The sequence below is a fragment of the Theropithecus gelada genome, chromosome 20, assembly GCF_003255815.1.
Source record: "Theropithecus gelada isolate Dixy chromosome 20, Tgel_1.0, whole genome shotgun sequence".
NCBI lineage: Eukaryota > Metazoa > Chordata > Mammalia > Primates > Cercopithecidae > Theropithecus > Theropithecus gelada.
Genome location: NC_037688.1, coordinates 43,528,536 through 43,599,768, shown reverse-complemented (window position 1 = coordinate 43,599,768; position 71,233 = coordinate 43,528,536). Strand labels below are relative to the sequence as shown.

At 49.8% G+C, this 71,233-nt stretch overlaps 1 protein-coding gene across 4 annotated transcripts; it reads right to left on the bottom strand.

Annotated features, from left to right (window-relative positions):
• Positions 1 to 28,321: 28,321 nt before the first annotated feature.
• IRF8 (interferon regulatory factor 8) lies at positions 28,322 to 51,869 on the bottom strand. Of its 4 annotated transcripts, none has more exons than XM_025370419.1 (9): positions 51,458 to 51,869; positions 47,478 to 47,652; positions 41,733 to 41,916; positions 39,229 to 39,317; positions 37,661 to 37,766; positions 36,383 to 36,430; positions 32,189 to 32,575; positions 30,716 to 30,831; positions 28,322 to 29,835 (listed from the first exon to the last, which is right to left on the bottom strand). In XM_025370419.1, the coding sequence occupies exons 2-9, from the start codon at positions 47,649 to 47,651 to the stop codon at positions 29,659 to 29,661; spliced, it is 1,281 nt and encodes a 426-aa protein (XP_025226204.1). In that variant the 5' UTR covers position 47,652; positions 51,458 to 51,869; the 3' UTR covers positions 28,322 to 29,658. The 4 variants fall into 4 exon arrangements, with proteins under 4 accessions (XP_025226204.1, XP_025226203.1, XP_025226205.1 ...); XM_025370418.1 differs by lacking the exon at positions 51,458 to 51,869 and adding an exon at positions 47,778 to 47,831; XM_025370420.1 differs by lacking the exons at positions 37,661 to 37,766; positions 51,458 to 51,869.
• Between the last annotated feature and the right edge of the window lie 19,364 nt (positions 51,870 to 71,233).

Below are 71,233 nucleotides of genomic sequence, written 5' to 3'. Positions count from 1 at the left end.
CTCCTAGCTCCCCCATGGAGCATGCTCCTGCCTGCTCAGCAGCTCCCCGTGTGCCGTCGTCTCTGACTAGCCGGTCCTACCTGCTCCCTCAGCCACAGACGCCCCTCTGCCAGGAAGCCTGCCTGCACTCACCAGGCAAGGTCAAGGCCTCTGCTGCGTTTTCCAGCAGCCCCTTCCCAGCTGTGATTTGCTAATTCTTCTCTACACTTGATTATTGCAGGGAGTGGGGTGGGGGGATTCCCTGCCCCAGGTGACTGGCAGGGCCAGGTCTGTTTTGCGCTCTGTTGCAACCACAGCTCCTAGTATTGGACTTGGCATAAAACAGGTGCTCAACAAACATTTGTTGAATGAATAAATGAATATGAGGTCTTTGCACAGTATGTTAATATGGATTTTATTTTTTAGAAACGGGGTCTCACTCTATCGCTCAGGCTGGAGTGCAGTGGCACAATCATAGCTCACTATATCCTTGAACTCTTGGGCTCAAGGGATCCTCCTGCCTCAGCCTCCCAGGTAGCTAGAACTACAGATGCTCACCTCTATGCCTGGCTAATATTTTTTATTTTTACTTTTTTGCTGAGATGGAGGTCTCACTATGTTGCCCAGGCTGGTCCCAAACTCCTGGCCTCAAGCAATCCTTTCACCTCAGCCTCCTAAAGTTGTGCGATTTCAGGCATGAGCCGCTGTGCCTGGCCTATCTCAATATTTTAAAGGGCCCCTAAGACTCAAATGCCAAAGACCACAGGTCAAGAAGATGCATACAAGTCTTCACATTTGCTGGGTGTGGTGGCTCATGCCTGTAATCCCAGCACTTTGGGAGGCCAAGGCGGGTGGATCACGAGGTCAGGAGTTCGAGACCAGCCTGACCAACATGGTGACACCCTGTCTCTACTAAAAATACAAAAATAAGCTGGGCATGATGGCAGGCACCTATAATCCCAGCTACTCGGGAGGCTGAGTCAGGAGAATCGCTTGAACCCAGGAGGTGGAGGTTGCTGTGAGCCGAGATTATGCCACTGCACTCCAGCCTGGGCAACAGGGTGAGACTCCATCTCAAAAAAAAAAAAAAAAAAGTCTCAACACTTAAAAAAATATTAATAGGTGCAGAGTGACAGCCAAGGGATGTGAGGGTTTTTTTGTGGGAGGAGAGTGATGAAAACGTTCTAAAATTGACTCTGGTGACAGTTGCACAACTCTGACTATGAAAGGCCATTGAATTGTATACTTGTGATGGGTCAGTTGTATGGTGTGTGAATTCTATCTCAAAGTTGTCACAGAAAACAGGTGAATCTGGGCAAAACGTTTGGGAGTATTCTTTGTGCGATTCCTTATAACTTTCCTCTACATTTCAAATTATTTACCAGTACGGTTTTTTAAATGGGTGAATCAGATCTTAAGTCAGGGGGATTTTAGAAATCTTCCCTGTCCTCCCTCACCCAGTAAGCATTTATTCCGGATTTATTCCACGCCGTGCTTGTCACGATCGTGAGCACTGGACAGGCATTCAGTGCCTCGGTCCAGTGCCCTCCTGGGACGTAGGTCCTATGGATTTCCCCACTGTACAGGTGAGGAAACTGAGGCCCACCGAGGGGCATGGCTGGCCTCCATTTATAGTAGAGAAAGCAGGACCCGAAGTCGGGATATCTCCCCGGAGAGACTGGACCCTTCTCTGTGGAGCTAGCCTGACCCAGGGCCAAATCCAGGCTTCCATGTTGGTTATGGGGTGTGGGTCCAGAGATGAGCCCTGAAAAAAAAAAAAGGCAGGATGGTGTTTGTGTGCGTGGTGTTTGTTTGTTTTTTTTTTTTTTTTCCCAAGGAGGCTAATTCAGTCGCTCGCACATGTCTTGCCCACAGCACCTGGGCCAGCTTCTGGCCGGAGGGGCCTCAGAAACCTCAGCGGCGCCTGTTGCAACAGCGTGGCTACCACACGGCAACACCGACAGCTGCTCAGGAAGACACGGCGTCAGGCTGCCCGACACAGGTGGCGGAGACAGGGATGGACCACCCTGGCCAAGCGCAGCGTGGATTCCGGCCTCCAGGCCCGGGCGGCGTGACTGCCCTGCTGGGGGACCATCACCTCCCCGCTCCCAGGTGAGGTGAGATCCTGAAACCGAACCTGCCTTGACCAGTTCCCCCTTCCAAGGCCAACGAAACATGGGACTTCCACCAACGATTCCTCTTTGGGAGTTGTCTGTCCCATAGGGCAGGACGTGGAGAGCTGGATTCAGGAAGTTGCTGGGCGTCTTCAGTTTTCAACTTCGCGTTTTCACTTTTCTTATCAGAAAGGTGCATGAGTAATACTGCGAACGCAGCACCTCGCGCGGTGGAACTACCTTGAGGTGCGGAGTCCCCGAAACTTCACTCTTCTCTTAAGTGAGTGTCAAGGCAGGAATCTGAGATGAAACGAAAGTAGGAATGAAAAGAGCTGAAATAGAAACGAGAAGAGCCAGGGACAGGAGCCAGAGCAGGCCACAGGCGCCGCGTCTCCGTGCGAGACGGGAATGTTCTACACGCAGAGTGCGCTCTGGATGGTCTCACTAGGGGGACAGCACCATCCCAGAAAGGGACGCAGTTTCGTGAGCCACCCGGACCTGGCTCCACCCGTGGGCAGCAGCTACCTGACACGCAAAATCATTTCTCCTCTGTCAGCCTCAGTTTCGTCTGTAAAATGGGGCACCATTAATGCCCACCTCACCAGGTTGGAGAGGGTGAAGTCAGCATGCCCATCAATGGGTATTAGGACATTAGTCATAATAACTAGGATTTACTGAACACCTGTTTTCTCTGTCAATCAAACAATATTATGCAACATTGAGGTGTTTCCCCACCACGGGCTGGGCGTTTCGCTGAGAACGGGCTGGCTGTGTCCTTCTTTGCTAGTCAGAACCATCCTGCAAGGCTGTCTTCTTACTCCTATTTCACAGATGAGAAGACTGGCATCATCAGGGCCAAGTCCAGCCCAGAGTGGGTGTAAGTTTGTGAGCTTGCTGCTTAAACAACCTAAATAGGGTCCCTCTTCAGGATAAAAGTACAAAATGTGCCACACGTGCCCTGTAAGGGAGCAGGCAAGAAGGGAGACCTGGAGTTCCAGCTTCATTAGCCTGGTGATCCATCTGCAGTCCTGCCAGGTTCCCCAAGCCTGGGTGAGCCCAGCACCATGACCTCAACACAAAGAGCAAAGACCTGATGCGTGCAGAGGAGGAAGCTGTTTTCCTAAAGCAGTCAGCAATATGTCACCCTGGGGCCTTGGAGGGGAGCAGGTGTGGACCAGCACGGGGAGGAGGGAGGAGGCCAGCATGGAGGCAGGCAGTGCAAGGGAAGGGAGGGGGCAGGAGCAGGGCTGAGAGGGAGGCATGCAGAAGGGAGGCAGGAGGAGGCCGCCCTGGTAGGTGAGTGCCCCTACGAACCGTGGCATGCTGAGGCCACTGAGGGTGAGAGGTGGGTACTGGCCCCACAAGAGCCAGGTTCTAGGATGTTCCCTGTGGCTCTCAGGTGGATAATGGAGCACGGCAGCCAGCCTGAAGACCTGGAGGCCAGCTGGGAAGCTGTCATGATTTCATTTTAATTAATTTAAACTTAAATAGCCACATGGGGCTCATGGCCACAATATTGGGGATAAGAGAACATTAAGTTGGGGGCTCTGATGTGATCTCCCCACGTGGCTGAAGATAGCTCTGTCGGAGGTGTAGGAAGCAGCCAAGAAGGGTGGCCAAATGTTTGCAGGGAAACCAGTTACCCCACTATGGGAATAACCCAGGGGAGAGATGGTGGTGGCCCGGAGGGAGCAGGGCAGCTAGGCAGCATGTGGGTTCCTAACTTCATAGCTGTCCTCACTGGAGAACTAGGAGCCAGGAGGAGGAGGAAGAGCTTTGGGGTGAGGGGAGAGGGTTGCAAGGATGAATTTGGGTTAAGACGTTTTGAGTGTGAGGTGCCTGCAGGCTGTCTGGGCAGAGCAGTTCAGAGGGTATTCCTTAGACGGTTCTAGAATTCATTGTACTGGTGCTAAAGACATGGACTTGGAAGTTGTCAGTCAAGGGTGGCAGCTACATCGTGGGAGTAGATGTGGTCCCATGAGAAGACCCAGGATGGACCTGCACAGCCCAAGGAGATGACAGAAAGTGACCTGAAATTCCCTCCTGGCGATGCCACCAACACATCTGAGCACACACGGGCACTCTTGGACTTGGGGGCGCTATCTCAGTTACTGCTGGCCACCCATCCTCCCCATCTTTAACCCCCCACCCAGTGCCAGCTGGATACCCTGCCTGTTCTCACCTGGCTACCTGCCTGTTCTCACTCTGGCTACCTGCATCTCCTTTGCTGCCTGGGCAGCAGCCCAAAGTAGCAAAGAATTCACAGCCTCTGGCAACAGCCCTTGGATGTGTCCCTTTCACCTTCATAACAGCCCTGAGAAGCAGGTACTGTCAGTATCATCCTGCTGTACAGATGAATAAGGTGGGGCACAGAGAGATGGGGCCACTGGCCCACAGTCCCATAGCTTGTGGGTGGCAGAGCCAGGATTCCAGCCAGGCCACCTGTCACCAAGTGGCACTTATAGCTGGTCATGCCTCCTCGTAGTTGTACCCGGCTATGCCCAGCATGCGTGCTCATGCCATTCACCTGCCCTGACGTTGGGCTGCTTCCAGCCATATCCGTGGGGCCCTGCGGGAGAGGAGCAGCAGCGTGTGTTATGCTGTTGGCGCCGGCCCTGCCCCAGGTGCTCTCCATGCACTGTATCCTCGCCAGCCCACTCTAGGGGCTTCTCTCATCCCCGGTCTCCACTGCAGGCCCAGCGCTGGGGCTGCTGCTTCACTGGAGGAAGCTTCTATCTTCACACTCAAGATGTGGTGTTAGAAAATAAAGAAAAATAAAGCTGGGTTCAAAATTAGCACAAGATTCGCTACAAAGAACACAAGACACAATTTCCTGTATGGTTTTTTTTCTTCAGTTTTTTTAAGACTTCCAGAAAAGTTTCCACTGCAACACTGAGACCAAAAGGGTAGAAAATGCAAATGTGAGGATCCAACCTTGAGCCATCATCTGCCGCCAGCACAGGGCAGCCACAGAGAGATCAGGAGAGGGACAGCCAATTCCTAAAGACCAGAGGCTCCAAATGGGAGATGGGCAAGAATTGTGAGGGGTCACCAAGACAGTGGGCTCCTTTGACCCTGTGCCCTGAGCCTGTAGGTGCTTGGCTCCATACATGGATGGAGGATGCATGGGGAAGTGGGGAGCTGATGAATGGGTAGATGAGTGGATGGATGGTTGAGTAGGTGGATGCATGGATGATGAATGTGTGGGTGGATGAATGAATATAAGTGAGTGAGTGAGTGAGTGAATAATGAGTGAACTGTGTTTCTAAAAAACATATCACTTGACAGCTAACAACCAGTGTGAGAGGAAACACAGCCCCAAATGCTTATCATTGCAGTTGTGGGACTCACACAGACTCACAGTCACCTTTGAGTCCTGGCTCTGCCCTTGGTGGCCGGGGACCTTTGGACAGGGCTCACCCACAGGATGGACCTGCTGATCCCAGTAGCCCACAAAGTGGAGCTAAAGTGTGCAATCTAAGAGCACATGGGTCCTGCATTCGACCCAAGAAAGAGATCGTAGTTTACCAACAAAGTTCTCGGGGGAGGCAAGACTCCAAATAGCTGTTCAGACCCAGACAAATTTGTGGACTAAAGGGAGACAGGAAACCACTCCACAGAAAAGATCAACTTTTCACCTTCCAAGTCTCTCTGCAATGGAAAAAGCAGCTCTGTGTACAATAGAACTCTCCCATCCTTCAAGAATTCAAGCCCACAAATGACCAGTTGTGGCGGATTAATGCTGGCCACAAGTTCTCTGACACTCAGCCCATTAAAGGTGGGGGTCTGTGTCTCTTTCTTCAATCCAGTGGGCTCTGTGCCTGCTTTGACCAGCAGCATAGGTAGAAGTGCTGCTGTGTCCATTTCCAGGCCTGAGACTTAAGAATCTGCCAGCTGCTTCTTCCTGCCTCCTAGAACATGTTCTCTTGGTGTCCTGAGCTACTGTGGAAGAAGTCCATTTATGCTGGTGGGGAGAGCACATGGAGAGACCCGAGGTGATGTGGAGACAGAGAGCTGACAGCCTTCCCATCATCCCCATCAGTGAAGCCCCTTGGTCCATCCAGAGCAGGCCATCAACCAGCTGAGTCCCACTGAGGGACCCCCGTCAATGCCAGGGAAGCAGAACAACCAGTCAGCTGAGCCCTGCCTAAACTGCTGACCACAAAGCTATGAGATAGAATAAAGTGGTTATCTTTTATGCCACAGAGCTTGGGGCAGTTGGTTTCGCAGCAGTAGAGAACTGACACACTAACTCTTCTGCCTAAAGAGCCATGGACCATATGTCGTCTCTGAGACACTGTGACTCTGAGTCATAGAGCTCCAAAATCAACAAGGGTCAGGCCCTTCTACTTTAACTCTCACTCTGGCTTGATAAAACCCAGATCTATGAGGCTAAGACATGGGTATAAGATTAAAAATCCCAAATTAATTGACTTAAAAATTTCATTTCATCCCCATTGAAATGTACTCCTAAATGCCCCCTAAAGGAAGGAAAAATGGAAAAAATTAAAAGACAAGATAATATGAATTCTAATGGTGAAGATTATCCTTCTATAGTGTCCAGGGCAGCTAAGGCCCAAGTCTTCCTCATTCACTTGTTTTACTCAACAGACATCTACTGAGCTGAGCACCTCCTATGTTCCAGGTGCTCTAAGACATAGGCTCTAGGGATACAGCAGTAAACACAGACAGACACAGTCTGATCCTTCTTGAACTTATTGCCTTATAGAGGAAACATGCTAATTAAAAAGAAAAACTTGTTCAAGCGTGGCTCACACCAGCAATCCCGGCAGTTTGGGAGGCCATGGTGGGAGAATCGCTTGAGGCCAGGAGTTCAAGACCAGCCTGGGCAACATAGTGAGATCCCATCTCTACAAACGTAACAAACAAAAAATAACAGGCGTGGTGGTGCATACCTGTAGTCTCAGCTACTTGGGAGGCTGTGGCAGGAAGATTGCTTGAGGCCAGGAGTTTGAGGCTGCAGTGAGCTGTGATCACCACTGCACTCCAGCCTGAGTGACAGAGAAACACCCTGTCTCTAAAAAAATAAAAGGAATAAAAGAAAAGCTCCTGCCAGGCGCCATGGCACAAACTTGTAATCCCAGCACCATGGGAGGCTGAGGCAGGCAGATCATGAGATCAGGAGTTGGAGACCAGCCTGGCCAGTATGGTGAAACCCCATCTCTACTAAAAATATAAAAATTAGCCTGGCGTGATGGTACACACCTGTAGTCCCAGCTACTCGGGAGGTTGAGGCAGAAGAATGGCTTGAACCCAGGGGATAGAGGTTGCAGTGAGCTGAGATCGTGCCACTGCACTCCAGCCTGGGTGACAGAGCGAGACTCCATCTCAAAAAAAAAAAAAAAAAAGAAAAGCTCCCACACAGAAGTGTATGCATGTTGAGGTGGCGAGCCCTGTGCATATGCAATGGGGGCAGCCCTAATCTGGAGGGTGGTCAGGAAAGGTTTTCCTAAAGTGGTAGACCCTACTTCAGGTAGACTCTGAAGGAAGCAGGAGTTAGCCAGTACAGAAGGAAAGAGAGTGGATTCCAGGCAGAGGAAATGGCACGTGCAAAGGCTCCCGGGTAGATGGAAGGGGACGTGACATGCTGGAGAAAGTGGGAAAAAGCCAGTGTGCCTGGAGCCAGGAGAGCAGGGGGAAGCAGGAGACAGCCAGGGCTCAGGGGATGGGGTGGGTGAGCAAAGCCAGCCCATGCAGACCTTTACAGAGCACACAACCCACGCTCCTTGGCTTTTGAAAAGATGGCGCAGATCCACTTTCTAGCGAATGTCTTGCATAGCTGCTAGATGAAGGGCACCTTGGCTGTGTCAAAACTCCTTGAAGGCCAGAGCTTGAAGGGCCACAGAGGCTGCCTCAGCTGCTTCTCTCCTGGATAGACCAGATGGTCCGCAGAGCACAGTTTCCCAAGGGAGAGAGGTCAGGGCCTAAGCCACTCACTATTCCCCGGCTCTGTTACCTCAGGAAAGTCCTTTAATGGCTTTAGTGAGTCTGGGCTTTGGTTTTCTTCCAGAGTGCAGTATGGGAAGGGGGAAGAGAGTAAACTTCCAGTGGAGAACCCAACAGCCAACATCCACCTTGGTAAGTTACACGGACGGCATGGACCATGGATAGGAAGTGATGAGAATAGCACTTTAATCTGAGATTTACCTCCCAAAAACCGGTAACCCCAGTTTAACCATGAGAAAAACATCAGAAAAGCTCAAACTGAGGGATCTTCTGCAAAATATTCTACCTGAGCAATCCTCAAAACCATCAGCATCATCACAGACAGGCAAAGTCCCAGAAACTCAGCCAAGAGGAGCCCACGGAAACCCAATGACTATCATGTGGAATCCTGGATGGGATCCTGGGACAGAAACAGACATGAGGGGAAATCTGAGGGAATTGGAATTAAGTGTGGATTTCAGTTAATGATCATGTATCATTATTGGTTAATTAATTAGAACGAATGTAGCATGTTAATGTAAGATGTTAATAACAGGGGTAACTGAAGGCTGGTAGATGGGAACCATTTGTATTATTTTCTCAATTTTTCTGTAAAACAGTACTAAAAAACAAGGTCTATATGCTTTAAAAAATTCGGATACCCAGGCCTCATCTCTAGAGATTCAAATTCCAGCCTGGGTTGGTGCAGGCACTGATCTTTTTTGAAGCTCCCTAATGCGTGGCCAGGGGCAAGTGGCCGAGCTTCACTGTGGACATGGGTGGTGCGGCCATGGCAGGAAGGGCTGCCGTGCTGCAGTCACTCTGGGCTGGGTCCACAACCAGCCTGAGTTAAGCCACACTGGGCACTTAAGGACGCTGAGTGACCGTGAGTCGACAGTGCTGTAGCTGGGGTTCCTACTCTGGGTGGGAAAACTGAGCTTGATGCTCTGAAGTCACTGTCAACCACAGGATTCCATGGCTCCCAAAGGAAAAAGCTACCAGATTCTGGACACCTGGATTCTAGCTCAAGCTATGTGTCCTTTAACTTAGTGACCTTCTGGACTCCAGTTTCCAAATCTCCATAGACAGAGGCCAGGACTGGTTGCTGAGAGCTGTCCTCCCCAAACAGAGCAGTGTGCCAGGCTAACCCACAGCTCCCCTTTGGTGGAGGTCTACCGAATCTTGACCACTGTCAAGGTCAATGTTGTCCTGTAAGAGCAATAAGTTCTGCAGTGAGCATAGTGTCGAGGAATGATGGTTATGCTCAGGAGCCCTGGATTTGGACTGTGCTGGTGAGTAGCAAGCTGCTTAACCTCTCTGTGCCTCTGCTTCCTCATCTGTAAAATGGGAATGACAATAATGATGACCTCACAGCACTGTTTGCAACTAAAAGAGATGATCCAGGCAGTGCTCCAAAAGTGGTCACTGTTACCCAGGAGACAGAGAGCAGGGCTGGACAGAAAGTCCATGTTTTACTCATTGATGTGGACCCAGGCTTGGCATGTGGGTGGTTAGCAAACATCTGTGGAATTGTTAAATAATTAACCAAGTATTATAAGACAAAACAATGAGCTGAACATTCTGTAGTGGAACAAGGCATAGGTAGCTACAAGACACAGGATGGAAGGAAAGATTCTGTACGTCCTAGAACTTGGGAAACATTTGCCTTGTGGCCTGTAGCAGGCAGAATAATGGTGTCCCATCCTCAACACTTCCATGTCCTAACCCCGGAACTTATAGACAGGTTAGGTTACACAGCAAGGGGGAATTAAGGTTGCAGATGGAATCAAGGTTGCTAACCTTAAAAGAGGGAGTTTATCCTGGATTATCTGGGTGGACCCACTGTCATCACAGGGTCCTTATAAGTGGAGAAGAGGCAGAAGAGAGTCAGAGAGGTGGGATGTGGGAGGGACTCACCTGGCATCACTGGCTTTGAAAGTAGAGGGAGTGCCCACAAGCCAAGGAGTGCAGGTGGCTTGTAGAAGGTGGAAGAAGCAAGAAAACAGATTCTCCCCTAGAGCCTCTAGGAGGAACAAAGCCCACATCTTGATCTGAGCCCACTAGGACTGACGTTGCATTTCTGCCTCCAGCGGTGAAAGAGACTAAATGTGTATTATTCACAAATTTGTGCTTATTTATTACAGCAGCTATGGGAAGCCAATACAAGGAGTGTGCAAGAGCCTACAGCGAGGGCCAGAGACACCTGCTCAGCCAGTGACAGGGAAGAAAGGTGACAAGGGCTTTTTTTTTTTTTTTTTTGTTTGGGGACGGAGTCTCGCTCTGTCACCCAGGCTGGACTGCAGTGGCCGAATCTCAGCTCACTGCAAGCTCCGCCTCCCGGGTTCACGCCATTCTCCGGCCTCAGCCTCCCGAGTAGCTGGGACTACAGGCGCCCGCCACCTCGCCCGGCTAGTTTTTTGTATTTCTTAATAGAGACGGGGTTTCACCGTGTTAGCCAGGATGGTCTCGATCTCCTGACCTCGTGATCCGCCCGTCTCGGCCTCCCAAAGTGCTGGGATTACAGGCTTGAGCCACCGCGCCCGGCCGACAAGGGCTTTAAGCATTCTTTTGGACATAGGGAGAGACTGTCAAACTGTAGTCATCACTCAACGCTCTTCTCACTGATTTATTTGCTGTTATTTTCAGGCATATAATCTTTCAGATGATTGGCCACAAATTTCAGTGTTTAAAAGCAAGTTACCAAGAGAAAAATGCTGAAAGTCCTTGCTCTCAGTCCCCTTCCGACCCGTACACTCTCAGACACTGGATAGGTCACTGAAACAACTGAACAAAGATATCAGGGGGAAGGGGGTGAATTACAGGCCATTTTCATTTACTCAGTCAGTGTCCATCGCTACACTGTAGTGGATATTTGTCACTAATGTGGGCACCCCAGCCTCAGAGCCCATCTGCTGTTTACAGGATTTTCTCTCCCGTGAGAGGGGAGTAGGACATGCCAGACACTCATGTTTCCAGCCTCCTTTGCAGCTAGAGTGCAGTCATGTTACCCAGGCTCCCCAGGTGCCCCCACACCTGGTGTTAACTCTGTAACTAGTACCCAAGAAGCAAGGGAGCAGGGCCTGGCATCTACGCACCCCACATCCTTCTATGAGGTCCCATGCTCCTTAACTACAGTTGGCATTTGCTGTTTACAACAAACACCTCTAACTGATTCAGGGTTGGGACAATGCATGCAAGGCCCTGCAATGCTGTCACCAAAGGAGTGTTCTGCAAATGGCCCACCGGCTCTGGTCATCCCTCTCCCCAGGAGGATTAAGGAAGGCTTGGCATTATCATCACCAAATACAATTAACCAGAACAAAAACTACGCAGACCAGTCAAAGGAGAATTAGGAAGACACCCAAGAGCAAACAGCACTGCCCATCCATCAAGGTGCCATTCTCTGTGGGGTGCTGGGTTCTGTGGCAACGCCAGAAATGGCATGATAGGAAAGGTGGCTCACCCTCTCTCACTCTTTCTAGCCCAGTGGCATTCTGAAAGTGCCTTACTTTTCATGTGATACCTCGTTTTCACTCCAGCAACACAGCCAAGTAGGCAAGGCAGGAGAGTCCCATTTTACAGCTGAACAAGCGGAGGAACAGAGGGGTGGGGCCATTTCCGTAAATGATGGGGCCAGGGTGGGAACAGAAGGTTCTAGAGTCCTCAAGCTTTTCTAATTGGCAAGGAAGGGGTGGGAAAGAGGTGAGGAAGAGAAGTCCAATAATGTCCCTCAGGACGCCTCGGGCTGCAAGGAGCAGAGTCAGATTCCTTGACTCCAACTCAAAGGAATGTCTGCCCCACAAACAGAGAGTCCTAAATCAAGGCAGCCTAGGGCTGGCACTTCAGGCTCTGCCACTCCCATCTCCACGTGTCAGCGCCATCCTTGGCTGGCAGCAAGATGGGGGCCTCATTTCCATCCCATCCTCTGGACACGCCACGTGGCAAGGAAGGAGGGACCTTCCTGGAAGCCCCAGCAGGTCTTTTTCCTCTCAGCTCATTGGCTGTTATTCAGTCCCATGCCCCTTCCTGAGCCAATCACTGTCAAGAGGGTGGGGGACCTTAGAGAGGGATAAAAGATTCATAGCTGGTAGTGAGGATGGGGACCCCTCCCACTGAACCATACAGAGGAGGACTCGATAGCTGAACAAGATTAGAGCTCTATGAGCAAGGAAGAAAGGGAGAATGCATGTCGGAGGTGAAGCAACAGTGTTCCCATCAGTGGCCAACTTCTAAGAGAATCCTGGACTGCCACCTGAGCCTGGTCCCTGAGTCTCTGTTTCGTTTCGTTTCTTTTCTTCTCTTCTCTTCTTTTTTTTTTTTTTTGGACAGGGTCTCCCTGTATCATCCAGGCTGAAGTGCAATGGTGCAATCACAGCTCACTGCAGCCTTGAACTCCAGGGCTCAAGCGATCCTCCTGCCTCAGCCTCCCAAGTAGCTGGAATCACAGGTGCACACCACCATGTCTGGCTAATTTTTTAAATTTTTTTTGTGGGAATGAGGTCTCCCTAGGTTGCCCAAGCTGGTCTTGAACTCCTGGGCTCAAGTGATCCGCCCACCTTGGCCTCCCAAAGTTCTGGGATTACAGGCATTGAGCCACTGTGCCTGGCCTCAGTTTCTTTACCTAAACAGTGGGAATGATGCTCTTGCAAGATGTTGGGAGGGTTAGGTGGCATGGTGTGTTCACAGGTTCTCAACAACCTTGAGTTGCTGTCCTAATGAGGAAGATGCTCAGTTGCCCCTAGGACGTTCCCCCTTTCTTCCTTGCTCACAGAGCCCTGATTTTTTTTTTTTCTTTTTTTTTTTTAGAGCCCTGATTTTGTGCAGATGTCCAGTCCTCCTCTATATGACTTGAGGGGAGGGGTCCCCATCCTCACACCCAGCTATGACTCCCCATCACTCTCTAAGGTCCCCCATCCCCCTTGACAGTGATTGGCTCAAGAAGGGGCATGAGACAGAATAAACACATTTATCTTCCCTGTACACCAGATCCTCCACACAGCCTTTTGATCGCTGGCATAATCCATGAGCCAAAGCGTTAGTGGTGCCTGTGTCTATGTCTTCAAGACCTGGAGTGGGCCCTATGTTGGAAACGTGCCACCGCCCAGGGACCTTGGGGTTATGGAACTGGAACTAATTACACTGAAGCGCCTCTTGGTCCCCATTCAGCAAGAGTTACGGTCACCAGGAGCCCCTCGAGGTAATTAGCTCTCACCTGATGAACGGTTCAAAGTCAGAACACGAGTCAGCATTAGCGGAAGATGGTGATCAGTTCCAGAACATTCTGGTCACTTCAGAACGTGTGGCTCACCCACTCACGCATTCACCCATTGGTTGTTCATTTGACAAACATCGCTCGTGTGCCTGCTCTGTGTCCGGGCGTGGGCTGGACACGCGGTCAGCATCCACTCCGTTTGGGTTTCTAGGCACAGGCTCTTCTGTGCTTGGCGTTTTTAAAGCAATCCCATTTGAAATGCAACCGAAATTGTAAGCCTCGTTTGAACTAATTCTTTTCTTCCCACACAACCGAAGACGTGTCTGATGATGTCGTTCAGACTTTCCAACTACAAATAACCTTTCGTTCAAGCCCAAAAACACGATGGACGGGAAGGAAAATTTCTTGTGAAACCCCTGCACTCACAGTGGTTTGAGAGGAAATATCGTCTTGGCTGTGACAGCATCATGGTCGAATCTCACACCCAGAGAAAGGAAACGCCGACTTTAACCTCAAAACGAGGAAGATCATAATAGTGAAAAGAAAAAAAAGAAAGACAAAAAACGTCTACCCCAGAAATCCCTAACTGCTGCCCAGCCTGGGAACGTGTTGGGAATTTTCCCAAAGAAAGAGACCAAAGGACAACCCCAGGATGGCTGAGAGCTTGGGAAAACGGAGAGAGAACCCATGAGACAGCCACGGGAGGAAGGCAGATGCCAGGCAAGACGAGGGTGGCAGAAGCGAGTCAGGAGGAAGTGGCTTTGTGAGCCATCGACCTCACAGAGGGGGAGAAGCAGAAACGTAACCAAGCAAGGTGCAGAGCTATTTTCAGCCTTGGGGTTTTCACCCCAGGGTCCCCAAAGTGCTTGGGGCAGAGTACAGCTCCCCTTTGAGAAAGTCGGTGCTCTGGACTGATGGGAAGGACAAAAGAGAAGCCAGCTGAGAAGAAGGAGAGTCAGGGGATGCGGGGGTGGCACACGCCCTCAGTGGAGCCTTGGGTTCCAGGCACCCACGCTCTGGGCCTCTGTTTTCTCACCTGCTCACTGAGGTTCTGTGTGAGATTCCTATGGTGGCTGTAACAAATGACCACAAATTTAGTGGCTTGAAACAACACACATTTATTCTTTTACAGTTTTGAGAAGTCAAAGTGTGGGCAGAACGGTTCCTTTCTGGAGGCTTTAGGGGAGAATCTGTTTCCTCGCTTCTCCAGCCTTTGGAGGCCACCTGCAGTCCCTGGCTCACAGCCATCTTCAAAGCCAGCAGTCGCATCGCCCTGACCTCTGCCTCCATCAACCATCTCCTTGCTGACGCTGACCCTCCTGCCTCCCTCTCATAAGGACTCCTGCGATGACGATGATGATGACGATGACTACGATGACTGACGACTACGAAGTGGGGCTGTGAAAGGAAAATCTCTTGGACCCCTTCAAACTGGGAACTGCTCAGGGCAAATCTCCCTTCCTTTCTATTCGATGAGTATTCTGATTGCCTCGCTTATCAGAAACTCAAAAGAATGCAACCCATTGTCTCACCTACCTGTGACCTGGAAGCCCCTCTCCTGCTTCGAGCTGCCCGCGCCTTTCTGGATGGAACCGGTGTCCTTCTTACATATACGGATTGATGTCTCGTGTCTCCCTAAAATGTATAAAACCAGGCTGTGCCTGACCACCTTGGGCAATGTTGTCAGGACTTCCTGAGGCTGTGTCACGGATGCACCTCCTTACCTTTGTCAAATAAACCTCCTTAAAGTGATACAGACTTGTCCTTTTTCTCAATTGACAGGACCAACCCAGATAATCTAGGCTACTCTCCCCGACTCAAGGTCACATCTGTAACGTCCTTCATGCCATGAAAGGTCACATAGTCACAGGTTGTTTCCTTGAACTCGGTAAGAGTCTCTGTAAGAGGATGACCCTTCTACAAAACCCACTATCAGTTACAATGGTGGCTAATGTTTATCCAGGGCTTCCTCTCCCCCAGCTGCCGCTCCATGACCCATGTGTTCTACCAGCATCCCCACGAGTTAAATCCCATCCTTATGTTCTCTCCACAGACGGAAAACAAGGCTTGGGGTGGGCGCACCGAATGACTAGTTCACGTTCACACGGCAGCAAACAGCAAAGCGCGAGCTCTCGGCCACGTCAATATCCTGCCACCCTGGTGTCAGAGGCAAGACTGGCCTCACCTGACTGAAGCAAGACTGGCCTCACCTGACTGAATCAAAACAGATCCAGGGTTGAACGTAAAGCTTCTTAGCAACAGGAGCTGTCATCCATTGCTCCTAGATGAGGATGCAAACTGGCACCGCCATTTTAAAAGACAGCCTGTCAGTTTCTTGAAAACTAAACACACTGTTCCCGTACGATCCGGCAACTGTGCTCCCAAGTGTTTACCCAAATGAGTTGAAAGCATATGTCCACACCAACACCTGCACACAGATGTTCACAGCAGCTTTATTCGTGATTGCCAAGTGGCACGGAGCTTACTGAGGTGCCACCAGTGAGTTTTGCGATGCCATCTGAGTTGCTGAATTAAGACAAAGTCCAGGAAGGAAAGTCAAGACTGTCACCATAGTGGCCTGGCCTGTTTCTCACTGCCCTCCTGGCACGGCGTCCTCTAACCCTCATCGTTCCCCTCACACCACGTGCTCTCTGACTTGGTCCTTCTCACTCTGCCATGCCCACTCCCTCCCTGTCATCCTAGCTCCTCGCAGTTCTTTGAGTCCTGGATCAAACCCTACCTGCCCTCCATCCAAATCCCTCTGTGGCCCTGAGATTGGATAAGGAGCCCTCCCCTGTCTCCTTTTCCTAGACCATGAGCTGGGGAGGGCAAATGCAGGAGCACCCGCTGTGGGCCCTGCATCCCAGCTCTGAGCCTGGGTTCCCTGACCCTTTAGCGGGTGGCCTGGACACTCAGAGTTCCCATATGTTCCCAGCCGCAGTCTCTCCTTTATCTCACCCGTCCGCCACACACTGCCAGGACATCTCCAGAACATACCCCTGACCCTCTAGCCCCTGCCCTGACATAGTCATAGAATTTATTGAGAATTCATTGAGAGCCCCGTGTGAGTCAGATGTAGGCACTCACCCAAGAGCCCCACACAAGCACGTGAAACCATGGAAACTACTACCATCATCCCTGTTTTGCAAATGAGGAAACTGAGGCTCCAGAAAGCCAGGTGACCCACACATGCTCAGCTTGCTAGACAGTGTCAGAGCCTAAGTTCACCCACGTCAACCCAGAGCCCTCTCATACCTGTACCTCTGATGGCGTCCCATTGCCGAAGAATAAACCTAACACACAGTCTGGCACTCAGGGCCATTCCCCACTGTGGCTCGTACCCGACCTCACCATCACACCCCTCACCACGCCTGCACAGCACAGCCGTCTCCCAGACACAGCATGCCCTGTGGGCCTCGGAGGTCATGCTTGCCTTCCCCATCTGACACTCTCCTCTTTTTTTTTTTTTAACCTCAAGGCCCAGTTTAAATATCATGTTTCTGTGAAATCACTCTGGGAAGAGTACGGCTCTGGGATCAGCACTGCCCAGCCTCCCAAACAAGGCTCCCTCGTCTAGGGAGCACAGATGCAGCGAACCGCGACTGCAGCTGGATGAGGAGGGGATGACAGGAACCTCGGTCCAGGCTGGGTAGGGATGGGCCTATGTGGTGAGGAGCCTGGGCTGGTGTTAGAAACCGCCAGGAAGACCTGGGGGGAGCAGCGGGAATCAGTGCCAGGCTAAAGGATGGCCGGGTTCCCTCGTGGAATCCTTTGGAGTCCCATGTAGGACCTGCTGTCATGTCTGAGACTTAGACCTTCTCCTGGTTTCCACCATAGCTTCTATTTACCAAGAGGGCCCACGCAGAGTAGGCAGGGGGATGTTCAAAATACTTAGCTGCAGGCACCAGCCACTCGAGCAGATGCCAGCTCTGCAGCACGGTGTGGGCTCCCTTCCCGATCCCCAAGAACACCCACGTGTCCGCCAGGGAACGATGAAATGCAGTGCAGAAGCTGGACAGCCTAAAGCTGCACTTCACCAAGAAACACACAAGGAGCCCAACCCCACCAGTCATCGGAGAAGTGCAAATTTAAACCGAAATGAGCACCACTACCTCTGCCAGGATGACTAAAACATAAACGACTGAAAGTACCAAGCGTTAGTGAGGATACAGAGCCACGGAAACCCTCGTGCTGCCCATGACCGTGTGCACCAGGGCGACCCACGGGAAACAGGCCCTCTCGATTGACAGGGCCAACCCGAATAATCTAGGCTACTCTCCCCAGCTCAAGGTCACATCTGTAACGTCCTTCGTGCCATGAAACGTCACATAGTCACAGGTTGTTTCCTTGAACTCTCTAAGAGTCTCTGTAAGAGGATGACACTTCTACAAAACCCAGGTTGTCAGCAGGTCATCACGCTGAATGTACACACACCTGTGACTCAGAAATCCCGCTCTGAAACAAGTGCACCTGTACGCGACCACTCACTGCAGGTCCCACAGTGACAGCCAAAATCTGGACACCAAGCAGGTGCCCCTCCATGGGAGAGTGGGTCAGTCATGGCACAGTCCCACCATAGAATGCAGCAGTGACAGCGAAGAAGCAACTCCAGCTACCTGCAGCAATGGGGGGCTCTCCCCGCCTAGGGCTGACCAAAGGAACTCAGACACAAAGGAGCGTGTACTGTCTACTCCTGTTGATATAACACTCAAGATAACAGGCACGTGTTTAGGGACTAGTTGGCAGTAAGAGTGTAGAGAAAAGCAGGGGTGCTTACCCTAGAAGTCAAGATTGGGCTGACGTCAGCAAGGTCAGACTGCCTTCCCACCAGTGTCTCCTCTCAGTGGGACAGAAGCGAGCCTTAGGCGCCAGCCCGGCCAAGCGGAAGATGCGGGAGGAGGTGTTTTCCCCAGGCCCGTTCTGCAGCAGCTGAGGCCCTTTAGCAAGAAAACATCACATTGTGTCTTCCCACCCTATTTGCCAGACAAGGAAACTGAGACTCAGGGAGGTGAAGGGACTTGCCTGAAGCAGCACAGGCACAGCAAAGGCGGGCAGAGCTCCCTCACCCAAACCCACTGCCTGCCTCCTGCCTCCTGCCTCCCGGTGCTGCTGCCCTTCCCGCTCCAGGCTGGGGCGGCGGGCAGCCATCCCAGAGGGCAGTTGTTGTTGACCTCTGGGCCCTACAGGTTTTCCTGCCTGTGAGGAAGAGAAAGGATCTCAGCCGACATCAGAATCAGGAAATGAAAGGAACCCTTGAAGGAACGACCTTAGGTTTCAGAAAGGCCCAAGTCCCCACCTTCACCTTCGCCTTTGGAAGAGCAGACTCTCCCTGAGTGAAGCTCCTCCTCGGCTGAGTCTCACGGCCTTGCCTGGGCTGAGCAGGCACAGCTGTCTGGAGTCACTGTTTTCCTAGTGGCTGCGCAAAAGCCTCCATTAGCATCTGGAGACCTTCAGAGTAGCTCCGTCTGCCACCCTGGAGGCACTGAACACCCCCATCTCCCACCGACCCCAAACCCAATGTCCCAGCCCCAGCCCCAGGTGGCCACACCTGCACCCTCCTCATCCATCAGGGACGAGCTGATCCCCCACTCTATGGAGCCCTCCTCCCCATCCTCTGAGCCCCTGAAGCCCGCGTCAGGTCCAGCACAAGTCACTGCTTGCCTTAGAAGTGGGAACCATGTTGACCAGCTCCGGTGGGCAGCCAGCACACGCCCATGTGTCAGGAACCATTTATGGAACCCGTCCTGCGTGTTGGAGATGTGACAGTGAGCAAGACAGACACAGACCCTCCCTCCACAAAGACAGACGGCCACTCCGGCCTTCCTCCAACCCAGCACTTCTGACTTTCGGGCTTGGATCCTTCTAGCTGGGCAGGTGAGGGCCATCCTTTGCACTATGGGGTGTCGAGCGGCGTCCCTGGCCTTGACCTGCTAGATGCCAGTAGCACCTGCTTTCCATCATGGCAACCAAAAATGTCTCCAGATATGGCCAGATGTCCCAAGGGCCAAACCACCCCTGGTTGAGAACCGCCTACTGGTGGACACAGCTGCACAGCATTCTTAGTGAGGGCATTAAATGATCGCAAGAGGAATGTGTCATTGCACCTGCTAGACACTTACTGCATGCCAGCTCCTTTGGCCCTGGGAGGGAGGAGCTCCTTTACGGATGAGGGAAGGGCCCAGCAGTGCTCTGGGATCTGCTCTGGGACTTTCCCTTGCTCACATTGTAAGGGGCAGAATGAGGGTCCCTGCCTCAGCCTGCTGCCCCGCTTCCTGGTGGCGATGCGTAGAGAGGTTTGGAAAAGAGAGGAGTGTCGTTGACATGTCCAGGCTTCGGGGACCCTCTTTGCCACAAAAATTGAGAAATTCGTGAGAGAAGCTTCCTCTGCAAAGGACAGGCCATAAAAATCAGTGCCTCATGCAGCACAGAAGAGGCACACAAAAGCCCTTCAGAGACCAGAATAGATGACAGGACGTGTGTCAATCAAGGGGGACCCGGGCACAGAAGCGAAGTAGGGACGCTGATTTGAGTGCTGCCCCTGCTGCCGTGAGCACTGCCCTGGGCGTCCTGGCTGTGGACGGGGACTTCCTTGGCACGAACGTCCCGAGAGTGAACAAGAGCAGCTCAGGCCAGGAGGTGCCAGGGGGTGCTGGTGGCACATGCCTTTGACTCTGGAACTGACTTCCCCCTGCTGTTTGTGTGGCTAATCTCATCGAAGTTATTTAGCCTCTCTGTGCCTCCGTTTCTCCATCTGCAAAATGGAGAGAACGAGAATGGAACGGAATGTGTGCCAGGTAGGTCCCGGACAGCCATTGGCACACTCGACCGAGGTTAACTCAAGCAAGGGGTTTCCAAAGGGACTAAGCTCATGGGTGTGGGTGGGCCTCACACAGAGGTCACAGACTTTCTCTGGAAAGCTGGAAAGAGGCAGATAGTGAGTATCTTCGGCCTGGAGGGTCGCACGGCCTCTGCTGTAGTCGCTGAATTCTGTCGTTGCAGCTCCATGGCCAGATTTGGTCTGCAAGCCAGATTTGCTGAGGCCTGGTCTAAGGGAACCCAAGGAGACAGAGCAGGAACAAGGAGGAGCTGTCACCAAAGTCAGGGGACCTAGAGGGGCCAGGCGAGAGCATGGCTGCCGGAGCCCAGGAGGAGGGCGGTGTGGGGGCCGGTGCCTGAGGGGGAGCATTGTTGACTCAGAGAGACTCGGGTAGAAAACAGGGGAGTAGGCGCTCTGGCCTCTCTCTCCTCCCTCCCTCTGGTCTCCCGCTGGGCACCTGCTGGGGAAGCTGCTCATGGTCCCTGGAAGAGGTCAGTCTCCCTGGGAGAGCAGGTGGATGTTGGGACGATAGGAAGGTGTTCAGCAAAACAAGCTGAGAGCATGGTCTGCTCAGGCAGGCGCTCTAGCACTGTCGTAAGCTACGTTGGTGAAGAGGGCCTTCGAAAAATCTCTTCACCCCATCTGATCGAATCCCCAGCTACTGGGCAGCCTCCCACATTTGCTGCCCATGTCACTGGGGCACAAGGAGAGGCTGACTCAAACACTCAGGTATGCCGGCAGTCGAACGAAGGTGGTGGCGTGGGTTAAGCGTCCCTCTGTTGCTGCGCCAGGGAGACCATCCTTAGCAAAGAGCCCCTCCCCATGGGCCAACCAATCCCGGGGCAGAGGGGACACCCAATAGGGCTGAGGACCAAGGCCGGGGTCCAGAGGGCCTGCTGGCTTTCACCACGCCCGAGTCAGCCCGCACGATTGAATGCCTTGCCACCGAAACTGCACCCCGGAGCAGCCCTGAGCCAGCAGCGAGGGGCCTCTACAAAGAGGGAGTACAAGCCAACAACCCCGAACGGCCACAGTTGTTGAGAACCAACACTTCTCCCTCCAGGGCTGTGCTGAGTTCTCCCATCATCACGGTCGCGAGAATCCTCCCAACAACTAACACGCACCCAGGGCTTACGGTGTGCAGGGCGCTTGTCTAAGCACGTCACATGCATGGTCTCATTTAATCCTCACAAACACCCCAGGAGGTCAGGACAATGAGTCCCCACAACATCCATGTGATGTGGGAAGAATCCATCATGTATAGTCAAGGATACTGAAATTCAGAGAGAAGTCATTTTCCAAGGTCACACAGCTCGTCAGTAAGGAGTCGGGATTGGAACCCAGGTCTAGCCGACTTCTCAGCCCGTGTGCACCCTTTGCAACAGCCCACGCTGAACCTGGTGGGAATTCAGGCACATTCCCCAAACTGTCTCCCGCTTCTCCCCCTCCTCTCCAAACACCACCTTCAGTTCCCCCACCCCATCCTGCCACCCAGCAGTTCCACCCCCAGGGGTCCCTGCCTCTGCCCTGCAGCCCTATCTGGCTCAGTGATGCAATAGCCCCAGCCAGCCTTGCAGTTGAAATGTTCTGAAATGTACAGTAGACCGGGCCATCTGCTTCCTCCAAACATCACCTTCTGCCTCTGCTGAGAGCCGGGGCAAACGTGCAAGGACACAAAAGCAACAGTCACTTTATTTCTGGGCTTAGGATTTCGAACTGGCCTGGATTGCTCAATGTCTCCTTTTAGACGCGGAGGGCAGAGAGGCCAGAAGGAAGGCTCCGCAGATGCTACAGGAAGGGAAATGCTGAATGGGGAGCTCACATCTGGAGCTGCTCACACGCACTGTGATTTTCCTCTCCAGAAGCTTGTCAAGAAAATAGCCTCTTCAGGGAAGATGAGCATTAATAAAAAATTAAAAATTAAAAAAAAAACAGCCAGAGTCCCTTCTGAGAGATTTTTGTTTTCAGGGTTCCTTTTTGTTTCTAACTCCCTCTGGCCCTTATTATTTAGAAAAAAGGACAGGGAGATAACTATCATGTACCAGGCCTTGGTAGATGCTTGTAACTCGTATAAAGCCAGGAGCCGTGGGGCTCAGTCTCAGAGGAATGGCCTCTTGAAAAAGCATAGCTCAGCAAACAAGTGTAACCTCAGATGAACTCCGACCCTCCACCTGCACGAGTTGAGACCCAGGAGGTGAATGCACATGAAGAAGCCACCACATCTGTAAACAGCCTTTCTGCTCATCTGCACCTCCTTCGGGCCAGCCCGCTACTGCCCGGACGCTCCATGGGAGCACCTTCTCACCTTTCTCTGCCTCTTTCCCTTTCTCGATCCTAGAGTTCAACTTAGCCTCTCCCCAGCAGGAAGCAACCCCTCCAGGAAGGGAGGAGCAGGCTCACAACCACGTTCTCTTGGAAGACAGAGGAGGGAGATTCTCACAGTGATTTCTCCTGCAAGACTTTTGTTCACTCATTCGACCTCACAGAAGCCCTATGATCTCGCTCTTATGTTTTCAGTTTTTTATCAGGAGAAGAGGATGGGAAGGGAAGTCTCATTTCTGTAGCACTTCTTCTGTGGCAGGTTGCTTGGGGGATACTGTTTCTGTAGTCCTTCCTGCCCCTCCTGGAGCCCCACGTCATTCACGTCTGTGTGCTCTTGTGGCCCTTCCTGTTCATGGCCACCTTCACTGCCAGAGCCCGACCCCGCTGCGTCCACTCACCACTGCTCACTCTGCAAGCATGTACACAGCACCACGGAATCCCAGGCGCTGGGCCAGGGACTGGAGAGAGCTGGGATGTGGCCATCCTTGCCGTTGCACACGCGCAGAGAGCAAATAAGTCATTCCATTGTAATTATTTAGTAACTGTGTGATAAACATGTATACCACTATGGTAAGTTGACTAATAATTGTATGGTTATACCACCAGACCCTCACTTCCATAATTCATGTAACTGTGAAATTAAATAACTACGTTTATAATTAAAGATAACCAAACAACTCTATCACTATATAATTCTATAGTTAATTTAGCATCACATTATTTTATAATTGCTAATTATTAAATACTTACCTATAGTTGTTTAATTGTTGACATTATAGTCCATTGACATAAATTATTGTAATTATACTTATAACTATTTAATAATAAATAAACGATGAAGAAAGAAAGGGAGGGAGGCATTAATGATATGTGCAAATCCAGTTTCTTCATATGTACTGCGTGCCAGGCACTGTTCTAAGCTCCCCATACTTATTAAGTCATTTAATCCTCCCAAGAGGTAACATTATTGCCCCTTTTTTACAGATAAAGAAACTGAGGAACAGAACGTTTAAGTAACACACACAGCTGGCCGGGCGTGGTGGCTCACGCCTGTAATTCCAGCACTTTGGGAGGCCGAGACGGGCGGATCACAAGGTCAGGAGATCGAGACCATCCTGGCTAACACGGAGAAACCCCGTCTCTCCTAAAAAATACCAAAAAAACTAGCCGGGCGAGGTGGCGGGTGCCTGTAGTCCCAGCTACTCCGGAGGCTGAGGCAGGAGAATGGCGTAAACCCGGGAGGTGGAGCTTGCAGTGAGCTGAGATCCGGCCACTGCACTCCAGCCTGGGCGACAGAGCGAGACTTCGTCTCAAAAAAAAAAAAAAAAAAAAAGGTAACACACACAGCTAATGATCCCTGAGCTGGAACGCAAACCCTGGATCATTTGTGGTTCCGGCCACTACACACGTTTTCCTTGAAAGTCCTGACAAACCCTCTCCGCAGCAAATGCAACCCCTCACCCGCCCCACCCCCCCCCCCCCAACCCAGTTTATGCAGCTGTGACTCCCCCGGCCAGCACCTGCCGCAATGTCTGAGACTTCTCCGGTCGCCTGAGCCCACTCCTGCACACAAGGCAAGAGGAAAGTGCCAAGTCATTAACAACCTGGGCCTGGCTCTGCAGGGCTTGGGCCTCAGCATTCTCAGAAATCCCAGGCCTCCTGTAGCACAGGGTCATCATTAGAGCCGCAGCTCCCCTTCCCCTCCCAGCGCTTCTGAGATCACCTCCCCTACGTCGCTTACCTTGAATCCTTTTGTTTCTGTCTCTGCTCCTGGGGGAATCCAAACCCGACTCCACCCCACTTTCCAATAACGACAGCTCACACTGATAAACTGTGAGTCTCTGCCAAGCGCTGTTCTGGGATGCCTTGATGTGTTAGAGCACTCAAGCCTCACAACAAGTGGGGAAACTGAGGCTTGGGGCATCTGAATAACCCAGCCTCTTTCACTCGGCTACAGGTGGTGGAACTGGAGGTTCAAACTGGGCATTCCTGGCCCCACAAAAACCACAACCCACGGTGGGCTGTTTCATTATCTTTCTTGCTCTTATGAAGAAACTTTGGCTGAGCCTTAGAGGTGGGGACAAGAAGGCAGAAGGTGAGGAAAGGTGACCTGTGTGCCCTGAGGGATGAGGAATGGGTGGATAAGGGGAAACTTCGCACTAGGCTCCAGCCAGAGCAGCCAGTTCACTGGAACTCAAAAGCACCCTGTGCTGCATGCTGGCCCTGGCAGGGAGGGGTCTTTGGAACCCAGTAACATGTCAGAGTCCTGCTCTGAGAGGTCATCAAAATGGACAAGAAAAAGCCTCCATTCTCAAGTAGGCAGAGTCCACTGCCATACTCCCAAGACAAAGTGCGGAAAAGGCCCATCTGCCTGGGACCCAAGGAATAGGGGCAGAAAGGAGCCAGGATGCCCAAGGAGAGGCCAGGCGGATAAAAGGCAGGCGGAATGGCAGCAAAGGAGAAGCTTCGGGGCTCCCATGGCAGGTTGAAAGCATGGCTGCAAATTCCTGGACGCTTCTTCCTCAAGAGGTGGTGTTTCTGCCCATTCCTCTTGAACCTGGGAGGGCTTGTTTGTCCAGTTCAGCGATGGCTGGGTCACAAACAGCCGTTCAGCTTCCCCTTTGTCCATGGGACTGCCCTGACACTGCCATTCTGTGAGGAAGCCCAGGCTCCATAGAGAAGCCACAAGTCAACATTCTCACAGTATCCCAACTGTGCCCAGCCTCACCTCCTTCCAGAGCAAGCACCAGACATGTGAATGAAAAAGCTTCTAGGTGGTTCTATCCGCGGGCCTTCAAGTCACTCTCGGCTGTTCCCAGCTAAGATTCCAGACATTGCAGAGCAGAGCAAAGCCAAACACCACTGTACCCCGCCTAAATTTTGACCCACAAAATAAAGTGCTTTTTATACCACTAAGTTTAGGAATAGTTTGTTACATAAAAAGAGGAGACTGAAGCCCATCCCCATCCCTGGCAGACTCCATCTAGACTGAAAAGTAGCCCAGAGAAAATAGGAAAGAAATAATGTACACACTCTTCCCAACTCCTGAGATGTTCCAGTTGGATTGTGATAAAAGATGAACACTTGTGGGCACCTCTCGTCCACAGACACACTGCAAGACAAAACATCGAGTCAAATAAGTTTGGGAAATGCTGGTTTAAATGGGCTTCTTACCATGAGCAAGGCCTTTTAACAGGTTAATGAATGGTGTGCTTGAAGGGAATGCCTGAGATCAGGTGTGCCCTGGGGCCAGGACATTTGTCATTCTCCTCCTACGTGTAGTAAAAGCAGCTAGATTTTCCACTGAGAAACTGCCACCCCCCACTCTCAGCCCACTGGGTTGTTAAAATTACAGTCATTAATTATAGATTGTTCTTTAGAATTTCTAAACATTTCTGAGTAATTGGATTGCAAAACTTTCTATTATGGAGAGTCTGAATCACGCACAGGAGCCATTTCTTCCTGATTCCCACAGTTGCTTCTTTATGGGGAGAAAGTGTCTCTGTGGCAGGCATGGATGGCTGCCCGGTGAAGCCCTTTCAGGAGGATTTTCTCAGGATTTCTAGGACTCAGCGGATCCTGAGGATGCTGGGACCCAGGGGTCATCATTTCCAGGCTTCTGGACATTACGACGGCAAGCAAAAATGTTGTGTCCCAGATGGATTTTGCATATGTTTTTTTGAGACGGAGTCTCACTCTATCACCCAGGCTGGAGTGCAGTGGCGTGATCTCGGCTCACTACAACCTCCACCCCCTGGGTTCAAGCGAGTCTTGTCTCAACCTCCTAAGTAGCTGGGATTACAGGTGCCTGCCACCATGCCTGGCTAATTTTTGTATTTTTTTTTTTTTTTTTTTTTAGTAGAGACAGAGCTTCATCATGTTGGCCAGGCTGGTTTCGAACTCCTGACCTCAAGTGACCCACCCGTCTTGGCCTCCCAAAGTGGGATTTTGCAAAAGTTAATGAACTAAGTGGCAATCACTCAGAAAGGGATTGTTGAAATATCTTAACTTCTTAAAACATTTTTAAAATACCAAGAGTGGAGATGGTTTGTTTGTCAGGATGTCCCATCAGCCCGTCCGCACCAGCTTCCCTTCAGGGCCCAGAGCTAACTGGCCAGTGCGGGGTCAGCATCTCAAGTCAGTTCACATCCAGGGCCCTCACAGCATTCTCTAGAAACCACAATTCTTACAGAAGCATCCTGTCCCCAAATTTCCTCCTCTGCAAATGAAAACGCTCCCCACTCCCGCCTCTCCCCGAGCTTGCTACAAGAAGTGGACTAGGAAGGATTTGTCGACTGTCTGCACGACAGCGTTGACCTCTGGGGAGACAACAGACAATATCAACTTTCCACATTTGGCCCTGAATCCACAGGACGGAGAAGAGCTTGCTTGTAAACAAAATTCCTGCTTGCAGTGTGCGGATGTGAGTGTGACTCATGGCAAAGACCCCTAAGACAGTGAGTGACGGACCCAGCTGCTGACCTTTTGCATGGGGTGTTAGCAAGCCCCCCAGTTCAAGGATGGCAGCAAGATCTGGTCATGAAGCCTCTCAGGCTAAGCTGTCCTCCTGGGACATAGATGGCTCTCAGTCAGACACATATGAGCCTGTGCCTCAGTTTCCTCATTTGTAAGCTAGAAATGAAGAACAGGCCCAGTCTCACTGGGCTCGTATGAGGGCAGAGGAGAGACCAGACATGGCCTTGCGGATGAGACGTTCTGGGGAACGTCTCTCCACCTGGGTTGGCCGGCCCCGCATCTCCCCGAATTGATGGGTTTTGTTGTGTTGATGGATGGCAATGCCCCACTAGGCTGGAAGTCATCTCTGTGACTGCCAGCCTTGGTCCCTCATGTCCTCGCTGTCTCCTGAGGGCCTAGCACAGCAAGATGTGCTTAAATAGGACACACACCCCAGCCACGTGTGGCCGACCCGACCAGGGAGGCCTCGTACAAATCACCCCCAGCTGCCTCCAGGAGAGTGAAATCAGCACAAGACCCCACCTCCTCCACACCCTTCCACACACTCATCCGTCAGCTCACAGAAACCCAAACAGGCCCTCATTCAGAATAAAAACACTGGAGAATGTTTTTATTCCATACGATCCGTCCAAGTCTCCCTATCTTTTTGCTGTTGTTTTAGGGATATGTTGGGGAAAAAAAAGATCCTTAAAACAGGAGTTGGGTGAGGTGGCTCACACCTGTAAACCCAGCACTTTGGGAGGCCAGGGGAGAGGTTGGGGCAGATCACGAGGCCAGAAGTTCAAGACCAGCCTGGGCAAAATGGTGAAATCCCAACTCTTAACTAAAATATATATATATATGGCAGATGTGGTAGCGCATGCCTGTAATCCCAGCTACTTGGGAGGCTGAGGCATAAGAATCGCTTGAGGCAGGGCACGGTGGCTCAAGCCTGTAATCCCAGCACTTTGGGAGGCCAAGACGGGCGGATCACGAGGTCAGGAGACTGAGACTATCCTGGCTAACATGGTGAAACCCCGTCTCTACTAAAAAATACAAAAAACTAGCTGGGCGCGGTGGCAGGCGCCTGTAGTCCCAGCTACTCAGGAGGCTGAGGCAGGAGAATGGCATGAACCCGGGAGGCGGAGCTTGCAGTGAGCTGAGATCAGGCCACTGCACTCCAGCCTGGGTGACAGAGCGAGACCGTCTCAAAAGAAAAAAAAAAAAAAAAGAATCGCTTGAACCTGGGAAGTGGAAGTTGCAGTGAGCCGAGATCGTACCGCTGCACTCCAGCCTAGGTACAAGACATTGTCTCAAAAAAAAAAAAACCTTAAAATCCCAGTGCAATATTGTTGTAGTCCAGCGCACTGAATTAAACCTGCACGTTGCAGCCGTAACTCCCCCTTTACAGAACCCAGAATCTGGTGAGAATTGCATCGTATTTGACAGTGAGGAAAAAAATACAGTACACAGCAGTTTTAAAAAAGAGCATTTTATTTTAACAAAGAATAAAAGAGATCAATATACTGTAAATGGGTACAAAAATAAATATTCATTCAGCATATTAAAGATATGTGCTTTGACATTCATTTGAATTGGAGATTCAAGCCTATTGTTATCTTATGAACACTTCAGCAAACAGGTCTGGCATTCTTAAAAATATAATGCTTTGTTGGACAAAACGGAAAAGGCACGTCCCCTGGTCTTCTCCTCGATTCACCTGTGAGCTCATCCACATCTAAAGGACCTCTGGGTCTGACTGTCACCTCCACAGACATGGCGCTGGGAAAAGGAAACTGGTTTTTCATATTTTAAACCAGAAACTCTCACAGTCACAAATCCACCATGTCACATGAGACTTGGGAGATCGGATGAGCTGTCTCCCAAACCCCAACACCTTCCACCTTCTCAAAATGAAGGCTGACAGGTGAGGCCCCTTCCTGCCCTTTCACTGGGAGATTCGGAATGTGGGATGGTGCTGACTCAGGCTGGGCACAAAGGAGAAAGAAGGACATGGAAAATCCGACAATTCAAAGTAGAAATATTTTAAACATATGTGAAAAACATTTGGAAAGAAGACAAGAGGCATCTGGGATGATTTCATTACAGAAATGAAAAAAAAATAAATTTAGCTCTAATCTTCCTGGCAACAAAGCCCCAGAGGAGAAGGATTGTCTGAATATAAAAATATACCCGTTTGCCTGGATATGAAGACATATTCCTGCACCGAATTCTAGAAAGAATATACTTTCTTCTAACAAGTCAAGAGTTTTTCTTGCTCATTAAAGGGGGGTTTGTATCTAAATATTTTTAAATCTTATTAAAATGCATAAAAGTAAAAAGATATTTCATATAGAATCAAGCCTATGAAATCATAAATCTATAATTCTAACAAAAGATAAAGACAAAAACAACCTTGTTTTCACGAGTTGATTTTTAAACTCCAAATTCCTTTATTCGAAGCAGCTATCTGCTAATATTACTGAATGACAAGTCTTTGGAAATGATAGTTAACCAAAAATGCAGAAAGAATCACAGCAACTAATGATAATGAAGGGGAAAATGTAGAAAATAAAATGTTTAGCCACACGTTGGGGTTACAGCATCCAGGCCACCACTGACATCTCAGCAGGGCTATGCCGCCACTTTGTATTAAACGTCTACTCCTCTGAGAATGCCCTCACTAAATTAAGTGCAAAGTAAGGCATCCCACCCCAGACAGAGGGATCCACATCCTTTAATCATGATGCAGGCCACTGCAATAGGGAGATGGATGCAGGACGCAGCCGGGGTGGGGCGCCCAAGCGACACACTTAGACGGTGATCTGTTGGTTTTCTCTGAAAAACGGTCTCTGGTGTGAGGCACAAATATCTGGAAACATCCGGAAGACCTGGTCTGGCGGCGGCTCCTCAGGGGCCTGCATCACGGAGCCGGCTCCACAGCTCTTCCCAGCCTCTTCTGCCAGCTGCCGGACATAAAGCTGCTCAATCTAGATGGGAGGTACAGAAAGTCAGAGGTGGAGGCGGAGGCTCCAAAGGGGATGCGCACTGTCTTTGACCCTAGCCAGGTCCTCTGATGACCCCAGTGCCACATGAGTCCCAAGTGAATGAGCCAGAATGCCAAGAAAGGGTAAGCAGTACTCCTGCCAACACTGTTCCATACTCCCCAGTACTGTCCCAGCTGGGACAGCCAGCACCCGGAATCCCACCATTAAAGATTAATTCCTTTGACCACATGAAATAAGGGCTGACAGTGCCCTAATCTGTCACTTAGACCTTCAGGCAACTGAACAGGTAGAATCTTTCTGGATAAGAGGCTTAGATTTAAAAAACAAAAAAGAAAAGCAGAAAACACACACACACACACAGATTATGCGCCTCCCAGACACCAGAAGATGGCTCGGAAATGGCAAGAATCTGTTTCCCCCATATTGAAGGTCTTGCCCAGGCCTGCCTCCTACACAGGTGGAAATTCCGTCCTTGTGACCTCTTCTCCAGCCCAAAACTTGATCCTTACATGAGGGGGCCAGGAGACCTGAATGCAGGGCTCAAAGGTGCCCATAAGGCCGGGAAGCGGTGGCTCACGCCTGTAATCCCAGCACTTTGGGAGGCCGAGGCAGGTGGATCACGAGGTCGAGACCATCCCGGCCAACTTGGTGAAACCCCATCTCCACTAAAAATACAAAAAATTAGCTGAGCATGGTGGCACGGGCCTGTAGTTCCAGCAACTCGGGAGGCTGAGGCAGGAGAATCGCTTGAACCCGGGAGGTGGAGGTTGCAGTGAGCCAAGGTCATGCCATTGCACTCCAGCTTGGGCAACAGAGCAAGACTCCATCTTGGGGAAAAAAAAAAAAACCTGCCCACACTTACCTGCACGAGAATGAGTTTGGAGCGCAAGGGGGCCATATCCGGAAACTCTTCCCCAAAGCACAGGACCACCCTGCCGTCAGGAAGCCGGCCCTGGCTGTTATAAAACTGCTGCAGCTCTGGAATGACACGCGCGGAGGGTGTTGGCAAGCAAGGCCGAGATGACCTCCAACTCCCGCAGCAGCAGGGCTGGGGGATCAGGAGGCCCAGGGCTTAGCAGGGGCTGGGGGATCAGGAGATTCGGGGCTTAGCAGGGGTACTGCAGCAGGTAGGTCAGGGCACCATGGGATCTCAAACTGGTGGCCCTTGGGCCAAATTCCAAGCAAGGAGCTGTTGGTTTGGCCATTCCAGGTTGTTGCCGGGATTTTAAGGCCTGAGTTGAACGCCTCTCCATGGGCACAGCTGCTCAATGCTCCCTCTTATCTCTCGAGAATTCGTGCATTGCTCTTACCTGCCTGGCCCCTGGAGGCAACTGAGTTTGCAACCACCACCTGATGACACCAGGGACGGCTGCGGCCCTCACCCGATTCTCTGACAGCCAAGTGAAAGGGTCTCAAAGTGGGGCCAGTGGACCAGCAGCAGTTGTCTTCCCTGGGAGTTCATTAGAAATGCAGAATCTTGGGCCCTGCCTCAGACCCATGGAGTCAGAGGATGTGAGGCAGCCCCAGGAATCTACCTGGCAGGACGCCCCTCCATGCCGTGCCGTGCCGTGCTGCCTGCTCAGGGGTGATAACTCCGGCCTCACACCCCCTCATTAGAGGGATTCCTCAGGGCTTATGCACCTGAGCCCACACACGCCACCACACCTGCCCTTCCAGGCCCCTCCTCTGGGAGTTCTCAGGCCAGTGGCAGCTGAGACCTGACACTAGCTCGGGCTGCTGCAGAGAGAGGAGCAGAGAGCATGGGGACATGGAGAAGGGAGCCGCCATCCTAGCCCTCCAGGAGACACCCAGGCTGGGATCCTACACATCCTCCTCACAGAATAATGAAAGCTGATGGGCAGCACTTAGTGCATGCAGCTGCCATCCTGAGCACTTAGTGTGCTGAAACTCAGCGTATCTCATGACCTGCACACAGGTCCCCAGAGACCTTACTAAGACACTGTTTCGGATCCTGTGGTTGGAGCAGGGCCTCAGACTCTGCATCTCTAGCCAGCGCTCAGGGTCTGTCCACAGAACATACTCCAAAGAACATGAGGTTAAGTTCCTTTACCCTCCCGACAATCCCCTGAGGAGGGTACTGATTCTGCACCCCCACTGTACACACGGGGAAGTTGAAGCATAGAGAAGCACCCCAGGATCGCTCAGTGGGAGAGGACAGAGTGCCATTCAAAGAAGCCCCTCCTTGCCACACCATGCCCCTCGCTCCTCCACATCCCTCTGTGAGACCACAGGGCCACCCTGAGCTGCAAATGGCACATGGATAGGAGGCGTGATCTCTAAGACATGGGGGCAGCAAGGTGACGACGGTACAGACCTCGGAAGAACTGGCTGGTGTCGAAGACCTGGACCACCTCGTCGCGCTCTAGCTTGTTGGGCCTGCCCTTGCACACCACGGCGTTGCCGCTGCAGAACACGCGGCCCTGGCACAGCCGCTTGACGAACACGCCCTGCCGGCTGCTGTGCAGCAGCACCCCGCGCTCCAGGTGCCCGAACAGCTTCCGCGTCACCTGCCTCTGTCGCTCGCTGGGGATGGCGTCGGCCGGTGGGAAGCGCACCAGCTCCAGGCCCTCGGGCCCATACAGCTTGGTGCCAGGTAGCCCAGGCTGGCTCAGGGACAGGCGGCAGCCCTCGGGGCAGGTGGTGGTGGCCTGGCCCACCAGCTTGCCCCCATAGTAGAAGCTGATCACCATCTGGGAGAACGCTGTGGACGAGAGGGACACGATGAGGGTGCTGCGGGGAGACACACAGGGTCCCTCCTGCCCAAGTGCACAGTCTGTCTCAAACCCACATGGGTAACTCTTTGTGTTTCTTGAACCACTTTGATAATTCTGGGAAAATCCGTGTACTGCTTGTAGAAGTCATGTTTTTATACGCATGAACAAATATACAGAATGACTAAGGAAACCAATGACAGAAACTATGAACTACAACAGTGTTCTCTGTTCTTCTTCATTGACTCTTTAAATACAACGTCTAGAGAAGGTCTGGTAACTGTTGTAATTTACAAGTCAGGCTGACGGCAAACGGCAAACGATGTTTCCACAATTGTCATTTCTTATGATGATACTCTGTCTCAGAGGCACTGCTAAGGACACTGTGGTCTGCTTTCTACATTCATAACAAAAGGAAATGCTCAATTTAAACCTGAAGTTAAAGAAAATAAAGACATAATCTTTTTCTCAACAAATTCACAGTGCCCTTGGTATTTCCTGGATTTCAGATTAAGAATCTCTGCAAAATCCTCATCCAAATCTGTTCTCAGGAAAGAGTCTGAAAAACACTCCAACTAAAGTAGGGGTTCCCCAAATGTGGCACACACAGAATAATGGGGGAGGGGTGATACATGTAATCACAAGATTATTCCATCTTCAATACTCCCCCAACCTCTGATTACGATTACCTCAAAAAGCAAGCCTCAGTTTGGTGCTGATAGCTCTCTAACACTTAACACCTGTCAACCTCCCCTTTTGAATAACGGCACTGAACTTAGGGCTCCAAATTCAGGGCATTGTCGGACGTCAAGACAAATTCAATGAAAGCCAAATACAATCTTAGTCAATTCTAGCCAGACAGTGTCACCTACTTATACCAGGTGGCACAGGCCTTCCTTTACAGGCAATGATAGTGGGTTCTCACTTAAAATAAGCTTTAAAAATTCAAACTTGAGGAAAAACATGATGTTAATAACAGTCCAGGCTGTGAAAACCAGTTGTGACAGTGGACCTCAAGTGACCAAAGTTTGGAAAACACTAAACTAAGGTAGGAATGCAGATAACATGTAAATGCAGGGAGGTATCTGCATTTTAATCGCCTTAAACCAAAAGAATTACATACGCTAGCAATGAGCTTAGTGAGTTCGGAGCTCCTTCTAAGTACCCCAGACCAGTTCAAGGCTGCCTTGTGGAGCCACACAAATTGTGAGGTGCCCAACTCCATGGCGCCCCCTAGAGTTGTGCAAGGCACCACATCTGGGGAGGCCTTGAGGCCATCTGTGGTCCCTGCAGACACTGCTGGGCACTCAGAACTCCTTGGACCCTCCCACTGGGCTCTGCTCCCTGCCTTATTATTTGACAACCCACCATTCACGGGCTCCATTTCCAGCCATGCTGGAGTTACACAGGTTCTAGAATCACGCAGGGTAGGAAGCCAGAGCTGCAGGCGCTCTGGTCCACCTCATTGATTTGACACTTGAGGAAACAGAAGCCTAGAGAGGGTCACCCAGAAGGAAATGGCAGCACTGGTCTCGCTCTTCCCTGCTCACCATCCTCCCTGCTGGCCTCACTCTTCCCTGCTCACCATCCTCCCCGCTGGCCTCGCTCCTCCTCACTCAACATCTTCCCCACTGGCCTCGCTCCTCCTCACTCACCATCTTCCCCACTGGCCTCGCTCTTCCCTGCTCACCATCTTCCCCCCACGCCAAGTCTGCAACTTCTGCGCTGCCTGCTGACTCCACACACTCCCCTTCCTTCACCCTGAAGCAACTTTTGAACTTTGTTCCAAAGGAATGAAACGCTTCAGGCAACTCCGTCACCCCTTTGGCCCTTTGCCCTGTCATTTCCGGGGCCTTATCTTGGTACCAGCACCTCTCAGTCATGTGAACAGAACAGCTAAGTGCTTCAGAGACACCTGTGCAGGAGTGTCTTAGTGACCACACACCACAGAACGTCTTATGCTGAGAGAAGGTTCCAGCTATTAGGCTTGCACCTGACAGGTGAGAAGCCACTCACCAAGGGCTGCCCAGGTGGGGCAGGTGAGCCTTCTGCAACACTAAGGGCCCCACTGCAACCCAGCCCTGCCCTTGCAACCCACAAGAGCAGCCGTGCTGGGGAACGGCCTGACCACAGAGGCAGCAACAAAGATGCCCACAGCGCAGACCCTGCAGCCCACCTGCCTGACATGCGGTCCCAGCACAGCCGCTGCCCAGCTGGATGACCTCGGGCAAGCCGCTTCCCCGCTCTGCCTCAGGTTTTCATCAGCAAAGTAGATAAAACAGCATCCACCTCACTGGGCTGCTGTGAGGATTATCGGAGCTTGTATTTGTGCTTGGCACAGGTAAGCACCAGTTAAAGAAACTGGGTAACAGGACAAATGCTTATCTACGCAGACAAGACTCCTGAAGTTATAAATCATAGCCTACGGTCTACACAGCACCCACCAGGTACTGTGTCCAGGGCACGGGACCTACCAGCACACTTAACCCTGAAAGGTAGATTATTAATGATTATACCCATTTTCCAGGTGAGGAAACTGAGGCATGGATTTACACAGAGGTGGGGGTGGGGCTGGACAGAGGTACAAAGCTCACAGCTTCTAGAAGGACGTTTAGGATGCTCTGTGCATGAGGCAGTGGCTGTGACTCTGCTGGACTAATTCAAGGACATGCTCTCCCCAAATTGTGTCTCTGCATCTTGCTGAGACAACTCAGTTCTGTGCCTGGCTACTCCACAGCCCCCGGAAAGCATCGGTCAGCAGACTCCCAGGTCACAGCCCGGTGGCTGGTGAGCCCAGAGTCAGCCCCATGACCCAGGGCCTCCCAGAACTGAGCTCCTGTGGCAGCTGCCAGGCACAAGGAGGCCTCAAGAACAGGCTCTAGTCAGAGGCCTGCGTGACCTGGAGGAGACCCTGAACTCTCAGTCTCAGTCTCCTCATCTGTGAAGCTGGAGTGAAAACAACCCCTAGCTCAAAGGGCTGCTGGGAAACAGACAAGAACTTCATGGACAGGGCATTGTCATCTCGGTAGTTTTCTTGCCTGGGTGAGAACCAACCTCCACAACCCAAAAAACTGTCCCATGCAGACCTCGGCCAGCATGCTCCTATCCCGGCCCCATTTCCTCCTCTGCCCAGAGGCCCAGCCCTAACGTCTGTGGCCCATCTGATGAGACCAGCTGCTGGCCTCCCACAGAACCAGCCAATGCTGGAAGATGCCCCGGCTTCCCTGTTCAGAAGATGCTGTCACCATGCCTGAGTGTCAGTTCCAGGGGCAGCTGGCAGAAGTGCAGCCAGGGTCCTTAGCTGCTGAGACTACACACAAAGGCCACCTCTGCCCACTGCAGGTGGGTGTGGGGACGGGACAGCTGTGGGGAGGCCCCCACTCTGTAGCACACAAAGCTACGTGACCAGGGCTCCTGAGCCCGTGAAATAGGAACAGCTGCACCCACCTAGAGGTGGCAGGCACGGGAGCCTGAGATAAGGCTCTGAGAGGCTCCATCACTCCACCTGCGCCCCCCCAAAGAGGGGCAGCACTGGCATGGATGCTGGCCTGTCCCTCACTCTCTCTCCTGCAGTTACAGCCTCAAAGAGCACTCTGTCTACTTGCTGTTTCAATCCAAAAAAAGGCTCAAAAGAGGCCACTCGCCTGCTCCTGACCAAATGGTGAGGAGGAGAAATCGGGGCCTCGACTTCCACACCAGGTCCTGCTCATCCACAGAACCCCGCAACCCTGCTTGGGTCATCTGGGCTTTGTCTTCAAACAGTGCCCGTGCCCCGCTCAGCCCGGACCACCCCGTACCTGAATGGTGCGCGTCGTAGGCGGTGTACCCCGTCACCAGCGACACGCCTGCGGGAGAAACAGAGAAGCAAGCTCAGAGCCACCCAGGTGTGGTGCCCAGGGAGCTACCCCAATCGTTCCTTCTCCAAGTCCCTTAAAAGGCTGCACATGGCGGGCCAGAGGCCCCAGGGAGCACAGGCTTCCGCTGAATTCAGTGCTTTTCCCCACCAGAGCAGACAGCCATTGTTTCACAAATGTAGAAAACCAGAGTGGCAAGTCGGGGGGACTTCCTCTATGCTGTGGGATTTCTGATCATGTGTCAGTGTGACACTGTGGGGCCACATTTCCTTCCCACCTCAAGCACTTGCCCCCAGAATACCACTGGACTGCATACCCACCACCCAGGGCTTCTCTCTCAGGGAGAGCCTGGGGGTGCAAGCTAGCTTTCCAGAAGGTGTTCCTGCAGCACAGACAGAGGCGCCTTTCCAGGGGCCTCTCAATCAACACCCACGGCCTGGCAACCTTCAAGGCCTCCAGGGCCAGCTGCCACCTCCCAGACTCCCACAAGGGATGTGAGGCTGTGGGGAAGACGCTGAGGGAGGAAGCAACCACATTCACGGGCTGCAGAAGCCTGGGCCTGGGGGGCGGGGGCATTTCAAGCAGCTAGGGGCTCGGAGTGGCTCATCAAAAGAGCATCAAAGGATGAAAGCCTCATTTAACCCTTGTGACTCCATGGCGCAAGTCCTGGTTTCTCCGTTTTATGGATGAATAAACTAAGGCTCAAGATCTGCAACTTCCCAGCATGGGATTCAAATCCACGGCTCTGAGCAAACTTCCTATTCCTGGTCTGAGTTCTCCTCTCCTCCAAATGCCCTGGGCTATCTTTGGTTCTGAGGGGTCCTTAATGTCCTAACAGACTGTCCGACTAAGGGAGCGCCCAGGGAGGGGCGTCAGTGTGGCCAAGAGCTGCATCTCCCCTCTAGCCTTACACAAGTTCACTAGACCCTCCCCCCTGGACTTTCCGAGGAGCGTGGGGAGAGCTGGCATGGACATCACTTAAGGAAAAAGCAGCTTGTGCCCTCCTGAGAAGCAGCGGAGAGCAGGGCCAAAGGCACAGCTGGGCTCTGCCCTCATGGTGGGAAACCAGGGCCATGCTTCTTTACCTCTCAGGGCTCAGCTACCTTCAATGACACATGGATCATGACAGCAACAACCACCCCCACTCCGTCCCTGGCTGGGGGAATGCCGTAAACTCCTTCAGGCCATGCCTGGTGACAATTCTGGGCCACCCACCCTCACCTGTGCTGGGCTGCTGCGCCCACCAGTCTGGAAGGAGCTGACTCCGACAGGCCTCCGGCGGGGAAGGGCTCCTTTTGATCATCCCCATGTAATCGTCCACAGAAGGCTGCACAGTCAGGGGAGGGAGAGGAGGGCAGCTCAGTCACTGATCTCCCACCTGGGGCTCCAGTGTTTGTAAAAATGAACAGTTCATGTGTAACTAAAACCATATTGTCACCTTTATCTCAGGACACAAAAGTCAAGCTTCACTTTGCAACCTGAAAGGCCCTAGGCCTTAAATCTACCGGGCTTAGCATTCAAACCATGTGGCCAAATTACTAGGCTCTCTGGGGGCCGCTAATAAGTTTCTTGGTCCTTTCCAGGACCTGCCTGTTGCAGACCCAGCGTTCCAAGTTATCCAACTGCCCCCAAAGCCCTGGACACACAGACAAGCTCTGAGACACCAATGAACGGTGATGCTGGCCAAAGGCTGCCATGCTTTCAAGAATCTCACTCAATGAGCCACACGCAGATGTTTAATCTCTGGCCCATTCCTTAAAGGAGGCTGATAAATCCAATTATGAAATGTTTTGAAATTGCTTTTCTTGTGACCCCGGTGTAGCAATCCAATTATCTCACTCTCTCGGCTGAGTCAGCAGAAAAGCCTTCTACAGAAAACAGGACATTGGTGGAGGGCCACGAAGCCAAGAATTCACTCAGTCGGCTGCCAAAGACCACCCAGACACTTGGCAGCTGCCTCTGCAGAAGAGCAAGGCCGTTCGGGTAGGTGACATTCTGTTATCTTCATTCTCTGACAGCCTAGCTACTCTTAAGGATTCCATTATTGCTATGTTATTAAGAAGAAGAATTTAGACAGTACTCACACCACCTTTTGGAAAGGCTGCGTGAAGTTTAGTTATGCAAATGTCCAGCTTGTAATACCCATAAAAAGCATAGTTAAGAGGCCAAAGACAGAAGAAAAGGGCATCCCAATAGCTGAAACGGGCATACAAAAGCCATGTGTTCTTGCCTAAGGAGGCCCCGATTACCCTCTCCCTTGTAGCCTATGAGGAGTTTATGTGCAATTTGAACATGCTTGGTTATCCAGTTTTCTAATTCGTTAAGGAATAAAACCTGCACATTAAAAAGGAAGCAATCAAATAGGCATGAGAGCTGGTACAACACACCATGCCACCATGACAAGCACAGGCAGCAAGGAAAGTTTACATTTTGTTCTCTGCAGCCTGCTAGGAAGGCAAGGGAATTCACGATGCCATTTAAAAGACTGCTGTCCAAAATGTTCAAAATGTTTGAACAGTTTGGAGCTGGAAAGAACTTCACTAACACATAACAGGCAGCTCAGGCCTAGCCCTAGGGATGAAGGAGGGACTGACCTGTCGGCAGAGGCCAACCTGGGGAGGGGGCACCGAGCCAGTCCCGTTCCAGCTCTGCACAGGTGGAGATGCCACTTCCTAAGAGAGCCCGAGGCTCTGGCTGCCTTCATCCAGCAAGAACGGTGCCCGTCCCTGACAGATGACATGAGACTCGCCCTGGCAGGGCCAGACCCCTGAAACGCTGCCTCTGCTTACCTCCTTGATCAGCTCGTCGATTTCAGAGCGACCGCACTCCATCTCTGTGACTTCATTCACGCAGCCAGCAGTTGCCACGCCTAGTTTGCCTATAGAAAACCAGACAAACACCATGACACATGCCACGGAGGCATCACAGCCTTCGCTGAAGCCATGATCCACTCTGAAAATGCTGAGTTTAAGGAAACGTTAAGTTAGTGAGTGTCTTCATTGGTTTGGGAAAGACGCAGAATTTTTTTCCCATGCTTCAGTCATCTGATCAGCAAAGTCAAAAGAGAGAAGTTGGTGGCGGTGGTGGTGGTTGTTTCTGCTAACACTTTTAAAGGATAAAGACAGCATTTTGGTCTCTTTCTTCTATTTTCTGAAGTCCAAAAGGAATCTGTATCAGATATACTTTACAGCAAGCATTCGCTAACCTAAGAAGGTTACATTTATAAGCCAGGGCATTTGAAAACACTCAAAGATTTCCTGGCAAAATGTGTTGGCAGGTTGGGGTCTTTTTTGTATTGCCAGTTGGCAGGAAATCTCTTTATGGCCTTTCCAAATATACACATGTGCATCAGTGCACACAGCCATGCCCACACACGCACCGCAGCACCCTCACTGATGCCCAGTGGGCACCAGCCGTAATCACAAACCGCCTAAAGGTGCACAGCGTCCACAGGAGCACGCTGGGCCAGCCTCTGCTCTTTCCTTTCTCATGCCGCTTCCTCAGTCGACAACTTACCTTACGAAGTTTATCAGTGTGAGACATATCACAACCAACAAACACAAAAATTCATTATTCCCAGTGACCTACAGAATTTACCCACTGTTTCCTCCTGGCTGAATTTGGATTCCATTTCGATAGATTGAAGAATTCACTGAGAAGCTACTGATGGGGAAGTAGGGAGCAGGTGGGGCGCCCACCATGGAGCCTGCAAACCACTGAAGTTCAGAGGAGAGTGGGCCCCTGTAGGCAATTATGCAAATGCTACGTTGCTTCACCCCTGAGAACCTCCTGCTGCTTCTTTAACATCACTATCAGGTGATGCTGGCCACACCCCATGCTATAAACAAGTTGGGGTCGCCTGCCGGTTCAAGCCGCCTGCCGGTTCAAGCCCCAAGACTCATCTTGGGGGTGGGAGTGGGGGCCAAAAGAAACTTCTCTATTCCTTCAAATCACAATTTACTCTTTGGTGACAAAAAAAAAATTGCCCAAAACTGGGAAATGAGGCAAAAAGATGACTGGTTAGCCTTTCAGGGCCACCCCGGACTATTATGTAGAGATTTCCTCCTGGAGGCACCCGATTCTCCAAGGGAAGGTCAGTTTGTTGGCCTTACTATTTAGTATTGATCAGGGTTCAGGCTCAGTAGAGTTAGGTGTTAACTATGGATGATTAGGCTACAAACGCCCCAAACCGCAGTTGTACTGTCCGGGTCGGGCATCAGGTTTGGCTCAGCTTTCTCGTTCATGGGCCACATTCACCAGCGCCTCGGGTTCTCTGTCCACCGTCTTTACCACCATGCTGCCTCCCTCATAACGATTAAACAACTCTCTGACACAGATTCGCTATGTATTTGTTTGAGTCACAATTTTAACTTTTAAAAAAATTCTAAGTCAACACCCCCACAGTGGGAAGAGTCAAAATGTCAAACTTCTGCACAGCCCCAAGAAGTTTTGGGGGTTTCTATTTCTTACAGGCATTCATGGACTACTCAGAAGCTTAAAAGGAGAAAGTCAGAGTGGGTTATTCTAAAAGCCCCATTAAGTGGCCCAGAAAATCAGTGTGTTAAAAGCATGTTGTAAACCAGTGCTGGTAATTAGGTTTTATCTCATAAATCAGCTACAGTTCACAGCAGCGGCACAGCACAGGGCTTTGAGAAGGATTCTGAGGCCAGATCCCAGCTCAGCACTTTGGGACTGATTTTAGTGATGCAGGACCAGGGTGCGGCATGTTTTTGCTGTCCTGCTTTAATCTGTCACAAATGTTTTCTTGGGATTTGAGAGCTGGAAGAAATCTCGGGAATGATCACATCCCAGAGTTCCCAAATAATGATCAGGATCTAATAACACATTGAGGCATATCCCATCTCCAACAATGAAGCCCATGGCACCATCTTTGACGACTTCATCTGACAGCTTTACTCCCAACCCTCATGATCCAGTCCTTCTGCGGCCACCATATTTTCCCCCAGCCTCCTGTGCAAGCTGCTGGAAAAGGAAAGGATTCCTCATCAGAAACTGCTGGAGGATGCTTATTCCTGTCCAGGGGGGCCCTACACATGTCTGTGGTCTGGCAGCAAGTGGGACACAGGCTGGGCTGCACCCAGTCTCCCCTGCCCTTCCCTCCAAGGTCACTGGAAAGAGATCTCAATCTCTGCTTATGCAAAGGAGAGAACTACTTTGTTTAACTGAAACCATGTGCCCCAGACCCTGTGTCTACCCCAGACCCAAGCTCTGTGGTGAAGGCTGCAGGCCAGGGCAGCTTCCGGAAGGTTTCATACCCATAGAGGATAGTTACATTTTTGCTCTTCCTCAGGAACAATTCGGTAAACTTTGTATGGCTCGGAAATGTCCAGCTGGGACCGGTCCGTCACTTCCTCAAAATCTGGGCTCTTATTCAAAGCACAGCGTAACCTCGTCTTCCAAGTGGCTGGTTCAGCTTTGTCCCCTTCTTTAAACTTCCCTTTAAAAACTGCCCAGGCCTGAAGAAAGAAACAGAAGCACATTAAATTCACGGCCGACTCCAATCACAAATATCTGTCACCATGACCAGGACCCCACACATCCTTCCCTTCCCACGAGTCTTTGTTGGCCATCAACTCTCATTCAATTTCAGGACCCAAGGCGACTCCAATCAGATGTCTGGAGACCAGATGTGAAAAGACCCAAGCCAGGGAGGGGGTCCTCCAGGTTCACACAGCTGAGTCAGAAGTCAAACCCAGGCCGAAGGCTCCTCCAACCCTGGAGTGTGCCTTTTAGCCAAGCCCTTCCCTGGCTGAAGAGCTGGAGACACCTGAGGTTTACACAGCACAAAGAGGAAGCTGCATATGGTTTCACCAGAGCGTTCAAAACAAAGAACAACTTGTTGCTTTTTCGGATCAACCCCTAAAATTTAGCATGAAAAGAGAACATTTGCAAAAAGTCAAAATGGTCATCCATCGCCCTGTTACTTTTAATAGAAATTTTGTTTTGCATTTTTGCATTTATTCTAGACTTTTCCCCCCAGGTGCTGTTTAAAATGTAATGAAGTATTTTCCCTTCATTGTGTGTGTTTTTTTAACAGATCTGTTTTCTGACTTCTCCAAGCCTTAGGATCTGAACTAGGACCAGAAATTCAAAGCGGATATCTTAAAGTCATAATGTAGAATGGTGAATGGACAGGTGAATGGACAGATTTTAAGATTGCAAAACGGGAATACAGACACACCAACTAGGAGGAAACCACAGTCAGATGAGAATTATCTTCGGTTCCAGGAAAAATCAGACAGTGTCCTCCAGCCTAACATGATAGGAGATCTGTAGGGAATTCCCAATCCCATTCAGGAAAATGCAATTCCAAGAGGTAAGTAACTTTCGCACGGTCACCCAGTCTGAGATTAAATGCCAGCTGTACCCACTTCCAACACAACAGTTTCTCCACCACTGCAAGTGTTCTCAGGTCCTGGGAAGCTTGTGAAAAATGCAGATTCCTGGGCCTTGCCCCTCAAGATTCTCACTGGGGAAGTGGGGTTGGGTCTAGGTGGCTATCTTTTTTTATTTATTTTTATTTATTTATTTATTATGTATTGAGACGGAGTCTCACTCTGTCACCAGTCTGCAATGCAGTGGCGCAATCTCAGCTCACTGCAACCTCCACCTCCCAGGTTCAAGCGAATTCTCCTGCCTCAGCCTCCCAAGTAGCTGGGACTACAGGTGCGCACCACCATGCCCAGCTAATTTTTGTATTTTTAGTAGAGACGAGGTTTCACCATGTTGGCCAGGATGGTCTTGATCTCTTGACCTCCCAGAGTGCTGGGATTACAGGCGTGAGCCACCGCACCCAGCCCAGGTAGCTGTCTTTAGCCAGTATCCCAGGGATTCGGATTTAGCTACCCAAGAGACCACACTTCCAGAAACTCCATCATGCCCCCATGAGTCACAACTCCTTTAAAATAGCCCAGACTGTTTTTCCTCTCAAAAAAGACAAGAATGCTTACTGCTCAAGGCCAATGCTGTCTACTCTGTTGATGCAAAATGTTGCACCTCTACCTAGGGTAAAGAAACTGGAAGAACATTCCTATTAGTGAGCATAAGTGGTAGTTTCCTTATGTGACATTGATGTAAAACTCCCCGCTAAAAATATTTCTTAAAGTACACGGTCTTTAATGTTCTCCTTCATTAACTGCTTCACTGACCAGGCATTACTTTGGGTTTTGTTGCTGTTGTTTATTTTTAAAGAAATAAAAGAGCAAACCACGTACTAAATGAACTGTAGTTTCCAATTTTTATTACCTTAAATCAGGGTTTCCCCACCGTGGCAAGCCTGACATGTCAGCTGGGACCCTTCTTTGTGGTGGGGTAGTCCTGTGGATTGTAGAATATTCAGTGGCATCCCTAGCCTTGACCCACCAGATGCCAACAGCACCCCTCTCCTAGCTGTGACAACCAAAAATGTCTCCAAACATGGCCAAGTGTTCCCTGGAGGGTAAATCATGATACCTCCCCCATCTGAGAACCACTGAGTTAACCCACATCCCAAATGGGCCTTGAAATGCACCTCATGGCAACATTGTGATCAGCTGGTACACATACACAGCTGCGGTGCCTGTAAGGCACTGCCATATTCACTCGTTCATGCCAAGCTCACACTCACCCCAAGAGCAAGGCCAGGCCACATCATCCATCGCAGCAGGGCCCATGGCCAGGAGGCATCCAGGACCACCATCGGGTATGTGGCTTGCAGCCTGCCCTGAACTCTGTGACACAGCAGGCACCTGGCCCTCTCCCAGCCTCTCTAGCCAGCATTAAAAGGTCAACTTAGCTTGATGATCTCTCAAGATCCTTCTTGAGCTAGAGCAAAAACTAGACATGAGAGTGATTTCAAGGCTCCCTGCAGCCAGCAACAGTCACTATGGCTCATTCAGCCTCCGCCATAACTTCTTCCTCCTGTTGACGCACAACTCAGGCTGACAGCATTGAACTCAGACCAGGAGGTCTTCCTAATTTAATATGATTGTTTCAAGTTGTATTTTTTTAATTAAATGTTATTTTTCCCTTCAAGGCCTGCTGAATTAGAAAAAACTGTGCTACTGAGTTTTAACTCATTCAGGCCTGTTACGATGCCTGATACAACCATGAATCATAACCTTCACTTAACTAGATCTTCCCCCTTCTCGTCATGTCAAGGAGGTGAAGTACTTTTTAAAAACTAAATGAGCTGGTATCAGGGCCTCATCAGTGTACTCAGGGCTGGTACAAAATGAGCTCAATGTTTTTTCAATTTCTCGTCTGTGATCTATACCATGAGGGCGGCCTCAGGATGACGCCTGCAGACAATGAGGGATCTTGGGTAGCTAAATCCGAATCCCAGGGCCACTGGTATAAGTGGCCTCTTTTACCACTCACTTATTATGGAAGAAACCAAACTCATAAATTTCTTTCTTAACTCCTAAATTGTTGAAAGGTTTTCTTTGAACAGTTGAAAGAAAGAAGAGTCTACATAACCGAAAAATCCCTAAGATGGCTCTATCTGACCGAGGTTGACTTCATCCAACAGCCAAAGACCTATCCGGCCAATGTCACAGAGACAGGCCTCTCAGAGGACGAATGGGAACAAGCATAGCTCAGGGAAGCACCTGATGGGCTCTTGTTGGTGTCATGTCTCCAGTGGCACTGGTGGCCCTCCCGACGGCCTCCCTGCTCCAGTGGGCACCCGCGTCTCCCTCCTGGCCCCATTCCTGCTGAGATTGTAGACTCATTTCAGATTGCCACATCAGGCGACTGCGTAACCAACGGAAACATTGGGAATCTTGCACATTTTTCTCAACACTGTTGAAACGGCCATGAAGAACATTGCATAAGATGTATAAATCTGGGGCTTTATTTCATTACCCCCCGAGCACAAGTTGAAGCAGGGAATGGGGTGAAGGGAGAAGCTTAGTCTCTGTCAGCAAGCCACATGTCAGGGCTACACAGCCTAGTCCAGCACCCTGTGCCATGTCTTAAAGATGTTTTACTGATGTCCAACCTGCAACTGTGCCCTCAACACCCAACACCTCTGGTTAAGTCTGTTGATCCTGGCAGTGGCCAGCTCTTATCAGGGTTCTCAATGGGGAGGGGAAGACTCTGGCCCTCAGGAGACATTTGGCAATGTACAAGACATTTTTTATTGTGACAGTAGGGGAGGGGATGCTACTGGCACCTGGTGGGTAGAGGCCAGGGATGCCACTAAACATCCCACAAGGCCTAGGGAACCCTTACAACAAAGAATTGCCCAGACCCAGGCATCAACAGTGGCAAGGCAGAGAAATTCCAGCTTTTGGGGTTATCTATAATGCAGAGTTCCCAATCGACTGGATGGGACTCTGATACTGTTTAAATCTGCAGTCCTTCCCAAGAGAAGGTCACCATGATGCCAAAGGCAAAAAAAAAAAAAAAAAAATCTGCAATCAAACAAGAGAGAAATCCGCAACAGCACTAAGGGTGAGGGAGCAGGCAATGGTATCACAAAACTCACTGGTGCTGAGGCTCCCTGACCTGGGGTCCTTGATCAGAAAGAATCTGGAGATGTGGGGGCACCAAGGGACCCCCTCGAAGGTGAGTGCAAAGCATTCCCTTGTCCCCATATTCCTTGGAGTGGTCAGTAATGGGCATCAGATTCTCAAGAAGACCAGCAACCTCAAATTGCAGATTTAACAGAATTACTGAAATGCACAGCCCCGCTGCAAACATCGGTCAGGCAAAGATGTGCAGGACCAAAATGCATCTTAAGCCGCCTTTGACCTATTTATGGTCCACTCTGGGGTTAAGGTGTGATCTTTTGTCATTTTTGTTCTCTGGTGTCAGGGGACAGTCATCTGTGGCTGAGAGTCCAGCACTGTCATGGGGTCCTACAGCCTTGACTCCCTCCACACCTTGTTTGTGGTCTCAGGTCTGATTCTGGCCCCCAACAACTCAGCCCCCTTTGCCCCTCTCTCACACCCACTCTCCTCTCCCCATCCCTGGCCCCCAAATGCAAGAGAGTAAGCCCACATGGCAATGGCTTATAAACTGGGCTATGACTCAGTCTACGTGTAGTGTCCACATTTGCAAACATGGAAGTCTAGGCTGACCTTGACCTAGGGCTCCGAATCTCCCAGAGGTGAAACCTGGACATCTGGAGCCTTAGGGCTCTCTGCTGCACTCTGATGACCCACAAGGAACTCAATAGCCCAGCTGGTCTGCAGAGCTGGGTTGCCCCAATTCCTGGTTCCTCTGTCTGAATCTAGGTGTAACGGCAAGAAATCTCTGTTGATCAGCTATTCTGGAGTTAGGACCAAGGGTTCACAGTTGGGCCATCTTGCATTTGAATGCTGGCTCCATCATACAAGAACTGTGAGACCTCAACAAGTCACTTCTCCTCTCAGCGCCTCTATAGAATGAGGATGGGAACAGCATCTACCACACAGGATCGTGTGAGCAGAAAACAAGCCGTGGGCCAGGCCTGGCACAGAACAAACCCTCCATCACATCTCTCCACACATGGGGAACTCATTACTCTCAAGGGAGGTAAGACCATTTTTAGACATCTGCTGCAGGTTCACAACCCCCTACACAACCCAGCCCCCAAAGGAATGACAGATGGCATCTCACCCTCCTGAGCTGGCCCTACAATGCCAGGCAGAAGTATCAGCTTTGAAAGAACAAGGACTGAAACCTTCCCTGGTATATGCATCGCCTCTAACGGAAGCCCGCGGGAAAAGGTCTTAGTGTGAGGGTCTCCAAGAAGTCTTTTCTCCCACTTGGCTCATCAGGAAAAGGAAACGGCAGAAAAGGGAAGAAAAGAGGCTTCAATCCCCTCATCAGAATACAAGTGACTATAAAAGTGACTCTGTCACTCAAGAGACATGAAATCAGTTCATGTACATTTTTGAGACACATTCTGCACTCCTGAACCAATGTTTGCTTTTTTAAAAACTGGATTACTTTTTAAGTAAATGAGAAAGACGTCACTCAACATCTCCACCAGTCCATGAGGGAAAGGAGACACTGTGCCCACAGAGAGGAAGCGAGCTGGGGTCTTTACCTTGAAAATGGAGGCATCCACTTCCTGATTATAATCTTGCTTGCCAGCGTGTTTCCAAGGGATCCGGAACATGCTCTTCTCGTCATTCTCCCAAATCAGTCCTGGATACATGCTACTGTCAATCTGCTCGATCAGCCACTGTCGAAGCCGCCGACCACCATTTCGGTCACACATCCTTGGAAAGACAGAAACACATGCTGCGATATTACGGATATTGTCTCATTCATCACAGCAACCCAAAAACTGCTAACAGGAAACACAGAGGTTTGCAGCAAAGGTGCTGGCTTGGGGGAAACCCACAGATTCAGGGACTCCGGGACACCTGCCATGAGAAGGCAATGCTGGCCTCCGTGACCTCACAGCCCTGAATGCAAACTGAAAGCTCCGTGGGAAACCTGCAGCCACCTGAAGCCACCAGCAGCCCCCTGCGGGCCCCTCCCACTGTGCTGGCTGTGCTCCTTCCAGCTTTCACTGGCCCTTTCCTTTCAGACAGATACAGCCACAGTGAACAGCTCCAGTTTTAGCACAAGACTGGAAGGGAAGAGGAAATCACTTTTACAGCACCGGGTTCCTTCACTGAGCAGCCCATTAGCCTAAGAACCGACTGGGTTACTGGATGCCCAGCTGGCCCCATATTCCCTGATAGAATACAGCGTCTGTGCCATCTGAGAAAGAGGAGGCCCTCAGGCTAGCCCGTCTAAACAGCTGTTCCTTCACAGTGATAAGAGCACGAGTTTAAGAATGAGACAGAACCGCAATCTCATTCAAGTCCTGCCACGGCTCAGCTGGGAGACCCTGGATCAGCATTTAATCTCAGGGCATCAGCTACCCAGTCCCAGATGAAACTCAGGAAAATCTACCAGTACTGGGTGTAGGGAGAACTCAGATGGTATACAGAAAGCAACTGAGACAGGGCCTGGACCTTACATGCCAGATGTCATTATTATTATCCAAACTTCCTGGGCAACTCCTATGACCAACTGAAAGACAGAGACAAGCGTGAGGGAATAAACAGCAGCTACAGAACAGGGCAAAGTTCACTGGGTTCCTCTTCCAGAAGATGTCCCACTCTAGGGACCTAACCATCCCAGGGCACCCAAAGACATCCTTTGGAAGAACATTCTTACCCAAGTAGACAGCTTCCCCAACAGCACAGAGAAAGAGAGAGAGAACTAGCATGACCTATCGACTTAGAGCCAACATTTCCAAGAACAGTGCTGGAAATCCCCGAGACAGCTGGATAGACGCCCACCCAAAAAAAAAAAAATATATATATAGCATTTTTATTCTTCTGATTAAAATGTGACCTCTTTGGGCAAACGAGTTTGAAACAATCAGCAATAACAAGACATAACGTCCCAAAATATGGTAGAGCCATGCTGGTCTAGAAAGCGAAATATCAATCAGAACCTTCACAAGAAGTACACATTCTGGAAACTCCAGCCACCCTGCAGGTGGCCATGAGATGGGAAACAGGGCCAGGTCCTAGGGAGGAGGAGGTGGGATTTCTTAAATTCTCCATCCAACAACCTCAGTTGGGCATTTATTGATTTAAAGGTGGTGAATTCAATTTTTTTTTCTTTAGAGACAGGGTCTTGCTCTGTCATCCAGGCAGGAGTGCAGTGGTGCTATCACAGCTTGCGGCAGCCTGGAACTCCTGGGTTTATGCGATTCTCCTGCTTCAGCCTCTTGAGTAGCTGGAACTACAGACATGTGCCACCACACCCAGATATATATTTTAGAAACAGGGTCTCGCTATGTTGCCCAGCCTGGTCTTGAACTCTTGGTCTCAAGTGATCCTCCCACCTCAGCCTCCCAAAGTGCTGCGATTACAGGTGTGAGCCACTGCGCCCACACAAATGAGACCTTGGTTTGAAAACTCAGAACTCTGGCAAAGACTTTTCTCTAACCAGACCTTGCGATGTCACTTGAGCCTCTCCCTGAGGCTTCCTCACCTGTAAGTTGAGAGGCTATATCTCAAGAGACCCAGAATTCTAAAGCAGGCCACGGTGTTTATCATAAAGAAGGGACAGACTTAGGGGAGGGTACCTGAGAAGAGAACTGGAACACCATGACCAAAGACCGCACCCCCCGCCGAAAGTTAGCAGCTCTTTCCCGGGGCAAGGTAGAAAAATTTCTCCTAGACTGAGGAATAAGCTGCATAGAGGTGGCCAGAACACAACAGAGGGGTTGGCATTTGAGAATTTCAACGAAATGAGACAGTTCCCCTGATTTCCTTGCTACAAGTTTCTTAAACTAGAATCCACAGTCCCTGAGCCTCCTGCAACCAAAAGCAAAATTTTGTTAGTACAGGCATTTTTCTAGAAAGAGGGTCAACCCTTTGTCATCAGGATTCCTAATGGATTCATAACATCTAAACTCTTGGGGACAACTGTCTTGGTGATTTACAGGAAAAAGAAATTAAAGGGAAAAAGAGAAGAGTGAGTCATAGCATCTGAAAGCTGGAAAATACTTTAGAAATCATCTAATCCAGCCCCCTCTTTACTTAACAGAGGAAAAACTGAGGCCCAGAGAGGCACAGCAAATACCAAGGCAATCAGCAGACTGTGTTGGAACCCATGCCAGCGCCCCAATCCCAGCAGCAGCTTATTTCGCACATGGTGCAGAGAAGAGCCATGGTTACATTACAAGATCTCTGTACATGTGCAGCCGCGTCTGAGTGTCCTTCGTGGTCTCCTCCAAGATTCTAAGTAACATCAAAAGCCTGAGATTCTATTACAATTATGATCCATAATGATTTATTAAACATTAACAAATTAATTCCACCAAATGCCCAGCCAGGAAAAATTAATAAGTCTAGTCACATGTTTATAACTTCCTCTTCTTGATTTTGAGGTAATCTATTGGCCAAGCCCTATCTGCAGCCCTATAAATGTACCCAGCAGTCAGGTTTTCCAGGCGAGATGTGATAAGAGGCTGCCCTGGGCCCACCTAATCCAAATTACAGGACACACCTGAGCAGGCAGCAGCAGAACCCACCCTCTCCCCTTCCTCGGAGGGTCCCAGGGCACTCGCTGTGGCCTGGCATACCCTCATCACTAGACCAGAAAGCACCAAAGCCATTTCTCTCTCTGGCACCAACCTTCCTTCAGTGACTGAATCACTCCCAAATCTTTTCATAGAGGAAGCTGCCATAACCCAAAAGGTCAAGCTTAGAACTGTCATTTTAACTACTAGCTCTTACCTTTGGTTTAAAAAAGAAAGTGTAGGGCCATTGGTTGGGGAGACTTCTTAAAATTCTGGAAAATTCATTCTCTAGTTTCCATTCGTAAAGCCTTTCACAGCTCTGGGTAAGTAACACATCTCACCTTAGGAAAGTCTGTCCTATGTATTGAGACTCATCTTACAAACAACGTTCTTTAAATAAATTTTTTCAAACAATGTTTTTGTGAGCTGTGGCCGGTATACAGACTCTCTTGCCAAGGACGACTGGGCTGTGATGCAAGAAAAGGACCTCAAGCCAGACTCAGAAATCTTAATTGACTGTCATTAAACAGAATTTTAGAACCAGTCTGTTCCCACCTTCACAAACTAACCCTCGATAACGACTGGTTATTGGGCAGTTCCAGAATTCTGACCCTTCAAGCATTATTCCACGTGGTAGAATTTCAGTGGAATGATAGAGCGAGTTTCAAGATTCGGGGTTGCTATTGCCCTTCATATGAGCTCTCCTAACGTTTTCCATGCAAACCAGATTTAAAGAAAAACGATATTTTTAAAAAGGCAACTATCTACCAATCTTTGGAAACAGGCAAACAATCATCAACGACTTGGGCATTCAGATTAGACTTAGGTGGCTGGAAAATAAGCAAAAAGCAGAGAGGGACACGGGCGGCCACTGAGCAGCGCCTGGGGACATTACGGTAGGTAGTTCCACCCCCACGCCCCGCCTGGCGTCGGGGACCCCGCGGGACCCGAACGCGCGGGACACGGGGGCCCTGCCCGCCCAGCGTGCCTACCTGCCGCCGCCCTGCCGCCGTCTCGCCGCCCGCGTTCCCACGCTTGCTGCCGCGCTCCAGGCGATGCGCCAGCGGGCGCGCGACTTTAAAAAGGGCAGTAGGGGGCGGGCCCGGTGCGCAGAGCGACGGCCACACCGACCAATGGCGTCATCTCGGCTCGAGCGGCCCGCCTTCTTTGAAGCGCTCGGCTTTCCGAGAAATCACTTTCCTCCCCCGGCGGCCGCGGCAGTGGGTCCGGGCCTCTTCTGGAGCCGCTGGCAGAGCCGCGCTCCTCACACCTGGGGTCCGGAGGCGGCGCTGCAGGGGGGCTTTCCCAGGAATTCGGGAGGCGCCGCGGAGCGATCTGGAGGCGTCCCCTGCCTCCCAGGCCGGCTCGGGCGGACAGCGAGCGAGCCCCTAGCAACGAGCCACTGTGCAGACCGTGTGCCCTCGGCCCATTAATCAGAATCCAGAACCAGAACCTAGCTGCCCCGCCAGTCTCCGCCTCCACGAGCGCTGGATGTTGGGCAGTGACTCCCGCCACGCGTTATTCCACGGGGACGAGGACACGAAGGCCGTTTACAGACCGTCCCGGGTCGGCGGTGGCCTGCGCTGCCCAGGAGGGGCAGGTGAACCCCAGCTCCAAATGAGGCCACTGCCCGCTGAGACCGCGATTGAAACAGGAGCATCCAACGTGCTCGCCACTAGAAGGTCCCCCTGGGGAAATTTTCATCATAAATCCTTTTCTCCAGAAAGCGTCGGCGTTAAGAAGAGGTCCCCTGTGGGACCAGCCGCTCCTGGGTGTGCACTGACATTTATTGTAAAAATGAAGTGGAGGAGAAGGGGAACAACACTGGAAAAAGAAAGAAATCCCTGGAAACGGAAAAAGAAGTGTTTCCGTGTTCCGTCCTGGGGAAGCCCTGGAATGGGGGGAAAATGAAGGTCGTAACTGGCTTTTATTGCCCCGTGGAGAATCACATATGGGGCTGTTTTTGCATTGAGCTTTTCAAGGACCTGTGAAAATGTATGAGACTGAAACTTTTATTGGCTGCACAATACAAAAAGTACACTGCAAATCTGGAATTAATCAATGTTTAAATGATGGTCCCCAAAACATGTTAACTTCATAATTGTAATGTATTGATGGATAAATGTTTCATTATATTTTGAAACTGTAAGTTAGCTATCACTTGGTATGAGTTCCCTAATGCCATGATTGCCGGGAAGTTTTAAGTCATTATAAAGTGAGTTCCTCATCATCAAATAATTTTAAATAAAACTATTGTTTTAACACTCATATTATTTAAGAGTCTTTAGAGAATATGAGAGTGTTTTAATATGTTTGCTATGATGTGGGATGGAGCTTCCAGAAATCAGAGCATCTAGGACCTCAGAAGTTCTTAAAACAGCCTCTGTGTGTGTTTACTCTCATATATTTTTATCAATGTGCCCCTAAGCCTACACAGATTTACTTACAAATGCTGTCCGCTGTGGAAAGATGCATCCTCAAGTTTCCACTAGCCTTCACTTAGATAAAAACAAGGGTAAGTGAATATAGGAAATCAACAGTGGAAGGGCTCCAGCACGTGTCGTTGGCAGTAGGTGTCACTATGTACATTACAGGAACTGTGTTGCATTAAAACTGCTCCAGAAAACCCATATTTTCCACGTGGTGGTTCCTCGCTGCCTAGGAACAATTTCTAAACAGATCTGTTTAGTTCTGCTCTTATTTAATGGGCATTTATGAGGCAACTATTATGTGCTAGATATAGTGCCAAGAACAGGAGACCCAAAGAATGAACATGATGTTTCATTCTTTGAGACACTCCTGCCCAGGGGTGTCAGAATCTAGAACCCAGCCTGGAGGCTCCACAGAGCCTGCCCCTTGGATATTGGGAGGCAAAAAAAAAAAATCCTTTGGTCCATGTGTGTGTTATTACTTGTCATATTACAGTGTGGTTCTATTCTTTATTCCCTGGAATTATATTTCCAATTGAAAGACCATTTTTCTGGCTGGGCACAGTGGCTCATGCCTGTAATCCCAGCATTTTGGGAGGCTGAGGCAGGCAGATCACCTGAGGTCAGGAGTTCAAGACCAGCCTGGCCAACATGGTGAAACCCCTGTCTCTACTAAAAATACAAAGAACTTAGCTGGACATGGTGGCACAAGCCTGTAGTCCCAGCTACTCAGGAGGCTGAGGCAGGAAGATCACTTGAACCCAGGAGGTGTAAGTTGCAGTGAGCTGAGATCAGCCACCGCACTTCAGCCTAGGCAACAGAGCAAGACTCCGTCTCAGAAAGAAAGAAAGAGAGAGAGAGAGACCATTTTTCTGTGTACACAAGATTTCTGCTCATATAATGGAAACAGTTTTCTTAGGTTTCAAAGAGCTTTCTTTCCATTTTAGTACACTGGGATCTAGCCCATTCTAACAGCTGCATATATTTCATTATATATATTTGCCTTAATTTAGGTCATCAACTACCTAAACTGATTTGGGTGATCAATTTGATGACCTGAATTGATTGTTACCTAATTGAGCATATCTAGTGAGCTCAGATCACCGCTCCTGATCTGGGAGCTGTGTAAATAGGTATGCACATATGTAAAAATCACCCTGTCATTTTTTCTTGTCATATAAATGACAAAAATGACTAAAATGGGCCAGGTGCATTGGCTCATGCCTGTAATCCCAGCATTTTGGGAGGCCGAGGCTGGTGGATCACAAGGTCAGGAGATTGAGACCATCCTGGCTAACACGATGAAACCCCGTCTCTACTAAAAATAAAAAAAGTAGCCAGGCGTGGTGGCAGATGCCTGTAGTCCTAGCTACTTGGGAGGCTGAGGCAGGAGAATGGCATGAACCCGGGAGGCGGAGCTTGCAGTGAGTCGAGACTGCGCCACTGCACTCCAGCCTGGGCAACAGAGCAAGACTCCGTCTCAAAAAATAATAATAATAAAAAATTTAAAAAAGACTACAATGAGGACACATGGCAATAAGTGGTTATCTCATGCAATACCATTTATTGCAGCAAAAAGATGCAGAGCACGGTCCCAGGTTCTCTGATCCTTCCTTCCAGCATCTCACGATCCCAGTAAATTTCCTCCTGGTCTCTCAGTGGCCTACTTGCCCTCCTACCTCCTCATCCCTTCCCTGTTAATTCTACTTTGCTACCCTGCCTTTCTGTCTTCAGGAGCTTCTCAGTGGTAGCCACACAGGTCTCCTGCTGGCATCTAAAAGTCATACTTACCAACCTCATCTTTTCCACATTCCAGCAGGAACCCCTGTTTCCATAGATGGCAGCCTACCACAGCAGGTTTGGGAGTGAGGCCCCAGTTCAAATCCAAGCTCCCTGACTCACCAAATGTGTGAGCTTGAGCAAATGACTTAACCTTCCAAAGCCTCAGTCTCCTTATCTGTATAATAATGGCATTGATGGTAATACTAGGTTAAATTCTGTGACATCACCTACATTCAACTTTTTGACCTACGGAAGGGCAGTTTACTATGGCCTAACCCAATCGTTCCTGCCCTTAGGATTGGTGGGCATTGAATGAGACAGTATGTGTGTGAGAGAGAGATCTCCTTCCTCCACCTTGCTTGTTAGCGCAAGAGGAAAAGGTCAAATCGTCACCAATGAGAGAAGTCTAGAAAAATGGACAGTGATTCCTAACTCTAAGAATGCCAACTGCAGACCAGTGATAATCTGCCTCCATGAAGAATGGGAAGGGTTCCTCCCATCTGGTTAGCTTCCTAGCTCCTCTAACACCTTCCTGCCCCCACCAGGTCACAGGTGGGTGCTTCAGGCTGGTTCTCACCTCCTCACTTATCTTTGCGGCTTTTAGAGACCCTCTCCTCTTCATGGAGTCCCTTTTTCTTCCTCTTCACCCTCCTTCATTCCTATCTTCCTGATGTCCAGAAACCTCCCTGTCGAGCCTCCCTCCCATCTGTCTTGCTAAGCTGCCAATCTGTCTGCCCAGTTCTTATGGTGGAGCAGGTGCAGAGGTGATGAAGCAAGGGCACCTTCCACAGCCAGCCTCAGGACCAAATCCCTGAGAGGCCTTCTGACCCAGACAGTGCCTGCGATGGACCAGATGATGTTCCCCCAAATACATACGTTGAGCCCTAACCCCCAATGTGACGGTATTTGGAGATGGGGCCTTCGGGAGGTAATGAAGTTTTGATGAGGGACTAGGGACCAGAGAGCTTGCTCTTACTCACTCTTTGCCCATGTAAGGACACAGCGAGAAGGCAGCCGTCTGCAAGCCAGGAAGGGAGCCCTCCCTAAACCTGACTGTGATAGCATCCTGATCTCAGACTTCCAGCCTCCAGAACACTGAGAAAATAAATGTCTGTCATTTAAGCCACACAAGGTATGGGGTTGTATGATGGCAGCCAGAGCTGAGGAAGGCAATGCCCCAAGGGACGGAGTGAACTTAGCATGACTTTTGAGTTGCACTTTGCTAATGGGATCTCGGTACCTCTTCTCCACTTCTGATGACGTTACAGAAGGCCTCCTCTATGGTCCTGGCTGTTTTTCCTAGTCTTGGGGAAAGGGTGCTCTTTCTCAAGATGTGAATAAGAGTGGTGGAAATCCATCCAATCTCACATATAAACTGCTTAGAACAGTGCCTGACACAAAGTAAAAGCTCAATAAATTGTAGTGCAAGAGGGTGTTAGATTCTTCCCGGCCCGGCTTCTACAGGGACCAATTCCATGAAGAGCCAAAGTGTATGAGACTTACATGTTCAGATTTACCCCTTGGCCAGAGCAGAGACATAAAATGGGTTCAAGAGAGAGGGAGGAGGTGAGAGCCTTTCCAGCTGCGGACCCCAACCTCTCCCTTCACACTTTCCAAGCCAAGCTTAGCAAGTGAGTTCAAGAGCGCTCAGAAACATGTTTACTGAGAGCACAGGTGTCAACTCAGTCCTGAGATAGCCAGAGTCACCTGCAGATGGGGCTCTGACTGCTGCCCTGGAAATCAACAGGGCACTTGGGTGGTGGCACCAAGAGCCTGCACTGCTCTGGGAATGGTGGCAGCCCCAGCGTGTGTGGGCAAGGGAAATGCACACATGTCCCATAGGCGAGAGCTGGGCCACTCAGCAAAGAGCCAGTGTGGGGTCCTGCCCTCCAGGGCCTCCCGAAAAGGCAGTGGAACCTCAGGAGAGAGAGGCTGAAGGTGTGTTCTCAGGCATTGTGGGCTGAGTCACAAGCAGCACTTGGAAGAAAATGCCTCTGTTGGGGTTAAGTCAGGAGAGAGGCTCCCAGCGGGGAAAGTCAGATGAGCCCCCAAACTGCCCTGAGTGGGGCTGCTTTAACCATCCTTCTGCCCATACGGGGATGGCAGCATTACATACTTTCTACGCCCAGAGGGCACAAAACCACCAGCCGAGTACGAACTCTCCCAGTGCTTCATCTCCCTGGTATCTGCAGGGCACGGGGGCTGCAGGACTCTCACTAGGATCCGTAGTCTTGGCATCTTCATTAAATCTCCATCCAGGGACCTGACAGGCTTGTCCATTCCTTTTCATCCTCCTCTTCACCCCTCGAAATACTACAGATCTCAGTGCATTTCCTATGGTGTCTGTCACAAATTATCACAAACTTAATGGCTTAAAACAGCACAAGTTTACAATCTATAGTTCTGCAGGTCAGACGTGCAACACGGTGTCATTGGGCTAAAATTAAGGTGTCGGCAGAGCGGGTTCCTCCTGGAGGCTGCAGCGGAGAATCTGCTCCTTGTCTTTTCAGCTTCTCTCCGGCTGCCCACCTTGGTTCACGACCTCTTCTTCCATCTTCAAAGTCCACAATGGCAGGTGAGTCTTTCTCACGTCACATCACTCTGCCGTTCTCTCCTGCCCTCCCCCTTTTTTTAAGAGACAAGGTCTTGCTGTGTCTCCCAGGCTGGAGGGCAGTGGTGCAATCATGGCTCACTGCAACCTCGAACTCCTGGGCTCAATCATCCCACCATAGCCTCCTGAGTAGCTGGGACTGCAGGTGCACCAAGCTTTTCCACGTTTAAAGACCGTGTGATTATATTGAGTCCACCTGGATCAGCTGATTAGCAACCTTCATTCCATCTACAACGTGAATTTCCCTTTGTCACGTAGCCTAACACAATCCCAGGTTTCATGGGCTGTGACTTGGGCCTCTCTGCTGGCCATTATTCTACCTGCCACATCATCCTTAAGATCCACCTTAAATCTTCCTCTTTCCTACTCCAGCCTTCACTGACCCACATTTTAAAAACACTGGACTCCAGCTATACTGAAATCTTTATAACATCATTTGGTATTTGCTCTATATTATGAATTATTTTGCTGAATTATTCTTGAGGCAAGGGGGAAAATCTTATGCTATTTCAGTGCCCCTACTTATCCCAGCACTAAATTAGAAATGCCTTAAGTAGACAAGATATAAGTTCATTGCAAAAAAAAAAAAAAAACCCTCAGGGAGGGCAAAAGGAAAGAAAGCTGGAAGAACATTGCTCATCTCTGTGCTCTAGGAGGTGTATTAATTTTTATACCTATCTGAGCTGAGACCCCAATAACTCCCCAGGCTCAGTGATTCTGCAGGAGGAGGGCGCACAGGACCTGCCACATAGTTGCGCTCACAGCTACTGTTTACTGCAGCAAAAAGATGCAGAGCGAAATCAGCACAGGGAAAAGATGCATGGGGTGAGGTCTGGAGGAAACCAGGCCCAAGCTTCCCGAGTCCTCTCCAGTGGAATCCCAAACAATGCACGTAATTCCTCTATCAACAAGTTGCAACAATACATTTGAGATGTTGTCAACCAGGGAAGCTCACTAGAGACTCAGAGCCCCGGGTTTTTATGGGGCATGCTGGTCACATAGGCACCTTCTGCCTGGCACGTTCCAAAAAATTCCAGACTCCCAGAAGGAAAGCAGGTGTTCAGCATAAACCACACTGTTTGCACAAATAGTTTGGACACAGCGAGCCACTTTTATCCGTTAGGGTGGCAGGAACCGTCCTGAAATCCAAGTTCCCGGACAGCAACCCAGGGCCGACCCCCAAACAGGCCTTCCTAAAGGCAGCAGCACCCCCAGCCTGCTGTGCAAACTCTTCTGCACATGCTCCTCATTCCGAGGAGGTTCCGCTCTGCCGCACCTGCTGCTGGTTCCAAAGGTGCCTGTGGCTAATTTACCTGCCATTAACTACCTGTGCTCAGCTGCCTCTAACTAGGGTAGGCTGCATTTTCTCATGCTTCACTTGGTCAGGGGGCTCAAGCTTAAGAACAATGTTGCCACTACACACCAGCGTTTCGGAGGAAGGTTGGAAGGAAGACAGGAAGCCCCTCACATCTGCTGCCGCTCCTCAGAGGGATTGCCCTACCTGATGTGGGTGGTCTGTAAACAGGTGTGCACGTGTGGAAACACCATCCTGCCGCCCATTTAAGGTTTATATAACAAAAATAAACACAATGAGGCCACCTGGCAAAGATGTTGGCTCAAGCAAAGACTTCAGTATACCTTCTGTAGGTCAAAAACTAAGGCCCAACCCATGCATGAGCAACCCTGGGGCTACAGATACTGGAAGGTGCATGACTCACCTGGGAAAACCAAAGAGTATTTGAAAGTTGGCAGTTTACCCTGGCAGATAAGGAAAAGATTCACTTATCAGTCTCCTCAACACAGAACAAATGACTACAGTTTATCAGGCAGTTGAATACCCAGGGCGTGTGTGCCTATGTATAGAGATATATATATGTACAAAAGTGGTAAGTGTTTTCATGTAAGAAGCTATCTTACAATAAAAGTAAGACCTCTAAAAGGCGGTAAGTTGGGACTGACTCAGGGGACTTGAGAAGAGAAATATTGAGAAACTGGGTAAAATGTATCTGCCCTAAAGACATGAACTCTGACCCCATTTTGCTTCTGGTCATTTCTCTTTCACTGAGTCAGTTTGCTCTATCTGTTCACAGCGGGTTTGGATGGTGATTTACGAATTGCTAATATTGCCCCAATCTGTTTCTTTACTCTAGAAGGATTACAAATAAAAATCTGAGATTTCTATTTTTTATATCCTAAAACTCATCACTTTTAAATGCACTGGCATTCATTTATTGGATGCTTATTAGACAGCTGTAATGCACTAGGTATTTAATTCATAACCCTCCTGCAAGGAGTGGCAAAGTAGGTAAACATTTAATGTAAAGAAAAATAATTTCACTAAGCATTCAATAACATGTTGTCTTTCAGGTATAAATTTTATTCACATTTATCACTAATGGAAGAACTTGAAACAGTCCTGAGGGAGAAAAAAAAATCTTAAGAGTAAAAGGTTTCTTAAGCATAGATCAAAAATATCCTGAACATTTAGGGTTATTGCCAGGAAATACTGGTTTGTGAAAAATATAAATTCTGGGCCAGGCATGGTGACTCATACCTATAATCCCAGCACCTTGTGAGGCTGAGGCAGTGGATCACTTGAGGTCAGGAGTTCGAGACCATCCTGGCCAACATGGTGAAACCCTGTCTCTACTAAAAATACAAAAATTAGCTGGGCGTGGTGGTGGGCGCCTATAATCCCAGGGAGGCTGAGGCAGGAGAATTGCTGGAACCGGGGAGGTGGGTTCATCTATGGGACTCCAAGCCTGCTTACAAATGAAGACAATTACAAAGTCGACAATTACAAAATATATATTATATCTATTCTGACATGGGACATAGATGAGTGTTTTTAAATTTTAGCACTAATAAGCAACAGTGGGACACTCATCAAGATGTAGGTTCCCAGGAGGAGCCTCCCGGGATTCTGACTCAGTGCATCACGAATCTGTGTGCTTAGCAAGCAGTGCCAAACAATCTGAAACGCTCACCCATGTTCATCTCCAGCTTACCTTTGCAGATGTGCAGCAGGTGCATCTCTGAGAAACAAATGGCAGAAGCACGATAAAATACCAATGCAACAACAATAATTTACCTCTAAGGAGATTCACAAATTTTGAGCATGGTAAGAGATTTTTTTTTTTTTGAGACGGAGTCTCGCTCTGCTGCCCAGGCTGGAGTGCAGTGGCCGGATCTCAGCTCACTGCAAGCTCCGCCTCCCAGGTTTACGCCATTCTCCTGCCTCAGCCTCCCGAGTAGCTGGGACTACAGGTGCCCGCCACCTCACCCGGCTAGTTTTTTGTATTTTTTAGTAGAGACGGGGTTTCACCATGTTAGCCAGGATGGTCTCGATCTCCTGACCTCGTGATCCACCCGTCTCGGCCTCCCAAAGTGCTGGGGGTAAGAGATTTTTAAAAATGCAATCCCAGAAGTCCATTTTTACCCTGGCACTTAGAGACAAGACTGATGACTTTTTAATTGTCTTCACTTATAAGCAGGCTTCATTTCAGACTTTGGTGGCGTATGGTAGTCGTGTGTCAGTGGGCAGAATTTTTCCCCATGCTTACCTCAGTCCACTTAATAATGGGGTGTGTTTTAACAATCTTTCTACAAATGGAATGAGGTGCCTGGTGATGTGGGAGCCACCTGTCCCTGGAAGCATGAAGGGAACACATGCTAGACCGCCTGTTAGAGGTGATTGTGGTGTTGCTGTGTGATTCGGGAGAGTGTACTACTTAACCCATAATCTCCAAGTCCCTTCCTATTTTAAGATTCTGTGATTCGAGGTCAACTTCATTGCCACTGAATAGGTCTTTAGTAAATATTTAAAGAACTGAAGCAGTCAAATGCACCCCACGTCGAAATTCCCTTCTCCCTATTTATTTTGGCTGTTTCTCTGGAATTGCACAGTTGGCTGGGATGCACCAAATGATTGCCTACAAAGGAAGGATGCAAGGAAGGGTTCCGAGACAGAGTGGGTTCTCCAGGCTCAGGAGTCAAGAGGGACCCCTTGAGTCCCAGCACTAAGTTCTAGAACTCAATGCAGGAAACTAAGGAGAAGAACCAATTTGCTAGGCAGCTTTGAGGGGGACTAGGAGTAGCAACTTAAAATTGCAGCTTGCTTCTCTTTTACAAAATGCTTGCTCTTAAATCATCTCCTTTGCTCTGCCCAGTGGAGTAGGGCAGACATGGTTATCCTCACTTGGCAGATGGGGAAACTGAGGCTCGGGGAGCTGGAGCCTCTTGCCTTCAAACCCAAGGCTCTTTCCACTGCTCCTCATCGCTTTGCTCAGGGAGTAGAGTTTGTTCTACAAACTGAAAATGAACCTAGGGAACTCAGTGGGGGAGTTGCTAGGGACAGGACACAAATGGCTGAAATTTCTTGACGAGTTAGTCATTTCCTTCCTGACAGCCTTCTTCTGGTTCTGATCTCATTTTTTAACCCCTGTCACCCACTCATGCAAATAAATGCATCATCACTTTCAAGCCAAGCCAGATGAATGTGCAAACAACATCTGCCTCATGGGCTGCTCATGGAACGTGTATAAAAATTAGGTTCAGGTAGGTCCACGAGAAGCCTCGGGAGGTGCATTAATTCTTTCCTGGCTGGGTGCGGTGGCCCATGCCTATAATCCCAGTACTTTCAGAGGTCGAGGTGGGAGGATCCCCTGAACCCAAGAGTTAAAGACCAGCCTGGGCAACATAGCAAGACCTCATCTCTGCTAAAAATTTAAAAATTAGCTGGGTGTTGTGGTGCACGCCTATAGTCCCAGCTACTCAGGAGGCTGAGGCAAGAGGATGTCTCAAGCCCAGGAGTTCAAAGCTGCAGTGAGCTGTGACCACAATCACTGTACTCTAGCCTGGATGACAAAGCAAGACCCTGTTTCCAAAAAAAAAAAAAATTATTTTTTGTCACTTGGCTCCATTTCTTGGATTCTTCTTGGAACCTCAAGGAGTTTGGAACTATCTTTTTATAGAATAATTTCCAGGGACTCCTTTTTAAATTTAAATAAATGGAAAACCTGTTTGTTTCATCCCAGTATGTAGTGGTTCTGGAAAGACAGTGCGTGCCAGATATTACTGCTGAAACTCCGCAACATGGACTGGAATAGGCATGCTTGTCTTTTTGAACTATGAATGTCAGGCTTATTTTCCCTAAAAATTATTCTTATGCTTTTATTTCCTTATTTATTGCTTGGATTGGGTTATTTACTGTTTTGACACATAAATTTCCTCAAATGACTGGCATGATTTGTCAATGTATCATTGAGTACTTATCCATGACAAGACCCTTCTCTCTTTTCCTGCGGTGGCGTGAAAGTAAATTCATCTTCAAGTGTCTTGGGTCTATGTTACATGAAGAAGAACGCATGGTCTAACACAGAGAAATGGCTAGTGTTGGGAGGAATTCGTGATAGGAGGGTGGAGGGGTTTGGGACCACAGGACAAACAGGAACAACAGTGGAGTTGATTTGTCACGAATCCTGAACTAGTCTCTAGGAGTCATGTGGTGTTTTGATTGGGAGAATAGGAATATGGTGGGGAGAACCGGAGGGGATTAAAATATTGGCAGCCAAAAGTCAGGAGATGACGGGCTTGAGTCCCCTGAATTCACAAGGATTGAGAGGATGTTGTAGGACCACTATATAGTGCTTAGGATTCCTTCAGTGAAATTTGGATTGGGGAATGGTGGGTAGCTATTATGGGAAAGTCAGTGCTTCACACTATGGGGTTTACTTGGCTGAGGAATTTGGGATTTAAGTCTGTTTGATGTTGAGTGTCTGAGGAGGGGTTTTGTTCTTGACATAACAATAAATAAGGGATGCTTTGGTGTAGGGCTGGTAAATGAATGATTCCTCCTCGTTTATGTAGAATGTCCATTCCTAATAAAGGAGTGGGACAGTGAGGAATGACCAAAAAAGAGTGAGTGAGGGTGACTCCCTGAAATGAGCAGTATACAGGCAGAGTTTTGTATGGGGTTTCTTGTATGCCCTTCATGCCAGCATCAGAAACGGATGATCATTCTAATGGGCTTTTATATTCAGTTAATGCCTATTCAAAAGAAAGAAAATAATTTTACCAGATGCCGTCCCAACTACCCTGGGTTCTGTGGACTCACTAGACGTGGAGCAAAGAATCCCGGGCACCCTCAGTCTTCCTTGGTCAGTGCCAGCAGTGAAGAAATTTCCTCCTGTGATAGTTGGGGGGCTTCATTATGAGCTGCACCTGAATGGGGAAGGTATCCCCGTTGGGGGCAGTCCATTTCTCAGTGTCCCCAAAGACCACAAGTTGGGCATGGTTTGGTGGGAGGGGCCAAGGTTTAGGGCAAGCCTTTGCCCAGTGTCCAGGGTTGCCACATTGGAAAGAGATTCTGAAAGAGGTGAAGGAGTTTTCTTTCAGGTTACTGGGAGGCTGACTATTGGGCAAAACATGCCTCAGCAATCACCCAATTCCCCAATACCTGTTTCCGTTCATACAACAGACAGAAAGTACATTAGTGATTAGCTAGGGCTGGGGAGTTTGAAAGAAAATGAGGAGTGACTGCAAATGCATATGGGGCTTCTGTTTGGGGTGAGATGGTGATGGTTTGACGGTGGTGATGGTTACACAGTTTTGTAAATGTACTAAAAGCCATTGAGTTGGACACTTAAAATGGATGAATCACATGGTATGTGAATTATCCCTCAATAAAGCTGTTTTTAAATATTTTATTTAACTGGATAATTCACAGAAGATAAAAAAAATTCCAAACAGCCAATTAGCACACAGAAAGATACTCAACTATGATAGCGATGAGGAAAACGCAAGTCAAACAGTGACATAGACTCTCATACTCCTTATATCAGCAAGACTCTCAAAGTCTACCAATGCCTAGCAAGGTTGAGAAAGTAGAGAAATTGGGAGCATTGTATTCACTCCATCACATGTTGGTGGAGTGAAGCTGACAGAACCACGTGGAAAATTCTGGCATTGTCTCCAAGGGTAAAGATGTCATGCTTGGCGGGGCATGGTGGCTCACGCCTATAATCCCAGCACTTTGGGAGGCCGAGGCAGGTGGATCACTTCAGGTCAGGAGATCGAGGCCAGCCTGACCAACGTGGCGAAACCTTATCTCTACTAAAAATACAAAAATCAGCCAGGTGATGTGGCACACGCCTGTAATCCCAGTTACTTGGGAGGTTGAGGAAGGAGAATCGCTTGAACCCCAGAGGCAGAGGCTGCAGTGAGCCAAGATTGCACCATTGCACTCCAGCCTGGGCAACAGAGCAAGGCTCTGTCAAAAAAAAAAAAAAAAAAAAAAAAGATGTCATGCTCTATACGTCAAGAATTCCAATTTGAGGCAAAGACCCTCAATCATACATGTGATCAATAAGACACAGAAAAAAATATGTACGTGGGCAACATCTGTTATAGCACAAAACTTGGAAGCAACATAGACGCACCTCAAGAGGTCATAGATAACCTGTGGTATTTGAATACAATACATACAACATCACAGTTCAAATGATAAACCTTGAAAATACAATTTTGAACCAAAAAAACACAAGTTACAGAATAACTACATGCAATATCATGGCGTTTATATGAAGCCGGAAACATGCACCACAGAGTAATGTGTTTATGAAATGACATCAGCAGACATAAAATAAAAATGTGTATGAGGATGATAGAGACTAACTTCAAGGTAGTTGTTATCTCTGAGGAGGAGGAAGTAAATGACATCCCCATGAGACGTGGCCAACAGAGTCGCAACCGTGTCTGCTCTGTTGTATATAACAAAAGCAATATGAAGTGAATATCACATAATGTAAAGACTGACCAAACTGGAGGTGAACATTCATGATCACATGTATTATTCTCTTCTATATGCTTCAAAATCTAATGACTTTTGAGAAAAAGCATTGATACATAGTGCTACCTTGAAATGTTCATGGGAATACACTCGTGATAAATTTGGAGATTGACAGGTAAACTCTTCAAAGTGGTATGCGGAAAGATCACCCAGCCACAGCCTGGCTGTACAGGCCCAGAGCCAAGGATGGATGGGGTAGGGGGAGGCTGCTGCGAGGTGGAAGCCAGGAATTCCAAATTCAGACCTGGGGAATACAGAAGCCCAGAGCCAGGGCACCTTAGTGGGTGAACCCCATGATGAACTTGCAAGTGGAAGCGTATCTGGGGGTGACAGCCAGAAACCAGAACAGGTTAAACTAAAAGCAGAAAGTTAGCTGAAGGCTGAATTCAGAGATGGGGGGTGGGTAGGAAAGGAGCGTCCCAGGCAAGAGTCAATGCACACAGTGAGAAGAAGCCACTTACGCAGCACTCACATCGGGCCGCAGGGATGAGACACTGCCAAGGGGCAAATCCAGGATATGGAAGAAGTTCTACTTGGTCCTTGAAGCAGGACTAACCTGTTGACATAGCTGTTCAGAAAATGGCCAGGCATGGTGGCTCACGCCTGTAATCCCAGCATTTTGGGAGGCCCCGGGCGGGTGGATCACCTGAGGTCATGAGCTCAAGACCAGCCTGGCCAACATGGTGAAACCCCGTCTCTACCAAAAATATAAAAATTAGCCGGGCATGGTGGAGTGCACCTGTAATCCCAGCTACTGGGGAGGCTGAGACAGAAGAATCGCTTGAACCTGGGAGGCGGAGGTTGCAGTGAGCCAAGATCTTGACACTGCACTCCAGCCTGGGCGACAGAGCAAGACTCCATTTCAAAAAAAAAAAAAAGAAAGAAAGAAAAAAGGAAACGAACGTGCACAGGGTGTGCTAAGTGCTCAGAAGCTATGAAGAAGCCAATAGCCTCCCTGGTGGAGAAATTTTGACAGGTGTACAAATCACTACACTTCAAAGCAAACAATCCATGTGGCTGAGAGGATTTGAACTGGGCAGGCACTGTGGGAATTCGCAGGGAAAGATAAATAAAATCCACGAGGCTCTTTCCCCTGGGCTATTTGTTGTGGTTTCTCCACAGCCTTGTGGGCAGTAGGCTAGCCCCAGGCAGAGGCTAGCCCAAGCACATGTGCAGCAACTGGGATACAGAGAGGTGAAAACAGTCACCCCAGGACTCAGAGGTGAAACAGGCGAAAACCCAGGGTGCTGGTGTGAAGTGAGTGGGGCTTACCCCACCACATCCAATTCGCCCTACACGGGAACCACCAGAAACAGTTTTGTGGGGGAAGCAGCAGGTACAACGGGTGTAAAAGATAGAAAGGTTTTCCACAGGTGGAGAGGAACGGACCCACGCAGGAAAAAACAGTGCCAGGAACGCCAGAGGAGCAGTGGTCCCCGCGTGTGTTCTCGGACTCTGCAGTGCACACAAGCAGCGGTGTGAGCCTGGACCATGAGCATACCCAGGGGGCAGTGAGAGGCACAGCCCACCGCAGCCGTCATTAGAGGAGGAGAGAGCACACAGGATAGTGGGAGCCCGGCCCAGAAGAACTCTGCGCTAGTACAGGGACCGTGAGTGGGACAGGCCAGGCACCGCTGGCTGCTGAGCACTGAGAAACACCAAGAAGCTTCTCTCAGGAGCATGTGGGAGGACACAGAGGAGGCTCCCTCAGGAGAATAATGAGGACACGGGGGGGCTCCCTCAGGATGATAAGGAAAGGACATGGGGGAGGCCCCCTCGGGAGAATGAGGAGGACACGGGGAGGCTCCCTCAGGAGAATGAGGAAGACACGGGGGAGGCTCCCTCAGGAGAATGAGGAGGACACAGGGGAGGCTCCCTCAGGAGAATTAGAAGACACAGGGGAAGTGTCTCTTGGGAGAATAAGGAGGACACAGGGGAGGCTTCCTCAGGAGAATGAGGAGGACACGGGGGAGGCTCCCTCAGGAGAATGAGGAGGACATGAGGAGGCTCCCTCAGGAGAATAAGGAAGTCACAGGGGAGGCTCCCTCAGGAGAATGAGGAGGACATGGGGAGGCTCCCTCAGGAAAATGAGGAGGACACAGGGGAGGCTCCCTCAGGAGAATGAGGAGGACACAGGGGAGGCTCCCTCAGGAGAATGAGGAGGACACGGGGGAGGCTCCCTCAGGAGAATTAGAAGACACAGGGGAAGTGTCTCTTGGGAGAATAAGGAGGACACAGGGGAGGCTTCCTCAGGAGAATGAGGAGGACACGGGGGAGGCTCCCTCAGGAGAATGAGGAGGACACGGGGGAGGCTCCCTCAGGAGAATAAGGAAGTCACAGGGGAGGCTCCCTCAGGAGAATGAGGAGGACATGGGGGAGGCTCCCTCAGGAGAATGAGGAGGACATGGGGGAGGCTCCCTCAGGAAAATAAGGAGAAGACACAGGGGAGGCTCCCTCAGGAAAAGAAGGAGAGGACACCAAGGAGGCATTCCTCAGGAGAATAAGGAGGACATGGGGGAGGCTGCCTCAGAAGAATGAGGAGGAGACACGGGGGAGGCTCCCTCAGGAGAACAAGGAGAGGACACGGGGAGGCTCCCTCAGAGAATAAGAAGGGCACAGGGGAGGCTCCCTCAGGAGAATGAGGAGGACACAGGGGAGGTTCCCTCAGGAGAATGAGGAGGACACAGGGGAGGCTCCCTCAGGAGAATAAGGACACAGGGGAGGCTCCCTCAGGAGAATGAGGAGGACATGGTGGAGGCTCCCTCAGGAGAATTAGAAGACCCAGGGGAGGCATCTCCTGGGAGAATAAGGAGGACACAGGGGAGGCTCCCTCAGGAGAATAAAGAGAGGACACAGGGGAGGTGTCTCTCTGCAGAATAAGGAGGGGACACAGAGGAGGCTCCCTCAGGAGAATGAGGAGAGGACATGGGGGACGCGTCCCTCAGGGGCGTCATGGACCAGGGAACTTTGAGTGCCTTCCTCCCCGGCTCTCCGTGGAATTCAGGAAAGTTTTCCGTGGCGGTGTCTCATTTTCGCCACTAACCTGGGGGTTTCCACAGGGCAGCCCTCTTCCTGACTGCTCCTCCCTCCAGCTTGGCAGATACTCATCCAGCTTCTCACCCCTCCATGTGTCTCTGTACTGCAAGGAACCCCGTGCAGAAAGCATTGGTTTTTTACATTCTCTATTTTTCAAATATGATTTCAACACTGTTTACTATAGTAAACACCACACACACTCCAAGCAAGGAGAAAAGTAAGTCTGTGCCTCAGCAGTTGCCAAGCATTCCAAATATGACTTGGGTCAACCTTGTAGATATGCCAACGTCCACTGAATTTTACCCCTTAAATTGGGCGATTTTAGAGGGTATGAAATCTACCTTCATCAAGAGAAATGAAGACAAACTAGCATCAGATATCATCGACAGGTTTAGGAACAGAAGCTGTTTAAACTCAGCATAACGGTCTATTTTTAACCATTGTGCTATTTCAGAGAAATTGTAATTGAACCATAAGACTAAAATCACCAAGATTTTGCTCTACACATTTCCTAAGCTATTGAAACATGGTTATCTCCCAAGGTTTCCCACTTCTCTATTCTGGTTTTGACTTGAGGAAATTTAAAAATTATGTCATCAAAGAGATTGAGGTCCCCTCACTATGCAGACATCAAAAAGAGACAAAGAAGGAAAGAGAAGAGAAAATGCAAGGACCTCAGTGCAGACAGGGTGGTCAGGCGACTTGGAGGTGACATTTAAGTTGGGACTTGAAGAGCCAGAGAAATTGGCTGTAAGGCGGGCAGAAACAAGCCTCCTGGCCACATTAAGTCATGTGGGTGAAAGTGGTTTCTACACGGCAGAGCTCTCAGTCAGCCCTGACCCCGCAACGGCTTCAAATGTCTCTGGAGAAGTGGCAGGGGCCGGGGGTGGGGGAGTGGGTGTCAGCCTTGAGACTGACCTACAGAAAATAGAGCCCAAAGCTGAGAAGCATGAGGCCAAGCACTGTGGGATTTTCCATCTGCCAGGAAAGCATTATGTCAGTGTCAGGCTGCAGAATGTCCATGGGAGAGACTGTCAATCATCCCCCATTCCGTGGATTCCTGATCAGACCATTTTTGAGACTAAAAGATGCACTTGTCAGCCTTCACCACAATTGAATCCTATTTAGAAGCTGTTTAAACAGAAAAAAAAATGTGTCATAATTTTCCATTTACAAGGCACACACTTCACTTGGTTATGGAGTCAGGAATAGAAGCAAGTTACAGGAGCAAAATTCATGAAAATGTGAAGTTTGATAGGAAAGATCGGGAAGTCCCTGGCAAGATCATGGAGCTTCAGACACATTTTTGTGTCATGGACTCTGTAGTGGGTTGAATGGTGACCCCCCTCCAACCAAAAGTTATGTCCACATCCTAAATTCCAGAACCTGTGAATGAGACCTTATTTGGAAAAGAGTCTTGGCAGATGTAATTAAGTTAAGGATCTTGAGATAAGATCATCCTGAATTTAGGGTGGGCCCTAAATCTAATAATGACTGGTGTCCTTCTAAGAGGAGAGGACATGGACACACAGAGGACACCCTACAAAGACTAGAGTGACACCGCCCCGAGCCAAGGAATGCCTAGGGTTACCAGCAGCTTCCAGAAGCTGGGAGACAGACAGGGAATGGATTCTCCTTCGGGGCCTGCAGGAGAACTCAGCCCTGCCGACGCTTGATTTGAACATTCTGACCTCCAGAACTGGCAGAGAATGAATGTCTGTTGTTTAAAACCCCACCCCAATCCCTCACCTCTCAGTTTATGGTCATTTTTACAGCAGACAAGGAAACTAATACAGACTCCTTTGGCAATCTGCTGAGGCCTAATGGACCCTTGTCAAGAATAATGGGAGTTTGAATCAGAGGAGGGGGTTCTTTTTTTTTTTCTTTTTTTTTTGAGACAGGGTCTCACTCTGTTGCCCAGGCTGGAGTGCAATGTCGTGATCTCGGCTCACTGCAACCTCCACCTCCTGGGCTCAAGCAATCCTCCCACCTCAGCCTCTGGAGTAGCTGGGATTACCGGCATGTGCCACTGTGGTATTTTTTTGTAGAGATGGGGGTTTCACCATGTTGCCCAGGCTGGTCTTGAACTCCTGGATTCACCTGCCTCAACTCGTGTTGAAATACAGTTCTCAGTGGAGCTCTTAGGCACCCAGTGAGGAACTAGGAGAAACTTCTGTAACTCTTAGTGGATAATCTCTTGGAGTTTGTCTCTATTTGGTAACAGGGGACACCCCCAAGAGCCCTGCACTAGAATTCTTTACAAATAGCTACTGGCTGAGGAGTGGCCATCTGTCACTCAGTCATTTGTGCATCTGCTCCAGAGACAGCAGTGTCCTAAGGTTTCTTTATAGAAAGTTCAAACCAGAACACAATTCCCAGCTTCAGTGCCATGTGAATAACGGGTTTCAATTAATGTGAAACATAAGCCTCAACCAATGACTTTTAATAGAAATGAAGGAATACAAAACATAGCTCTTACACATCTTCTACTTAAGTTTCTTTAAAGGAATAACAACACCACACCATGCTCATTTCAGGGGATAGGCACAATGGTGCCAGACTCTTCAAGGGGCCTGGGTGGTGGTCCTCTAGCACAGGATCTGCTCAATTTCAGATGGGCCTGGAGGGGGCCTGCACCACCTGCTCCAGGTTAGTGCTCTCCTACCCCTACGGGGTCCCATTCTCATCCATCTATCTATCTATCTATCTATCTATCTATCTATCTATCTATCTATCTATCTATCTAGTGACAACCAGCCTTCTTTCAACAAATAATGCTTTTGCTTCCCAAAACCTTTAAGATCATCTTGCCACAAAATTGCCACTGCGTGCAACCTCAGAAACTCAAAAAGAACCAAAGGCGTTAGCATTGACTCGTGGTTTTCTCTGGTCTCCATACTTAGTGAGTGAACGGATTACCAGTCGGCCTTGGTCAAACCCTCAGAAGAGAAAAAGGGAGTACTCCCAAGTGTAGTTGCCAGAATCTGCACTAGATCCCACTGAAGTGGGGGGTCTGTCTATAGATGCCTCCCCAACCTTCAGCACTTTCCCTTCCCCCACC

What these genes read in the sequence shown, in the direction of transcription:
- IRF8 (XM_025370418.1), bottom strand. Translation starts at nt 47,806, where the DNA reads ATGGCAGGTGTCCCGGAGTCCCTGAATCT. An exon ending in TCCTGAGGAAGAGCAAAAAT is followed by an intron (nt 39,318 to 41,732) that starts GTAACTATCCTC and finishes GGTTTTCTATAG; the next exon opens with GCAAACTAGGCGTGGCAACT. An exon ending in CCAAACTCATTCTCGTGCAG is followed by an intron (nt 29,836 to 30,715) that starts GTAAGTGTGGGC and finishes CCTCCCATCTAG; the next exon opens with ATTGAGCAGCTTTATGTCCG.